Below are 70,997 nucleotides of genomic sequence, written 5' to 3'. Positions count from 1 at the left end.
AGCCATCTCTCCAGCGAATCTTGGAATTTTTAAAAACTACCTTTTTTTTCCTTCCGTGTGTGTGGAGGTCAGAGAACAACTTGCAAGAGTCAGATCTCTCCTTCTACCATATAGGTCCCCCAGGTTAAACTTGGGTCATCAGACTTGGTGGCTGTTTGCCTTTACCTGATGAGTCATCTTCCAGTCTCTCATATTGATTGATTGATTTTGCTTTCAGACTTCATTATTCAGCATGTTTTTCTGTTTGTTTGTTTGGGGTTTTTTTGTTTTTTGTTTTTGCTTTTGTTTTTTGGGGTTTTTTTGTTTGTTTGTTTGTTTTTTTTTTTGTTTTTTTTTTTTTTTGAGACAAGGTCTCACTCAGTAGCGCCCTAAACTCTCTTTGTCCCTGAAGTTGACCTGTAGGTTACATCTGCCACCATTGTCTGAGCAGCTGGGACTGCAAACTTGCACTCTCAGACCCAGCCCACTCACAGGACTTGGGACAGTCTAGACTGTACATATAAATCTATTACCATGTATTTTACTTTACCAATAGTTCACAGCACCAGAAGAGGAGAGGCCACAAATACTCAAAGCCGCTACAGTGAAAATGATTATACAGTGATCATCTCTCTTCTGTATACCTTGGTCATTGTTCCCCAAAGCGTCAACCTTAGCCTTCAACTTGGAGGTGTCAGCTTTTTGGTGCTGCTGAGGATGGAATGCCATCAGAGTCCTTAAACCTCTGGTGTTTGTGTGGATGGTCAGGCTTCGGTGCTCATGGGAAATTAGAATCGCTTTTTCTCACTTTTCCCAATTGTTCTTTCCTAGGGGTCAAGAGTTGGAAGACATTCCTGCATGGAAATGCTAGCTGGGGATGTTCCGTGTCTAAATGCTAAGAGAAGACCAAGCAGAGTAGCATCCAGTCTGGTCTTTATAGGCTCCAGGCTCCTAGATGGAGTAGTCTCCTGGCCCTTACATGCTCATAGCCAATGAGGTGCCATACAACCAGAGAGCTTTCAGTCTCCCAGACCTGTTCTGGTTTTCTTTTCTTTTCTTTTTTTTTTTTTTTCTTTTTCCAGAGCTGGGGACCGAACCCAGGGCCTTGCACTTGCTAGGCAAGTGCTTACCACTGAGCTAAATCCCCAATCCCCTGTTCTGGTTTTCAAATTCAGCTTTCATCCAGCACCTTCTATATACCAAGGCTGTGCGAGGAACTGGTGACACATAGACAAATAAAGTGCCACCTCGAAAGACGACTGCATCAAAGGAACAACAGAGGGTGCAGTCTGATGGGGCCAGAGCAGAGGGTAGCCATGACCCTACTCTCTTTTCCATCTCTTCCTGCTACCGTGTCAACCCCACCTCCAGGGATAAACGCTGCTTTCCTCTGAAATGTGACCACAGTCTAGCCCGCCCTTGTTCAGAGATAATATATATCATTGCCCTCCACGTGCGTTCCAGTCAATTGGTGGCACCCAAAGGAGAAGAAGGTGAGAGCAGGTTACATAACAGGGCTGTGTTCTGCTCTGCATCAATTTTGTGGCTGTTCAGTCTCCAGAAGGCTGCACGATCCTGGAAGGAGAGGCAGTGCCCTGGAGAGTCCAGGACTGAGTCTCGAGACTGAGAGTTGCTCTTTTTTCCTTTGGAAGGCTTTAGAAGGAGAGGACACTCCCTCCCCAGAGGCCCTAGGAGTTGTGCAGCAGAGAGCAAAGATGGCAGCTCAATCTGGAGGAGGACGGGTAGTGAGGAGGGAGCAGTGGGTCCCGAGCGAAAGGAGATTTGCATAAAGGTAAGAGGGCAATTAAACTGGAACACCTCACTTGCAAGGGTCCTCCAAAGTTTCCAGAAGGGGGACCCCAAAATGATCAGTTTTACACTTATAAAATCTGGAGAAGTTAATATGCTAGCACAGTAAATTCCTGTTCCATTCTGGCATCCCTCAGTCACACGTCTTCAAGCCGAATGGAGACTAGGAAGGCTGTGGACAATGGTAGCCTCTGGCTAGAGAGAAACTGAGCTAGGAATATGTTTATTTATGTGATGTACAGTCATTTCTGTCAAGCTAAAGCCATGCCTGGTGGTACCTCCTTATTTAAGTCAATATATAACAAACTGCAGCCTAATTTGGGCTGTTATACCAAAGCTAATTTAGGGGTCCACTGAGTCCTGGGGGCAGCTTCAGTCACAGGTAGCTCCTGGATTGAATATGGCAAAATACCAAGTGGTAACCAAGTAAGTCTATTGCCTCACTTCTGTTTCTTTCCATTCAGTGTCATCTGAACACATTACAGACACAGCATTCTGATTGCCTAAGTATAGAACCAGAAACAAACGCTAGTTAAAATCTTCAAATTGACCTGGGTAGTGGTGGCACACATCTTTAGTCCCTGCACTCTGGAGAGGTAGAGGCAAGCAGATCTCTGTGAGTGTGAGGACAGCCTGGTCTACAGAGTGATCCGAGGGCAGCCAAATCCACACAGAGAAATCCTGTCTCAAAACAATAGCAAAAATCTTTAAATTGGCCTTGATTTTATCTTTTGGCACTGTCTGGCAGCAGCCTCCTCCAGTGTGTAACTGACTTCTAGGACTGTCCTACTGGCTACTGCTTACAAAGTCAGTGTGGCATGAATGTGACCTTCTACCTTCTACACCCACCACCGGAAGTGTAAGAGAAACGAAGCTCAAAACTGTTCTGAGTCAGAAACCAGTTTGGGGAAAGTCTTTCTATCCACTGTGAATGTAAAAGCAGGGTCTGTCCTGCCAAGATCACGTGCCGTCAATTTAATAACACAGTGTACACAGGTGAGACAGCATACGCAGGTGAGCACTACAGCATACACAGGTGAGCACTGCATTGCACACAGGTAAGCACCGTACACGGGTGAGCACTGCAGTGCACACGGGCAAGCTCTGTATTGTACATGGGTGAGCACTGCAGCATACATGGGGTGAGCACTACAGTATACACAGGTAAGCACTGTACACAGGTGAGCATTGTACACGGGTGAGCACTGCAGTATACATGGGGTGAGCACTGTAGTATACACAGGTAAGCACTGTACACAGGTGAGCACTGTACACGGATGAGCACAGCCTACTTTTTCTCCATTAGGGCTGACAGGACATAATGTGCAAATCTCTCATGAACTTGTAAGCCAACTGGAAGGCTGCAGGCTTAAAAGCAATATTGGATACACTTTTGACAACCACCTCGTAGAAAGATGGCACCAGCTAGTTATTCTCTTTTCTTTTAAATAGGAACTGACATTGTTGAGGAAGTGATTACCTTTTCATCCAACATAGATGGAAAAACATTGCAGATGTACACAAGTTTAAAATGCTAATTTCTGGATTTTTTGATGTTTCTGGTATTTACCTTTAAAAATTCATAAACTGATGTGACATGTTTTTTCATTCTAAAAAGTGTTTACTTGAATGTGTGTGTTACTTGGTTATTTTTTAAGATTTATTTCCTTTCATTTCACATACATGGGTATTTTGCCTGCATGTTTATCAGTGCATCGTGTGTGTGTGTGTGTGTGTGTGTGTGTGTGTGTGTGTGTGTGTGCAATGATGCCTAAGGAGGCCCTAGAACTGGAATCTCTGACAGTTGCAAGTGTCCGGGTGGGTGCTAAGAGCCAAACCCAGGTCCTTGGGAAAGACAAGTGTCTAACCCACTATTCAGCTCTCCAGACTTCTGTTAGTTTTCTTACAGAGGCCTCTAAGCTTCAAACTCTGAAAATCTAGATCTGTGTCCAGCCCAGGTATTGGCCATAGCTGTATACCAACAGTCAGTCCCGGTCTTAGGAGCTCCATTTGATCCCTAGCCCACGCCCTCTGAAGTCTCTCTCCTAGTCCTTCTCTCCAAACCCTGGAAGCCATCTTCACCTAGTGACTCATCATAAGCAAGAAGGCACATGGGCCAGTGAGACATTCATTTGATTGACGGACATCTAGGTGTTTCCCTTCCAAAAAGGTTTATGTGGCTGGGCAGCTGGGTGGCTGGGTGGCTAGGCAACTGGGTGACCGGCCATTGTATTAGCACCGCTTGCCTTCTGGTTTAGGGAAAGACCCAGAGCTATGGTCTGCCTAAGCCAGGACACCAGCAACACCTGAGGCTGAGTCTCTGGTAGTCATGGCTCAGTGATAAAGGCACTTTCCATCCAGTGATGATCTGTGCACGATCCCTGGGAACCTATGGAAAGGTGGAAGGAGGGAGCCAACTGCCTCCCACACGTGTGTGTGTGTGTGTGTGCACAGAGAAACAGTAAATGTTAAAAACTATCATACAAGTTGGGTGGTGTTGGAACACACCAGAGACAGTAAGCAGATCTTTGTGAGTTTGAGGCCAGCCTGTTCTACTGAGTGAGCTCCAAGATAGCCAGGGCTACACAGAGAAACCTCGTCTTGAAATCCCCACTCCCCCAAAGAACCCAAAACAAAACAAAACAACAAAACAACAATCAAACAGCAGGAGTCTGTGGTAGACTAGGACCCCATCTGTACCAGAGGTGCATATGGCTGCATATTTCAGTCTTCCTCCCTGTTGTGACAGACCTCCTGCCTGCCCAGTGGCAGCCCAGGTGAGTGTGGACAGAGCCAGCCCATGCTGCCCCTGTGGGCTCAGCTCAGGAAAGCCCGTGATTCGCCACACCGCAAGCTGAAGACCGTCACCCTCACTATTTGTCTCTCCGATCTAAGGAAGCCAGCTTGTTCCCAGTCTCAGAGAGGATTTAGCAGTTATTTCAACTGTACAAAAAAAACGTCAGAGAAAGCTGTGGGTCTCATGGCTGTCTCCATCGCAGGTCTCCTGGTCAGGCCTAAGAGGATACTGACCCCGTGTGGCCATATGTAGAAGTGCAACGAGAGAGGGAAAAATTTACCGTTTCCCACAGTTTCAAGTCTGAGCTGGGCCGGGATTTCACCGGTCATCTGAACTCATCTAGGAGGTGGGCAGCTGTGTTTCATGGAGAGATAGCTTCACGATGTGCTCAAAGCACACAGTGGATTTTGTCAGGCTGAGAGGGAGCCGTGTCTGTTTCTCACTCCTTGCGAGGTATGTCCCAAACAGAGAATGTTCTGTTAGTAGCAAACGCACACATTCCTGGACTGTAGGTGTTGGCTGGGCCTGAGCAGAAGCAGAAATGTCAGACAGCACGCAAAGGGGGCAGAGAAGCCAGGTGCTGCTCAACAAGGGTTTCTGTTAGGCCAAGCCCTGCATTGAGTGTTCTAGAGGTGTGAATTCCCACCCCCAACTCTGGGTTCTTTCCCTGACCATAAGTTGCCTAGAAGGAAGTAGTCTGAGTTCTACAGTCAGGGCTAGAAGGAATCTGGAGAGATCCAAGCAGTTGTCTCACTCCTGACTCCATTTAATTCCTGGCACATTTTGTCAGGCCCGTTCTGGACCTTTCTTCTCCTACATTGTGATAAAGCTTCTGTAAGAAGATGCTATGCCTGGGAAGTTGAAATAGCTATGTCTCGCATCACAGACACTTGAGATATAAGAAGCCAAGCTGGGGGTTATAAAACGCAAAAAATACACACCGAACAAAGCCCTTGGCCCCAGAGTCTGTATGCCAACCTTGGCAAGCCATAGCTTCTAAAAATAAAAACCAAATACCTAACCAGCTCCTGTCCTACTTCCTCAACCCCCAACCTCCACACACGAATGCCCCATACAGCAGAGCCACCCCCTCAGCGAGTGAGATCAGGTTACCCCTCACTCACACCCCATGCAACAGAGCCACTGCCTCAGCAAGTGAAGACTAGGTTACCCCTTCCCGATGCCATCCCTGCTTAAAACTTTCCTCTGGCATCAGAATAAAGGCAGAACAATTTCTCTTACCTGGAGCTTCTTGCTTGTTTGCTCCGGCTTTTTGTTATGGTTGAGACATGGTCTCGGGTAGCCCAGGCAAACCTTGAACTGTCTATCCTGCCGTAACAGCTCGAATAGTGTAATTACGTTAGAACCTTGGCCTGTACCTTTAGGTCAGATCCCATGGCCAGAACCAAGCCATGCCTCCCTGCAGCTCTCTCTGGGACAGAGTTTAAAAAACAATGCCACTTAACAGCTCTTGAATTATAATACCTGATTCTTCCACACTTTGCCATGTATGTATGCTATGCTGAAATAAGTCACATGATACGAAACTTCTTGCTACTTCTAAAAGTTATAAAAGTCAGATTTCATCTGTTTGGGTTTTTTTTTTTCCCCCTTGGGATTGGTCCAGAGAAGACTCCTCGGGGACGTTGCTCAGGAAAATACCCAAAAGTCTGCTTTCTGAGGAGGTTCCGCCACTCTGCAACCTCACCGTCCTTCTCGGTGGCAACTATCTCTATCCCTCCCTCCCTCCCTCCCTCCCTCCCTCCCTCCTTCCCTCCCTCGCCCCGTATCTCTCATCCATTCTTTTTCTTTTTTAAAAGATACCTTTCTGTTGTTTTTAATGATGTGTGTGGGGCCCTTGGAGGCCACAAGTATCAGTTCACCTGAGGCTGGAGTTCCAGGTTGTGCGAGCCACCCGACACGGGTGCTGGGAACCGAACTCAGGGTCTTTCTAAGAGTTTACCTGCTCCTGACCACTGAGCATCTCTCCCACATCCTCCTTTCTCATAATGAAGCTTCTCTCTCCAGGTTTAAAGGAAAGCCTCTCCTTCCCTCTAAGGCCTTGTTATGTTTAGTTCTCCATGTATCATATTATTTCTCTCTAACATCCTCCTGCTCCAGCCTGGGCCAAGGGCCGTTACGTGTCAGCTTCCTTTGCAGACATCGCTGCTGATCTTCTGTCATCACTGTAACAGATGACACTGTTAGGTCCCCAAGCCCAGGTCTGGGACCATCTTAACCTTGCCCCTTGCCTCAGCCACATCATTCTCCAGTTTCTTCTGCTACAGGGAGGCTGAACAAGCTCCCTGCCTAACTGGCCTCTCAGGCCGCAATGTGCAGGTAATTCTCTAGGGTTGTAGATGGAGCACAGGTCCTGATGGGCTCTGGGTTCCGAGGTTCTAGCAAGTTCCTAAACAATGCCAATTCTGACAGTCCATGGCCACAGGTGAGCAATTAGATACCACCCTACGCTCTCTTCCCGTTTAACATCGCCCCCACCTGTCCCCACTTTGTCCTGTCTCCTGCCTGGATGCTAAGGCCTCAGTTTCTATCTCAGTTTCCCTGCCTCCTTTGCTTAGGCTTTATCTGCTGGAAAAAAGCTAACAGAAATAGAGGACAGACATGATACCTGGGATGTGTTTTTTAAAAACCAGAGAAAAAGTGTGGGCACGAGAAATGAAACACAATTGGCAAAGTCTGGGACTTTCTCGAAGCTGGGAGACATGTTCACTGAAGCTCAGTGTACTGTACTCACTGTTCAATAAAGCTCAATATTTACATATGCACGAACATTCCCTAATAAAAACCGTTTCAAAGGTCTGGGTCAGGTGACTCTTCTGTGCCTCCGGGATGTCTGTCCCTGTGTGTCACCTTCTCTGAACTCCAGCCTTTAGAGTCCTGACTTTCATCCAATTGTCCCGGGGAAGACACCAGGAGTCAGAGAAGAGCTATCACAGTGCTTGGCACAAAGAAAATTCTAAGCATAATTTTTAATTGAATAAAAACCCCACTGAGCCATGACCCTGCGGTAGTAGTGTTGATGCCCAAGGGCCCTGTTACCCTGGTCTGAGTTACTGCCTGGGGCCATGTTGATGTCTGGGGGCTGTGCAGAGCTGGCCCTGTGCCTCTCCTGCTGTTCAGTGGTGAGGGTAAAGGCGAGATGGCCCTGCCCCTCACCTGGGCTGCACAGTAGAGCTTGTCCTAATGACATGGGCACTGCCCTTCCTAGCTACGGCACTTGGATGAGCTGGACCAGTCCCTCAACAGAGTGATGCCGGAGTCCTGACCCTGGTGGATGCAGGAGAGTTGGCCCTGGTGGTACGAGCACAGGAGAGCTGGCAGGCTGACCAACTCAGCTTCCACCCAGGCCCAGACTTTGAGCTGGCTCACCCCAACATCTACCTCATCTATGAACTGCTGGGGTGCGTAAAGGGGCCAGTCCTGCAGAAACAAAGGTGCAGCATCTCCACGACACAGGGCAACAACAGGCCATCTGAGGAGTCCCAGTGAGGATCCAGTAATGATGGTGGCAGAAGACAGAGACATCAAACCAGACCAATGACCCATTGGAATGAACATTTGCAAGTGAGCTGTTTGGGCAGAAGGGTAGGTGTGACATACTGTGACATACTATGACATACTATGACATGCTGTGACATACTATGACATACTGTGACATACTATGACATACTGTGACATACTGACATACTGTGGCATACTATGACATACTGTGACATACTATGACATACTGTGACATACTATGACATACTGTGACATACTATGACATACTATGACATACTGTGACATACTGACATACTGTGGCATACTATGACATACTGTGACATACTATGACATACTGTGACATACTATGACATACTATGACATACTGTGACATACTATGACATACTATGACATACTGTGACATACTATGACATACTATGACATACTGTGACATACTATGACATACTGTGACATACTATGGCTTCTACGGTGAGGTTCTATCTATTTTCTTTTGTGGAGGAGGTTGCAAGGGTGGAAGGCAGATATGAAGGGATGGGGAGATGAGTGGGGTTGGGGTGCCTGGTGTGAAATTTACAAATAATCAATAAACAGTTTTTAAAAATCCCACTAAGGCATCTTTGTTGGCAGAAAGGCAAATCATTTAATACATGTTGAAATAAAACAGAACATACCATTTTGCCTGGAGTATAGCTCCAGAAATCCTCAATAAAGGACGCTGGGTTCCAAAAAGACGCTGGCTCTTGAGGGAGTAAGTGTCAGTGGTTAAGAGAAAAGCAGGGGCTGGGGATTTAGCTCAGTGGTAGAGCGCTTACCTAGGAAGCGCAAGGCCCTGGGTTCGGTCCCCAGCTCTGAAAAAAAGAACCAAAAAAAAAAAAAAAAAAAAAGAGAGAGAAAAGCAAATTTAGACTCTAGGCCTCTGTTTAGGGAGAAGGGTGAATGGGTGCGTGATTTAAGATGTTAGAACCTGAGGCAGAGTCAAGTTCATTCCGTTACCCAGCCGGTATTAGTTCAGTGTCTGTCTGGGATTGGTCTGTCATACTGAAGACACCTTTTCTCCAGAGCAGCCACCAGCATGAGCTTAGGAAGTAGAAGCACATGCTTGCTGGCCAAGTGACAGAGGCAGAGGTCCCTGCCGAGGACACTCACAGCGAGAGAGAATGGGGCAGTATTGTTGGTGATCTGGGCCTCATCCGGGGTAGGCTTAAGGGCAAGTTCTTTCTTTTCTTTTCTTTTCTTTCTTTTTTTTTTTTTATTGCTTTTGTGCGTTTGCTTATGTTTTGCTTGCATGCTCATGTGATCTGAAGACACCAGAACAGGGCCTCAGACGCTGTGGATCTGGAGTCCCAGAAGGCTGTGAGCTGACATGTGGATGCTGGGAACCAAAGCCAGGTCCTCTTGAAGGGCACTGGTGTTCTTAATCAGCGAGCTCTCTCTCTCCACTTTAGTTTCTGACTGAAGTTGGATTCAACTCAAGTGTCCACCGTGGGAGAGCGATTGAATATATGGAAACGTAGAGTGCAGACTTGCTTGTTCTGCAACACAAAGGACATACAGTGCAGCAGCACACAGCGCTGGGTGAGTTTCTCACAGTTGATGGATTAGAGGCTGGATTGAAGGGGACATAATGAGGATCCCGCTTACAGGAAGCTCTAAGGTGGGCAGCACTTGGCAGGGCCCCTGAGCCAAAATAATAAACATCAGAGGTTCTTTGGGCCACTGAAGCTGTTCTTTCTCTCCATGAAGCAGCATTTACAAGATTCCTTGTGTATAAAATGTATATCATGCACACCAGGGAGTTAATTTCCCTGTGTGCAATAGATTTTCATATTTAGTATTTGTATACTATTAGAAATAGTTTTTTGATAGGACCTCATATAGCCCAAGCTGGTCACATACTATATAGCTGAGGATGACCTTGAACTTTTGACTTCTGATTTTCTTGTCTCCCCTTTTCAAATGCTGAGATCACAGGACTGTGCCTCCGTGCTTGGTTTACCTGGTTCTGGGGATCCGCCCAGGGTCTTGTACACGCTAGGAAGGTAATATGCTAACTGAGTTACTGTCACACAGACATTTTGTTGTTTATTTTTTAAAGAAAAATTGTGTGCAACCCAACACTTGGTCTATCCTTGTGGACTCTGAGCTTTGTTCTCTGATTTTCAGCAGAAGGCACAGAGGGGTGGCAGAGGCTTCCTAAGAGCTAGGCATGTCCTGTCACAAAGCAAACATTCATAAACTTCATTTCTCAGGCTTCTGTCCTTGTGGCTGTAGAGTGACTGCTGTCCTATAAAACACTCTCAGCTTAGCACCCAGCCTTGAGAGTTTGCTTTTCAGTCCTCAGACCTCATCACTCAGAAATAGGTGAGTCTGCCTAATGACTCCCCCTGGTCATAACCAACGCAAATCCCTTTCTGGTCACAGAGGAAAACGTATGGCCTGTCTTAGTTACAGTTTGGTTGCTATGAAGAGACACCATGACCAAGGTAACTTATAGAAGAAAGTATTTAATTGGGGGTTTGCTTACATTTTCAGAGGTTTACTCCATTATCATAGTGGTGGAGAGTGTAGTAGCCGACAGCAGGCAGCAGGCAGCAGGCATGGTGCTGGAGCGGTAGCTGAGAGCTTTATATCCTGATCCCAGGCAGCACACACACACACACACACAGAGAGAGAGAGAGAGAGAGAGAGAGAGAGAGAGAGAGAGAGAGAGAGAGAGAGAGAGAGAGAGAGGAGACTTGGACTTGGAATGGGCTTCTGAAATCTCAGAGCCCACACCCAAAGACACACCTCCTCCAGTAAGGTCACTCCTCAAACAGTTCCACTCCCTGGTGAAGTGCAGGGTGGGTTTTCACTGTACAGTTACTTCCTCCCTGCCCGTGGTTCTGTGCCTGCCTGTGGCCCTGTTCCTGCCTGTGGCCCTGTGTCTGCAGTGGCCCTGTGTCTGCAGTGGCCCTGTGCCTGTCTGTGACTCTGTGCCTGCCTGTGGCCCTGTTCCTGCCTGTGGCCCTGTGCCTGCCTGTGGCCCTGTGTCTGCAGTGGCCCTGTGCCTGTCTGTGACTCTGTGCCTGCCTGTGGCCCTGTTCCTGCCTGTGGCCCTGTGTCTGCAGTGTCCCTGTGCCTGCCTGTGGCCCTGTGCCTGCCTGTGGCCCTGTGCCTGCCATAGCCTTGCCTCTGCTCACTTTGGGACTCTGCTGGTTTATCACTCTCTCCCCTTCACCTGAAGCAGAAACTGGCTGCCTTTTCTTCTCACCCAGAGGGCTACCATCCCACTGGCTCTCTGTCTTACATACCTCAGTGTCCTCCTCCCACTGAGAACCGCCATCCCCTTGCCTGGCTCAGGCTCTCAATTCAACGTATAGCTCTTACCTTACGGAGAATAAGAGATAGCTGATTCTGTAGCTAAATATGATTGATTCACATTGCCCCAAATACCACATTTCAGCATGGCAATGATTTCATGGAGTTCTTATGATTACAGAACAAAAGACGGTCCCCAGTGAGGGCATTTTTAAACCACACTGGTGGGAAGATCATAGGTGGATGACAGCAAAGCCAGTCAGTCTATGCTACGGGCAGTAAATGCTCTATCATGACATTCTTAGCTTTGGGGCTGGTGGAAGCTGATGCTTAGGCCGCTAAAACATTCTGAAACGATTTATGTGGCTGTTAGGTCAGACAGCACTGGACAGAGAGACAAATAAAGGGACAAATAACCCAAGATAATTTGGCTCCGGATCCGGACCACGCTAATGTTCCAAATGTTAACTGGTCAATCAGGGTTGGGGACTCTGGAAACTTCGGGTCACAAGCTTTCCTTGCCTGGAGCACGGTCCTCCTGCTGCCTGGGCCATCTCCCAGGCTGCCCTTCTTGCACACACTTCAACTTCCCCAAGGCCTTCCTTGCTTCTCTGTCTCCCCCAGGGAAGGCACAGGGGATCCTGCATGGCCAAGCTTCTGCCACCCTCCCGAACCCTCCCAGACACATCCTGGCAACTTCTGTGAACACAAGCCCTCTGTTCTTCCTTCCCACCACAACCCGGGAGCCTGGAGTCTCCTTCCCGCTGCCGTCTTCTCAATCAATACTGATTTTCTTTAAGGTCCTACTCCAATGCCACATCCTCTGAGAAGTCTTCCCTAACCATCCCATCCTCCTGCTATGGGTCCCAGCAGCAGCCATTTGTCTAATAAACAGGCAGCCTCCTTGTTAGAAATCAAGACAGTGAATGACAAGGACTTCAGGGGTTTCCATTGTCCTGGGGACAGGCTGTTGAGACCACAGAAATGCAGAAGCAGCCACGAGTGACAAGACGGGCATGGGGAGGTGGGTGTCACTAGGGCTGTCATTCTCCTGAGGGTAGGACCGCAGCACCACCATGCCCTGAATGCCCCATTCATGCAGCACTGGTCTAGACCCCAGAAGCCAGGGTTTCCCATGTGTTAGACAAATACTCTTCTAACTGAAGTGCATCCTTAGCCTCATACTTTGGGGTTTTCTTTTTCTTTCTTTCTTTCTTTCTTTCTTTCTTTCTTTCTTCCTTCCTTCCTTCCTTCCTTTCTTTTTCTTTTTTTTCCTTTTCTTTCTTCTTCTTTTTCTCTCTCTTTTTTTGGTGTTTTGTTTGTTGAACAAATGCTTTTTAATCAATATATTTTACAAAGACACTGGAGAATCATGCAGTGCTGCCTGCATTGGATGCAATCCTGGGCCACAAACCTGCAGACTCCTTTACAACTGCACCTGTGATAGCAGAACCTTTTATCTCCCCTTTATCATTTACTCTGACCCCCGGGATTACCTTTCAAAATAAAGTGACACCCTATCTTTTCTTCTGTATGACTTTCATTGTTAAATTACCACCACCGGGTGGACCTTTTTCCTTAGTTCTTATTTGCCTTTTTAACGGTGCCCACGCCAGCAGCAGGACGTCAGCCTGTCCTGTGTTGCCAGCACAGTTGATCACAGGGAAATCCAGAAATTTCACTCCAGAGGACCCGCCACATGCCCTTACTTCAACCCCTCGAATGCCTGGAAAGAGTGAGATAAGAACTCCGTACTTGGTGTTCTCAATGGTCTCCTGGGCAGACCTGGATGATCTAGCAAGTGAAAACATCGCAGAGGGGCACTCTTACTTAAAAATACTGTCGTCTGAAACTCAGGTAGCCTACTACCAGGCTCCCACTGTATGAGAGTTCTGAGAACAAGGACCCGGAGCCTGTGGTCTGCTGCCTGTAGGTGCTCAACACAGAAGGGCCGTTATAGTGGCACTCTGGTACCACAGTGTGGATGCCACACTTTGTATACACAGCGCCTACTGAGAGAATTCTGTTGTCTGCTACGGCCTCTGTTAATGTGTCCCCTCCGACCCCATGGGATAAGAAAACAAGAGCCGAGGCAGGGGAATGGCTGCATGGGCAAAATGCTTGCTGACCTAGCATGAGGACCTGAGTTCAGATCCCCAACACCAACATGAAAAGCTTAGCACGGGGAACAGAGACAAGCAGATTTCAGGACTCACTGGCGAGACTAGCCAATCATCGAACTCCACGTTCTGAGAGAGACTCTCAAAAACTAAGGTAAAGAAATGCAGACACCTCAACATTAACCTCTGGCCTCTGCACAAACACACAGGCACATTCCACCCTCACACACAGCAAAAAAAAAAAAAAAAGGGAAAAGAAATTTAGTGTGGTGAGATATGGAGTAATACAGAAACTGACATTTCCTCAGTCGTACATACAGGATGTAAATGAAAATGTCACTGGAGAGCACTTCCCTCTCTCTAAGAAGATACATCCTCCTAGACGCCCCGACTGCCCCATTCCCACCTGGCGGCAGGCTGTCCTAACCTCTTCACGGTTAGCACCATGTAGCTGGCACATAGGTGTTTGTTCCGTGAGAGAGTGGCATTAAAAAGGTTACAGTGAGGGGCTGGGGATTTAGCTCAGTGGTAGAGCGCTTACCTAGGAAGCGCAAGGCCCTGGGTTCGGTCCCCAGCTCCAAAAAAAAGAACCAAAAAAAAAAAAAAAAAAAAAAAAAAGGTTACAGTGAGACTCTGGAGACCACGTCTAGCTCCTGCTTGGAAGCTGGAAATGAGTCAGAAATGAGTTGCAAATGTCAGAGCAGCCAACAGAGGCGCAGGATCAGAGCTCCCATCTCAGCACCTCCCATGCTGGGGTTCAGAACCACACCCCATATTGCTCTTCAGAGGGTGAACAAGCCTCTTCCAGGATTGCAGATGGGGCCCTGGAGAGGATGAAGTTCAACTCCCCCCAAATCCCATGAATAAACTCAGTCTTCACTCCCCTTCATAAAAGGAGCTCTGTCCTGGGCCGCCCTGGGCCCGCTGCTCTCACCCTCAGAGGCTTGTGTTGTTGGATGACCTTTGAGCTCTGACAAGGACAAGGAAAGGCTCTGTAGGCAGTGTTTGACTTGTGGGTGGTTGGCCATTTTTTTTTTCTTTCATGGCTACAAACTATCGACTGTTGAAAAGTTTGCATTTACTTGTGAATTGCCTGTCTGTGTTTGTGAGTGGAGGAAGGTAGGACTGAAAGGGTCGAAATTGTTTTCAGTTCCTGTGTACGTTTCTCCTGGGCTTAGCATTTCATCGAGAATCCCATGTTTTATTTCTGTGCCATGACATCATTGTTTGGCGCACTTTATAACCTGAGGTGTAGAGAGCTGCCCTCCTTCTGGAGTCAGAGGATCACGTCCCATCGTACCCAGCAGAAGTTAGGACATGATCCTGGATGAGATTCACTTAACTCTGAGGAGGAACACAGAGACACTATGTGTAACAGTGACGAAAAGGAGTTCAAGGCAGACATTCATTTTTACACACTATTTCCTTGTAAGCTAGAGAAACCTGTAACGGATTTCTTTCACTGATCCAAAGCAAAATCAGATGTAAAATGCAATGAAGAGAAAAAGAGAGGGCCAGCAGGATGGCTCAGTGGGTTAGGGCGAAGACTTGATGATCTGAACTCAATCCCCGAATCTACTCAAAGGGGAGGAAAGAGCAAAATCCAGAAAATTGTTCTCTGGCCTCTAGACATGTGTCATGGCAGACATGCACCCCCTACATACACATACACACCTACACACACTATGCACCACACACACACACACACACACACACACACACCCCTATACACACACATACCCTACACACAGCTACACACTTACATATATCACATATACCTATCCACATGTACACACACACACGCCTATACACACACACACCATACACACACACAGCTACACACCTACATATATCACATATACCTACACACATGTATACACTCATCATGCACACATACACATATAGGCACCTACACACACACACACACACACCTACACACACTATGCACACACACACACCTATACACACACATACCCTACACACAGCTACACACTTACACATATCACATATACCTATCCACACACATCATGCACACATACACATACAGATACCTGCGCGCACACGCGCGCACACCCACACACACACACACACACACTGACATCTGACATTCTGGACATGTTGAAAATAATTAGCATTGCTCTTCCTTGGACCAGTGCTTCACTGGTCGTTTGGATGCTCTATCCCTGACAGCTGGGTGGGGCATCAAAGCAAAGCCCATAATTCCAGTTGTTTATAAATTCTTTAGGAGCCCTTGGGAGTGAACTGTGCTGTATTTGCGACAAGCTGCCTCTGCGTTACTTCTGACCGGCTCCTGGGAGGGCAATTTCATCTCTATGCAGGACAGAATAACCTTTATAAAATTATCAACAGGACATAAATGTAATCAAACTAAATGTCCAACAAGAGGGCACGAGTTAAACAAATTTCATCCTTTCCTCAGCATAAACTAGCAGAGACTTCTAAAAATGTGATGGTAATGTGAAAAAATATTGTAATAAACTGGGCCTGGCGGTGCCCACCTGCAACCCCAGAAATTTAGAGGCTGTGGTTAGAGGATATGAGTTTGAAGACAGCATGAGTTGTCTGGGGGGACTGTCTCAAAGCACACACACAGAGGTGGGGGAGAGCACAAAGAATATGTATAATTGATATGTTGTTAAATTAAAAATCAAAAGTAGATTTTTAGGACCCGGGGTATAGCTCAGTGGGAGAACACTTCCCTGGCATGTGTGGAGGCCCTAGGTTCTCTCCCCAGCACTACAAAATAAAAACAAAAAGCAAATGTCAAAAGAATCCACACAGGAGTCCTGGGAGAGGCTGGGATTATAAGCAGGTGCCAACTATTTCCAACTTCAAAGGGTGTTTGTAAAAGTGTATACCTGCAAAAATAGATAAAACGTAAAAAAAAAATCTTTCAGGTGCCAGGTATGGTGGCTACACCTGCACTTGAGAGGTAGCGTCAGGAAGATCACAAATTCAACGCCAGCCTGGCCTACATGTGACCAATGAGACATGTTTGTTTCCAAACAAAGCAAAAAAGATCAACATGATGAATGATCCACACAGAGTCCCAGCACGCCACTGGAGGCAGAGCCCAGGTGAGGGTCGTGCACAGGCATAGAGGCCATCCAGTCGGTGTAGGCCAGTCAGAAAGTGCCATGAAAAAGGCTTGCTTAAAAAGGTGAAACTGGGGACATTGGTGGTTGATGCCTTTGATCCTAGTGGAGAAGGCAAAGTTCCAAGCAGGTAGTCTGCATAGCAAGTTAAAAAAAAAAAAGACAAAATGGCGAAATTGTTAGAATAACTGGTGTTTGAGTTTGTAAGAAGGTGGTACAGTCAATTGGCCCAGTTAATCAGATGGAAACAGTAAAGACAAAGGCTCCTCAAAAAAAACCAACGAGAAAGGAAAACTAACGACTCCCTCTGAAACAAAATGAAAGCCCCGGAAGGTAAGCAGGAAAATACATATTAGTTAAGGTTCAATCAGAAATGCCAGCTCTCCCTTCCCACCCACCCAAGGCAGGGACGAACACATTGGAAGAGGGTACAGTCCTGATCCACTGAGCCACAGAGAAGTTGTGATGGTGTGCAGAGAGTGGAGCATGCTCAAAATCCCTAAATGTACTCAAAATCCACCCTCTGGGATGCCAGGGAAGACCATGGATGAAGAGGTGACTCAGCAGAGGCGTGAGGAGAGGGGCACTGGGGGAAGTGACCGACAAATCCGCACTAGAGAACTCAGTGTGGGCCAGGTGGCTGAGGCAAGCCTTCCAGAACTAAAGATGGTTCCGGGGTGCTGCCTCGCTAGCGCCCTCTACTGCCAAGATTTAACATGGTGCCACTTAGCATAGCCTCTGGATCCATGGGCAATCTGCAGATTCAACAAAGTCTGGGTCGGAAAGTTTAGCAGAGTTTTGTGTATACTGAGCATATGCAGACTTTTTCTCGTCCTTATTCTGTGATCAATACAACACAACTATCTATAGTAATTATTTATATATTATACTAAACAAAATACATGTGTAGGTCGTTGGCAAATAACCATATCCTTTTATAAAAGGGATTTGAGCAGATTTTAGTCTCCAAAATCTAGTATGTCAGAGACAGAGGGTCTCACAATTGATTGCCTACCGACACCGAGAGCTGATCCTACCTCTAAGACCCAATATCATTTTCACCGAACCGGTAATAAAGAGTAGATTGGAGCTAAGGGGCTATGAATAAAAATAGGTGAAAGATCTTCTAGGTAAATAGAAAATGAGATAATATACTTAATATTCTTGGCATAGGCCTTGTCGAACAAATAAATTCAGGGGTAGCCAATATGATGGGTGATTACTCCGACTTAGCCAACGCCTTTCCTTTTTCTGCTTTTTTGAGGAGCTAAGTGAGTTCTCAAAGACGACAACTGTGGTTAATTGTTGGATTTTCTGGAAGACCACAGGAGTTTGACTGTGATGTATACACATGGCAACTAGTGCTATGGGCGGTCTGAAGGCTATATGACAGCGGGGAGGATATCAGGTGAGACCGTCCATCAACAGAGTAGTCCAGGAGAGTTTGCAAGCCTAGGTGAATGGCTGAGGTGTTAAGTGTTAGTGACTCAACTCTGAGTCACCCCCTTCCCCAAATCACTCAGGTGTCTCTACCACTACCCTCAGCCATAGCAGGGAGTGACCCACCAGGCCTTAAAGGGCAATGATCCCTCATAGAGTGCCTTATGAGTTGGGAAACTTGAGTTGTGACAGAAACTCACTCCCAAAAGCCTAGACATTTGACATGAGTTAGGAGTTCTAGAATTAGTTGTTCAGTGACTTGGAAGGATCCAGAAGTCAAAAACACAGACATAATGCATATGTTAGCAGTGTGTGTCTAAACTGGGTCCCCCACTTTGTAAAACTATATGAGTCTCTAATGGCGAACAGAGGCATACTCAGAGAGCCAGCAGTTCCATTCCTAGGTATCTCCAAGCACTCTTAGAGCAGAAATGGCTCACAGCAGCACTGTTTTAAATAGCCCAAATTAGGACCCTGTCTACATGCCAATCAAGAGTCAAAATGGATAAACTACATCACGTTCTCCAATAAAGTTGTATTCGGCGATGAGAATGAGTGATCTATAGTGATAGACAATGTGGGTGAATCTCACAACATTAAAGGAAGATCTCAGATGCAGAAGGGTGACGTGTGTTTAGGAAAGGGTTGTATCCATCCGAACCAACCAAGTCTGACCGTACCGGTAGTTCTCAACCTGTATGTCTCAACCCCTTGAGTATCCCAAATATCTAAGGGTCCCAAATCAGATATTCCGCACATCAGACATTACATTATGATTCACAACAGTAGCAAAGTTACGGTTATGAAGTAGCAACAAAATAGTTTCGTGATTAGAGGTCAGCACACCGTGGGGATGAGCGACTATAGTAAAGGAGTGCAGCACTGTAAAAAGGTTGAGATACTGTGGTTGAGAACCACTGGCTCTGTAACCTAAAGCAGGAAAAGCTATCTGCAACGTCAGATGTTAAGACAGAGGCTGCCCTCTGGTCCAAGCAAAAAGAGAAGATGCTAGTTCCATAAAGTTGTTTGATCTGTGGCCTTTCGTGATGCTGTACGCTTGCAGTTTCCCACGAATCTACTACATTTCCAAAAAGGAGAGTATGAGTGCCAGTGTGCCTCTGAGGCCCCTTGTTCAACATTTGACCTCACTTTCAGCCTTCCGCCCCCATGGTTATAAAGTTGCTGCCAAACTAGGCACATTACCTATTCCCTGAGCTGCCCCTAACAGCAGGAAGTAGGGTGGTTTAAGCTTGTCTTTCTCCTTTCTTATACAAACTGTCTATATCATTCTCAGTGTGTGCTTTATCGGTGTGGAATATACCCAGAATGCCATGCAGTCACTGGTGGTGGCCATCTCCACGAAACTCTGTACTCATTGACTCCCATTAACTCTCTCCAACTTTTAGTAATTTCTTTTTTTTTTTTTTTTTTTTTTTTTTTTTGGTTCTTTTTTCTTCGGAGCTGGGGACCGAACCCAGGGCCTTGCGCTTCCTAGGTAAGCGCTCTACCACTGAGCTAAATCCCCAGCCCCAACTTTTAGTAATTTCTATTTGACCTTCTAACTCTGACATTTGGGTGGCTCTAGGTTTTCATGGAAGTGTCATGTTTCTCATAGTAATGTGTGTGTGTGTGTGTGTGTGTGTGTGTGTGTGTGCGCGCGCGCGCGCGCGCACACACGCGCATAGGCTGATGTCATTATGCAGCAAGGCAGGTCCAGGATAGGGTGAAGCCTATCATTGGATGAGAAGGAAGGGTAGGTGGGGAAAAGTCGAGAAAGGAATGATCAAGATGGAGATGACAGAGGAAGATGATTCCAGTCCAGGAGGTCTAGGTCAATTTTATCTTGTCTAGGTGGGCGGTTTCTATCTTTATTGGCAGTGAGTTTATTCTGTGGATGTATTGTGGATTGAGTATTTAACATATAAATCTAATTTCTGAATTGCAAGTTTCTGGAACTTTGATTTTACCTGCCAAGGGGACAGTGTGTGAAAGCAGCTGGCAGAGAAACAGCTGGAGCGCACAGCTCCCTTGGATCCATTCCGAGTGAGAACATGTGGGAACTGGTTCTGACACCTTTTTAATCTTACAGCAACATATGTAATTTATATATATATATATATATATATATATATATATATAAATTTGGTTTTTCAAGACAGAGTTTGTCTATGTAGCTCTGATTGTCCTTGGGATTAAAGGTGTATGCCACCACCACCCAGCTATTCTTCTCTTTTAGCAAAGAGGAAACCTTTCCTAGAAGTCCTGCAGAGAATTTTTCCTCAGGTGCCATGGGTTGGGATAGGTTTAAAGCATATATGCTAACTAAGTCATCTGCCCGGCATGTCCAGCTCCTAGCAGAGGCTACTCTACCATGAGAAGTAATAACTCCAGTGTGAAAAAAAAATGATTATAACATTTCACAAGAAGAAAAAGTTGAAATGCACATACATGTGGAAACTAAACAGTATACTCCTAAATAACCAGTGGATGGAGCAAAATTAGAAGCTATTTTGTGATGAATTAAAACAAAATCACAAGATACCAAAATTTATAGAATATAGCTAGCATAGTGCATATAAGAAATTCAGAGCTGTAGTTTCCTATATTTAGAAAAGAATGAGCCAGATCAATATAAGGGAGGGGAAAACACAGGTTGCTAGGGGAATCGAGAGGCAGGGTACTCAGCTCTTCAGCAGAGATGACATTTTAAAGGATGAGTAAGTAAGGCTGGAGGAAAGTGGGAAGGAACTCCTAGCAGAACCAAGAGTCTTAGAAAAAGCACAGAGACGTGAACTGACGTGGAGTATGCTGTGTTGGACAGAGTTCATTTTTTCCCAGAGTGTAAACTATGTAGAAAGACAGGGAAAGCTGCAGGGCCAAGTGGAGCCCTTGAAGCTTCGTGGGCTCCCATCAGAGCTTTGACCTTTGGCCTTTGGGTCACTAAAGGGTTGTAAGTGATGTGGGGAAGGTTTCCTTTAAAACAAGCTTTCTAGATGAAGGTTTCTATGAAGATTATTTATTGGGTTGCATGGGAGTGAGCTGAAGACAGGAAGACCAGAGAGAAACAAAACATCGCAGACAGGAAGTTTAAGCAGCATAAACCTACCTCTCACATTTGTCCCTTGCAAACTTCTGGAGGTTGAGAAACACAGGGTGTAGGTGTTGGCAGACATCAGGCAAACCTGCAGGCTGCTTCCTTGTTTGCAGATGGCGATCTTGCTAGGTTCTTCCTTGCAGAGAGCGGAGACTGGCCATCACTCTCTCATGCCTTTGTTTTAAGGGCTCCAACGTTATTCGTGAGAGCTGTACATGTGTGAGCTAACTATTCCCCAAAGTAATGCCACCCCATTAAGATCTTAGACAGAACATAGGATGGTGACTCCGGAGAGCCAGTGGTGCGGGCCAGATGCCTGAGAGCTGTTGCTGTTGGCGCACAGCTCTGACGACCTGAGCTCTGCAGCCTGGCAGAGGGCAAATTCAGTCCTCACCTTTTCTGTTTATTCAGACTCCCTGGAGCAGGGCGGGTGACGCCTACCAACACGGTGGAGAGTTACGGTCTCTGCTTGGGCCATTCCTTCAATGTTCTGTTCTGTGGGTCAGCAGTGGGCACAAATTGAACTAATGGTGTAGTTAAAGGAGAAGAAAACAGGGTTAACATAGCAGCGGTGGGGCTGGGGAGAGGGAGTAGCTGGATACCAAGAAATTTGGGTACTATCTTAAAAATGTGTGTGTGTGGGGGGGGAAGCATACAGCATACATGCACCACAGTGTGCATGTGGAGGTCAGAGACCAAATTGCAAGAGATTCTCTCCTTCCACTAAATGGCTCCTCTGGTTACCAGGCTTAGCAGCCAATGCCTGCAGAGCCACCTCCCTGGCCCTCGGGTACACTCTCAAGCTATCCCCATCCCACTTTTGTTGAGCATCGTCATGAAAGATCAACTTAGTATTATCATTGCTGCCAGAGATTTGCTAATGTCAACGGAAATCCTGGCACTCACCACTTAGGCTCATCACCTCCCTTTCAACTGCAGGATCCCTGAAGGGTACACCAAGTTTGTCAGTGAGGTGATACTCCTTTGCTTCTACGCTTATGGTCCCATTGTGCCAAGCACCTTGGAGTCTTTCCTTCTGGGCCACTTCCTTGTTCCACAAATATCTACCCTCTAAGAGATGGTCACAAACCATAGGAATGAGGGCCAGATTTCCACTCGTATGTTTTATTTGCTCCATATTTATGTCTGTCTGTCTGCCTGTCTACAGTCATGTGCTACACAGTGGTGGTTCAATCAATGACCACCTGAATCTGCAGTTGGTGTTCCATTTCCATACATTATAATGAAGCCGAAAAACTCCTATTACCATCCTTGAGTAAGTCCATTCTCTGATGTTTGCACAGTGATAGAATTTCCTGGTAGTGGACTTGTCAGATTATATCTCGTCATGAAGCTGTGCATCTCTCTCTCTCTCTCTCTCTCTCTCTCTCTCTCTCTCTCTCTGTGTGTATGTGTGTGTGTGTGTGTGCGCGCGCGCGCGCGCGCGCGCGCGAACGCACGTGTGCTTGGCGCATGTGAATGCATGTATACGCTGAATTTTAGCTAGTGGCTTGAAGAAGAGGACAGTTTCTCTGGTCTGTCCTGTTTCCTGAGGCTCTGATAATCTTTTTTTTTTTTTTTTTTTTGGTTCTTTTTTTCGGAGCTGGGGACCGAACCCAGGGCCTTGCGCTTCCTAGGTAAGCGCTCTACCACTGAGCTAAATCCCCAGCCCCGCTCTGATAATCTTATCTTGGTCTACTTTGCTGTATTCCCTGTGTGTCTGAAAGCTCCAGGTGTTCAAAAGGTCAGGCTCACAGGAAGGAATTGTGGGCATCTGGTCTACTCTGAAGAGGCAGTTGACCTGCATGGGGTGCTGTCTTCCTGCCCATCTTCATCCTTGCTCACTCTGCAAGAAATGATTGGCTTCTTGTAGAAGGCCTTCCGGAAACCAATCCACTTATCCTGAAAACAGGAATCAACCACCCATAATTTGCTTGATCTCCATATAAAATCATCAGTTCAACTTGTCTTTGTCCTATAATGACGCCAATTTTGTACATCCAGCCTAGGACAAAATCCTGACAATGATTGTCAGCTTTGGTTGCAATAAAGTACACCGGTTATTTCTCCAAGAATCATCTGAAGGTAGCTGCTTTATTGAGCTGTAACACTCTGGGGAAGAGTTTCCTGAAGCATTCATTGTCGGACCCAGGATCCGCCCAGAAGGCGGAGCTCACGCCCCAGCCACGAGCTGCCCTTAGTGTGGGTGCTGCAATGGTTGCAGGAGAGACCCCGGCTACCTGCCCTGCGCAGGCTTCCCTTTGCAGAACTCTTAACACTTTGGCTGTACCGGCCAGACCAAAGCCCCTCAGAACCTTTCAATCCCGATAGGTCAGAGATCCCCGGATTGCATTTTGTCTCCCCGGAGCGGCTAATGGGTAGTTCTTGGGCACCTCAGCAGCCAGCCAGACACACAGCCCAACAGTAAATTGAGTTCATAAAAAGTGAAGAGTTTCGGTGGGGCATGCTGATGTTCACCTTTAATCCAAGTAGGCAGAGGCACGTAGATCTCTTGCGAGTTTGAGGGTAGCCTGGTCTACGTGGTGAGTTCCAGGTCAGCCGGGGCTACATAGTGAAACCCTGTTGCAAAAGCAGAAATGAATACAAAGACCTTCTTGGCTTCCTCCGCAGAGAGAGCAGGTACTAACTACTCAGAGCATGCGGTACTGTCCTGGCCATACTATAAAGAAGAATTGGCAATTGGGATTTGTAAGAATTATCTCTGCTCAAAACGCAGGAAAGCCATATATGACACTAGACAGGGCCACAGCAAACTGGAAAGTGTTCAGAGATGTGGCCCCCGGACATTTACTGAGGAGGCATACGGTGACGTAGTATGAAACTTGGTCATTAAACTGCTCTTGCCACACCGGCAATTAAGGGAATCACAGTTGTGACAGCCATGTGCCTCAGTGTTCTCCCTAACCAGAAGACTTTCTCATTATTGTTTTCCTTTTTTTCCCCTTTAATATGCAGACTTTAAAAATAGATCCAAATAGATTTTACAGTGGGAGAAAATGGTCTATACTATCTTGGGAGTCATGATAGTCCTTTAATATTCAGGTATAATAATGTTGACTCAACTCTGTAAATGTACTAAAAGGCAGTGAATCATATGCTTTAAACTACTGAACGATGGGATGTATGTTATATCTCAATAAAGCAGCTCTTTAAAAAGTATGGTAAAATATTTTTAAAAATATTATAAAGGGTAGAAAAAAATAACAGGAAGATTTCTACCACTTTTGGAACACGAGGCCTGAATGCCTCAGAAAAGAGCTGCCTGCCTCTGTGTGCATAGGCGGTGCGTGCTGCTGCCCTGGGATATGAATGACTTGCTCACATGGTATTGGCAGAGGTGCCCTGTGAAGGGTTAGTTGGGCAGTCCACTGCCATCAGAAAGGAGAGGGCTGGGGACAACTCTGAAGACCTAACAGCAAAACGAAAGAAAGCCAATTGTTCTATCGGGAAAGAAAGGCCGAAGCTACTGCCCGTGGAGAGCTTCTTACAGGGAGCAAGACTTCCCAGAGGCAGCCGAGAGCAGTCTCTTGCTCCTGGCAGAAAATGGCAGAACGTGTGTATGCTTCATTGCTACCTAAACTTACTTACCACTCTTTTCCCCGGGCTTTAAGGAGGAGTTTTCAGAGGGCCCTCCTTAACGAGTTTGAAGTACAAGTCGCTTGATCTGATTCAGGGGGATCCATCATGGTGCATGTGTAGGTTCAAAGAAACAGCATGTGTAGCCTTTGTGTGTACAGGAGCTGGGAGGAAGTGCTTTCTTAGCACCTTGCATTTGCTGGAGGCCTGGGACTTAACAAATTGATGGAGGCTTGGAAGTTCTGAGGCAGTTCTCAGAAAAATGGTTAAAATGCTATCGGGAGTGAGGGAGTCACCTGGTCCTGTGGCACCTGCTGTCCTCAAGCTTCTCTTACAGGGGGCCATGTCTACACACCCATGTTCAGTGCTGGCTGTACAACACTGCCTTTGGCATTAAAAGGCTTCGTACCCATGGGAAGAGTATCCTGCAAAGCCTCAATAAACCATGCCACCAGAGAGGCCCGCCCAAAGCACTGGGCTCCCAGGAGTTCAGGAAAGGTTCAGGAAATGGCTGGAATGCCCATGGAAGCTCTCAAGACCGAATGCATGAAGAGCTGTTTAGCACTGCCGTGGCTGGGTGAAGGAGGATGCTCACTGGCTGGGAAAGGAGCCTGTGGAGGGGAGTTTAAGGACGGCACTAGAGAGGCATGCTGGAACTGTAAATGCCAAGCAGGAAGGTTCCTGGTAAATTGTGCAGGCCCCAGGCTAGCTTCTGGTAGAGTTCCACACTTGGGCTAGCAACTAATATTCCCCTGCCGAGGGTGGTCCACTGCCCTTCATGGGAGGGGGACAGCCAATTTCCTACTCTGGCTTCAACTCCATGAGCTGCCACACAGTGTACCTGGAAAAAGTGCTCCATTACATAAAGTCACAGCTTGTGGCTTTAAGAACATTGAAGTTTGGGGGCAGAGGAGAGAAAGGACAAGAGGAGATTAGCTTAGTTCTTAAAACCACAAGGCACCCCGTGACTGGAAACAGTAAGACAACTCTACTGACACTCTGACTTCTAGAAGGATCCGCTGAGCCTGAAGTCTTCTGGGGGATGGGGCCCTCCTCATCTCCAAATGACCAAAGTTTAGTCTGATGCCTGGCACTTAACATGTGTTCGGTAGACAAACGAATGAGTGAACACAGCTCCCTTGCGTGATCTGTCCAGGATATCAGTTATAACTTCTCATTAACGCTGCACAACTGTGGGTTCATACTGTTAAATTCCATTCCCACCCAGATTTTGCTCGCCCCATCCTTCTTCCCTGACGACACCAGTCCACACTCTTCCCAGACTCAGATTCAGAACCTGCACTGTATAATTTATGTGTTCTGTCCTCCTTGCAGGGGCTTCCTGTGTCCTAATTATGCATGCTCCTTACTTACATGGCCACATCCCTCCTGCAACACTGAGAATATATTGACTGTGAGTATCGTCATGGGCCTGAGGGGCAAAACCCAATGTCATGGAGAGTCAGGCCTGGTTACTGGTGCTGGTGCTGGGTACTGCAGTGACAGGGAGCCTTCGTAATGTAGCCTGGTGACCGGAAAACTGGGAGATAGATTAGTTCTGTGCTAAAGCCCTTGACACAGAGACTCTGAACCCTCTGAGGAAGAAAACTGTTTATGCTGGTATGGGGGATGCACGTGAAATATGCACCTGACTGGATTGCTTCCATGGGCCAAAAACCCTCCTTCTCTGAGAATCCTTCACCACTGAGGGGCATCATCTCCTGCAAGCCAGACTTCGAGATGAGCAACAAGAGAGGCAGGGTCCATCCTCAGTGTCATTAGAATGACGGGGAAGACAGAACACTGTTAGTCTCACGGTCTCAAAGGAACCGTTGACTTCCTCTTTGGCTTCATGGTTTTCTGGCCCAGGAAGAAGAGCTGGCTGCAAGCAGACCCATGTTCCTGTTGAGAAATAAGGCAGATTCTCATTACCGTCCAACCAACCTTCCCAAGAATTGTGCTTTCCATTGTCAGATGATAATGACCTCAAACCTTTTCATCTCCATCCAGTAAAAGGCTGACACAGAGCCTTCTGCACTGCCCTTTGTATCCCTTGAAGTGATTAATGCATCCAGCAGTGATTAAAGCTGCTTCTCCTCACTGAGTTGTCTGGGGTTGGGCATCAAGTCTAATAGTTTCTCTGAGTCTCTTGATTGAAAGTGCTACACACACACACACACACACACACACACACACACACACACACACTAACTTCACACAATAACGTATTTTCTCCACACATTTCCTATTTAAACCTCAACACAATCCTGTCAAGTAGGTACTGTGTTTAACTTCCATTTTCCAAGGAGCCTTATACTCATGCATTATATGGCATGCCCAGTGGCCAGGGAGAGAGAAAAAAAGATCATTTCTTTCCTTCTTGAAAGAAAAGCCTCCCCTATACAAATTGTATCCAGTGTAGAACGTACACCGTATTTTAGGGTCAAGCAGGCTACATGTAGGCTGACTATAGTGGTGGATAAATGTATGCATTATACAGTAGCTACTGTGTGGAGTGGGCACACGTTAAGGGGAGGAGCATCTCATTCATTCATCTAGTGGGTGGGTGCGGGGCACTGGAAACCAAGACGTGTCTGATTTGCCCTCTTAGGGCTTACAGTCCACGGCAAGGCACAAACATTAAAAAAAAAAAAAAAAGCTACTACAATAAAGTAATCAGGATTTTGTTCAGAGCTACTGAAACGGTACAGTGGGGGAAAGCTGTGCTCTGGGCCAAAGCTGGAGCGATTCCCAAGGTGGGAAGTCTGGCTCTTTTGGTCAGGGAAGGGCACTTTGGGGAAGAATCTCCAAGGAGAAGTCAAGGCAGAAGAGCAAAAGAAAGAAGACGATTATTTCTTCCGAATAGAACTTCACCTAGATGACTGCAGGAAAGAAATCGTGAAGGTAAGAGAGAAGCCCGACGCTAGTTTATGTAAACAGGTTTGGAGAAAACCGCCGACGGTGCCTGCGGAGCACAGCGCAGCAGGAATGGGGTGAAGGGGTTAAAGAGGGCGGTCCGGAGCTGCCCGGTAGTCCCGCCCACCCGCAACGGGGGCGGGGCTGCGCCGAGTGCGCGCTAGGATTGGCCGCAGGGAGGGCGTTCCGCTAGGACCGTACCAACAGCCAGGCAGCGCGGAGGCGGGGGTGGGTGTGGAGCGGCCGGCTCCGCGGGGAGCGGCGGCCGGGGAATGGCCGGGCCGGCGGTGGGCGGGAGCTGCAGTGGCGGCGGCAGCGGCCGGGGGCGGTGAGCGCGGCGTGGGGCTGCCCCTCCCCGGAGGCGGCGGGGGCGGCCGGGGCCGCGCCGCACCGCACCGCGCGGGCGGCTATGGAGCGAGCCTGAGGCCGGCTAGGTGAGCGGCGCGGCTGGAGAGGGCGCGCGACCCCTGCCCGTCAACGACGGGAAGGAGGGAGGGCGGGCGGGAAAGCGCGGGCGGCGGGGGGCGGGGCACCTCTCTCAGGGGCCGGATGCGGGGCTCCGGGCGTCCCCGTGAGGCTGCGGGCGATCGGGAGTCCTTGCGGTGACCGGTGCTCGCTGCTGAGCACGGTCCCCAGAGGCTCTTGGCCCTGGCGTCGTCCTCCTGTCAAGCTAAGCTGGTGTCGGCGGCCCGGGGAGCCAGTGCGCTTTTGCTGGGTCCCTATGCGGCCCTCCTGGTGGCCGAGGAGAGCGCTTTCGCTGAGTCCCTACCGGGCCCGCATGGTGGCCGAGGAGAGCGAGTGACCTGCAGGCCCTGGGCCGGAGAGGGCAGCCGTGTACTGGGGTCGTGCGCTCAGAGCGCCAAGGGGCACAACTTGAGATGAGACTGTCCAGAGTGGGCTGCGCTGGCGGTTTCATTTCCGGGTGTGATGGCCCGGCGATTAAGAGCGAGCCCAGACGTCGCCTTGATGATGAATGTGAACGTTGTCAGGCTGTGTCCTTGATTGTGGAGTCTGATAAGACATTCTTTTTAATCAGGAGTCAGTGATCTGTCAGGCTTCTGATAAAAAGAAGAAAAGCGGGGAACAACAGGGCGTGGATGGTCCTTATACAATTATTTCGTTTAAAGACTGTGTCTCCAGTAGGATGGGTAAGGCGTTTAGAATTTGGGAAAGGAAATGTTTAACACTGTCACTTGGATCTAGAGCCAGGTGTGAGAGTCATCTCTACCCAGCCAGGTTCCCTCTGGAGGTTTGCTAGCTCTGGTTGGAAGAAAGAAATAAATGCGATCTTTTCACTCTTGAGCTCTAGGACTTTATAATACAACCAATAATCGGGTAAAGTCAAAACTGTCATTCATTAACCATGCCTGCATTGCTTGGGTTGTAATTTCACATTGATCTCTGTGTGCTCCCCATTCCTTGAATTTATACAAGCCCATTGAGCAAGCTGAAAGCACTTCTCTGCATGTTATCCTGAGGGACAGGTTCAGATACTAAAGATGCTAAATTCTTTGCATAGGCTCTGAACCAATCTCAGGCAAATTTAAAATTAAATTATTGTATTAAATTAATAACTTTCTTAAAGTTTGTGAAGATGTTGGACTTTGTGTCCCAGAACTAACTGCTACCTGTCAACAAGATGCTGTCTCACATTAGAAAATACTTATCAAAGGAGAACACTGCAGGGTTGGGGAGTGGGGGGGTATTAGTATGCCCCTTTAATCCCACCATTCCTGAGGCAGAAGCAGGCATATATCTATGGGTTCTAGGGTAGCAAGGGCTACATAGTAAGACCCGTCAGTCCTCAAAAGCCAATAATAGAGGAAAATAATAAAGTACGTACTATGCGTAAGTCTAGCCTCTCACAATAAAGGACAAAAATTAAAATGATGAAGGGAAAAGACAGTTTAAAAAAGAAATGTCTAACCAGGTGGTGATGGCAGTGGACCTCACACCTTGAATTCCAGCCTTTGGGAGGCAGAGGCAGGCAGATCTCTGAGTTCAAGGCCAGCCTGGTCTACTACAGAGTTAGTTCCATGAAGCCAGGGCTATACAGAGAAACCCTGTCTTGAAAACAAACAAAACTCTGGAATTCACAGCTTTCCTTGTGAAAATTGATTTGCTTTGTTTCCTTAGAACTAGTGAGAAAACCGGTACATCTTGTTTTTAAAGCGCATGCCTTGCTTTTTAAAATATATTTTGAACAAAAGTATACTTTGTTTTTTTTGTTGTTGTTTTTTTGTTTTGTTTTTGGTTCTTTTTTTTTTGGAGCTGGGGACCGAACCCAGGGCCTTGCGCTTCCTAGGCAAGCACTCTACCACTAAGCTAAATCCCCAACCCCCAAAAGTATACTTTGGAAAAAGCCAGTTGCAGATTTTTATTTTTCATAATCTTCTATGTTATAGAATTATTTTGTGCTGTTAATAATTATTTACTTTAGTCATTCTCTTGATTTCCATTTATAGATTTTAAGTTTTTTCTTCCAGCCTTAAAGCTTCTGTTGTTTTTAAAAATCTCTTCAGAATTTTCAATTCCTAAGTGAATATTTGTTTACTTTTAGGACATGAATTAGCTCCCTTTGACTACCATTTCAGCCTGAAGCCAGAAACTTCAGCCTTCAGATTGATTTCACACCTGGTGAGTGCTAAGCTGTCATAGTAGAGACTGCTTCAGAGCGCCCACACTTACAGACAGAAGGAGCCTTGGATGTCAGTTGATCTGGGATCGAACCTGAGATAATTTTTGTGGATTGGGGTAGAGGGCACAGTTACCACGGGACCCTACAGTTGTAATTCATGGGGTGCATAGTAGGTGCACATTAACTGTTGGTTGGTTGAATTAATAAATGGGAAGGATGGAATGTTCTAGTGTAAATACTAGGTCTTTTCACACTCCCCTGCTCCTGTTTTTCAATCAAAAGGAATTTTTTTTTTTTAAAAGGCAAAAACAATGTGTTTCAGATTTCTGTCGGAAGTGTGTTATTAAGGCGGGCGGGTACCTACAAAAGGTATTGTTTATTTGATTCAGTTCTGTGATTATATGGTGTTCCAGCCACCTGCAGCCTGTCCACGCTCTGGTCATGGGGAGCTGCACAGACTTCCTTCCTCCTGCCACTTGGACTGGCTAGCTGAGCAGTTAGCAGGATAACCAGTGCTTTACCATTAGCAGAACACCGTGGAGTTCCTGGTACCATACCTAGCATACCAGGGGCATAGAACAGAAGTCCTTCTCTTGCTACTGAAATTCCCTTCTGACCGACTTACAATGTAAACATGACAGCAGGAGCTGCCTGGGAGAGAATGTAATGTAGAGAGCCTCTGCTATGTGGGCTGAATACAGAAATTAATAAACTAGTCTTAAATAATGAAAAGATCTTCTGATGTAATTCTTGCCAAAACCAACAGAAGTGCTTGTCTCTAGCCTAGAGAGTGTCAGATAGTGCAGAGTGAGACAGTGTACTTTGGTATGTTTGAGGTCTGTACTTTGTGGAGAAGTACTGGCCACGTTGGAGGAAACTGTTAATTTAGGTACATTATAAAAGGAGGCCAAGGAATATGAAATTCTGAATGCATAAGAAGAACAGCCAAGTGCAGAATAAGGAAGTCTACTAGTCTGTGTTCTCAAATGTTGACTGCTGTTTCTGCATACCTTTTCCTTGTTTATCTAATGTTGAGAAATAATGCATTAAGTGCTAATTCTTATTTTAGGGATGCGATTGTGGGAAAGTCTTACAATATGTTGTATACTACATGTCTCTTTATAAACATGTAGTGTAATCCTTATCTGGTTTAATTCTACTAGGATCCACCACTGACAGTAATTAAACAAGGATTAGAGGTAATTGTGAAATGGAGGCTCTACACCCTTACTCTCTTACTTACTGGATCTGCACGGCTGGGAAAGATGTACAGCTCTGGCCTTCTGTGCAGTAGACACCTAAGTCACTCTGCTTCCTCAGATCAAATTTAAGATAGTTAAATAGGCTTGTTAGGTTCTATAATACAGACTCTTCTCAACATTAATGTCTGACCCTTGTAGCCATGTTGAGATTGCCCAGAGACCTTTTTCATTTATTTCTTGTTCTTAGTCCTTGTGTGTATACACACCCTGTATGTATGTGTAGTTCTGTGTGTATACACACCATGTATGTATGTATTTATGTAGTTCTGTGTGTATACATACCCTGTATGTATTTTATGTAGTTCTGGGTGTGTACACACCCTGTATGTATGTATGTATGTATGTATGTATGTATATCTGTACATATGTATAGCTCTGTGTGTACACATCCTGTATGTATGTGTAGTTCTGTGTGTACACACACCATGTATGTATGTATTTTATGTAGTTCTGTGTGTACACACCCTGTATGTATGTGTAGTTCTGGGTGTGTACACACCCTGTATGTATGTATGTATGTGTGTGTGTGTGTGTGTGTGTGTATATATATATTTCTGTGTGTACACACCCTGTATCTATGTATTTTATTTTGTGTAGTTCTTCTGGGAGACAAAATAGGACTGAAGAGAAGACTCAGGGAGTAAGGATCTTGTCATGCAAATAGGAAGACCTGGGTTCAGATCCCCAGCACCCAAATAAAAACCGAGAATGCATGGCAGCTTTTAGTCCCAGCACTCCAGAGGCTAGGACAAGATCCTCAGGGCTAGCTGACTAATCAGACTAGCTAAACCAGTGAGTCTGAGGCTCAGTGAGGAGCTCTGCCTCAGTAAATAAAGTGGAGAAGGATTAAGAACAGCACTGAGCATCTGACACCAAACATCTCACACAACACACACTCACAGGTACGCATACACCTACACATGCATCTACATGTATAAACACACACACATGCATAATAAGAAAATAACATGGAAGACGTCGTATTGGGCCTTGTTTCAGAAACCATTGTCAGTAATACCTGAAGATCCGGTTCAGCTTTCTCTTGTATGTCATAAATCGTTCTTGGGTAATGTCCTTTTGGACTTTCATCATTCTTTCTCCTGACATCTCCAGATTGTCTTTATTCCCAATTTCGTCAGAAATCAGGTTAGCAACAGCAGTAGTCTGGAATGGTGTAAGCATGATTTTCAGATGGTAGTAGCAATGTAGACAATTTTGAATATGTGAAAGTGGTAAACATAGTAAATATTTCTGCTGTTTTTATTATACTGTGTTTCTGAATTCATTATAGCCTTATCTCTCCATGTTTGTATAAAAAAAAAAAAGAAAAAGAAAAAGGCCACCTTTAAACCAAAGCATTGACAGTCCAGAAGAAATGCTTTTAACCATAAAGGTCTCTCTCTCTTGCTATTCACTTCTGTTAGGGCCATGGAAAGTACAAAAACAAACAAACAAACAAAAAAAACAAAAATACAAAAAAACAAACAAAAAACAACAAAAAAAGAGTAAACCATATCTCCTGCCCTCAAGGAACTCACTAGACAGAAGGGTATGCCAAAAAAGTGATCAAACTTAGAGCCACCTAGACAATTCAGCACAGAGCCCCGTTCGAGTCTCTTATTTCTGAAAGTTACTTCTTGTGGTTTGTAGGCTTGACACACTGACATACCATGGAACATAGGGGCGGAAACTAAGGGGCCAAGTAGGCCTGGTTGTAGCCCCGGGTAAGAGGATCATTTGAGCCCAAGAGTTCTGGGCCAGCATGGGTAGCAATATACCAAGACTCTGTCTCAACAATGGGTAAATAAATAAAATATTAAAGTGTTTTATTGCAGTGTTATATATCTTTTGAGAACTGTAGCGATTTGCACCGAAAGGCAATTCTGAGTTAAAAACAACAACAACAGCAACAAAAAACTAGAGGGAAATATTTGAAATTCCACATTCCGACAGCATATATGAAGAACATTCTATAACAGCTATTAATGGTGGTTTATGTACTGATAATTGAGTAATGAAACACCTTGAACCTTTAAAGTACTTTCCACTGACTGACTGGGTCACTGAAAAATGTTTGTCTCTTTTTTGTATACCGGGTTTTACTGAAGGTCTTTTCTTCTTTTTTTTAAAAGGGAGAAGGTTTAATTGGGGATAGGTTACAAGGGACAGTCTCCCACGTGGACAGTTCCCTTAGTGCTTAGGTAAAGTCTGGTGGTCATTTTCCCTTGATGTCTTTCACGGGGAACTGTTAAGACTGCTCATGGAAGTGTCTTATTTTATACATAGTGTATGGTTGTTTGCATGGGAATGAAAATATTAAGGAAAAGCTAATAGTCCAACTTGGACTTATAGGAATTAGATTTTTTTTTTTTAAATACCGGTAGCTTTAAGTTATTTTAAAAGCCGTAATCCTTAAATGGTTTTAAGGACAGAGTCATCATATTTAAACACAGCTAGTTTTCTGAATAAAGGCTGTGGAAGGCATGCTGTATTTCTGATTTTTGTGTGAGATAGAGTGTAGGCCGTGCTTCTGTAACAGCTAGTAAGAATGCGACCTACTGCTATAATGTTAATGCCAATTTGGTCAGTACATTAGGAGAAAGTATTTTCCCCCCTCTGTATTAAGAGGCTAGGAATTTTGCTGTTGGCAAATTGCTGAAATACAAAGGTTAGGCATCATAAGCTGAGCGTGTGTAGTTGTATGAATGTGTACTGTTGGCCTGGATTGTACAAGTAAGGTTGTGTTAAGTAGACTTTAGTAAATGACCCATACTAGGGTTGGCTATGAATGACTCTCAATATGCCTAAGCTCAGAAGTGGGATGAAGTTACTTGTATAACTTTCTGATCCAAAGAAGCTGCAAAGCCAGCTCCAATCAGGCGGAGAAAAACGGTAGACCCCACCATTTGGTGGGAGGAACTGCTGATGTCTATGCATGGAAATTCAAACCCGGATTATCTGTATAGCCTCTCTCAAGGTAAAGGCACTTGCCACCAAGCCTGGTGACCCATGAGTTCAGTCCCCACAACCCACAAGGAGGTCTTTTGACTTCCATACATGTCTTGGGTGTATTTCCCATACATACACAATACATATTCAAATATAAGAACTTTGCATTAAGATCTTATTTTTTTTTAAACTTACCAAATCTTCAGTTTTGCTGAAACCAACACTTTCCAAAGAGATTGATTGGTAAAAAGGAACCTAAGAGTTTATTCAGGATAGGGAATGTGGTGAGAACACAGTCACATAAATATGATTACATACTAACTATTTAATAAAGTCTCTGTGCCACAGATCACCTAGTCATCTGCACACAATGTTTGCAGCTAAATATTTACTTGTTTTGTGGTATTTTACAGTCATAAGACTTCCATTTATGTGGGAAGAGCCTAATTTTAATTTGACTGGAAATTCTAGCAAACAAACAAAAAAGTGAAACTTCTATTCACTTTTACTGAAACTTTCAGTTTCCTTAGCTGTGAATAAAAGTTGGGATTAGCCTTAAGTTGTCCAATCAGAGGCCCAGTCAAAGGGCCTCAGCTATTTATGAGACTTGGAGCCTCCCTAGAGCGGTGGCTTAAAGGACCTCCCCAACCCAGGAAGTATTGGGCCAGGTGTTCTCCATGCTTCTAAGCTACCTGCACATGTGAGCTTTCACTGCACAGTTTATACCCTCTGTCAATACCTTTTTCTATCTGTCTTCTTTGCAGTACCACTGGACTCTTGAGCAAAGGCCTGTAGAGTAAGAGGCCATGTTTCCTTCCCTCTGAATCTATAACGCTCTTGTAGAAGCACTTTACAGTCAAAGGTTTGTCCTTCTCAACATGTATCAACACGAAGGATTGTGGTGTATGTGTGTGAAAGATGAGAGAAAATGAGCTTGGGTGGCAAGCCCCACGTGGGCTGCTGGGGCGTGAAGTGTTCTAGGAAGACTGCTCATGAAGGTCTGCTTCCCAGAATGCTGTGCGGTGAGTTTCTGCCAGCCTGTCATGTGGAGACTGTTGGCGAATGTTCCGCTTGCACTGCCTCTTTTCTATTTAACACTCTCTGAGGTACGTTATCACCTTGAGTCTGCCTGTTCTTTGAAGTAGGCTCTGTTCCATTTAACAAACATGAGAACAAATGACCGTGTGTAGCTGAACAGTGTTGCACTGTGAGAGCTTTTACAGCCAGAGGTGAGGACATGAAGGAGGGCGGGCATGCAGTGCTACTTTGAGAATGCCAGGGAGGTTTTCATGAGTAGTTTGGAAGATACCCAGTGACCCTGCTTTTCTTTTCTTGCATCTGAAGTGGAGGATCTTAAAATTCCAGCTTGCAGAGTATATAATAAACTGTCTCGAATCTAAAAGGATAAAATACAGCCCAGATGCTGGGTCCTGGGCACCCTTTCTCAAATGTAAAGGAGTCATGTTTCTGGGCATGGGATGTACAAGGCAATTTAAGTCAATTTGTGCTCAAAACGACACTGGTCAAAGCTGGGAGGTGTGAACAGGATGGGAGGAGCTAGAAGCGCCCTTAGAGCTGGGCCTTGGGAGAGGATTGGGCTTTAAACAAGAGGAGGTAAGAGAAGGGGGCGTTGTAAGGGTGTTGAGGGTGAGGAATGGTGGAAGCAAAGGGCAGCTGTAAATCAAGAGGAGACCCAGCATCCATAAGTTCATTTGTCAGAAGCCAAGGTGGAAGTGAGGGAGCTACTTCACTTAGAGCAGTGTTCTCAACCTTCGGCCCTTTGGTACCTATGGTTCCTCATGTTGTGGTGACCCTAACTGTGAAGTTATTTTTGTTGCTACTTCATAACTGTAATTTTTGCCACTGTTAGGAGTTGTAAATATCTGTTTCCCAACAATGGTCTTATATGACCCCTGTGAAAGGGTCACTTGACACCAAAGGGCTGAGACCCACAGGTTGAGAACTGTTGATTTAGAATAAGCCTTTAATGCCCTATTAAGGAGTTTTTAGAATTCAGGATGATCGGGGGACTAGTTATACTCCACTGAAGCCCACAGGTTCAGAAATCTGTCCTGACCATCACACTGAGCTTGTGTCCAGGGTTGTAGATGTGGAACAGACTTGTGAAGAATAATGCCAAGTCACAGGCAGATGTGTGGGCACAGCCTGTGATCCCTCCACTCACCACACTAAATGGCAGTGGGTCAGCTACACAGCACAGCGAGGCCCCGCTAAACAGTTCCTCTCAAACAGAGAAGAGAGACTAGTGCCACCCTGCAGTCTCATACCCATATGTGTCAACTCATGAGTCACAAGCGTGAAAGCACACTTCCCTTTTTCCACATCTGCTCTCACTGTAATTCTTCAAAGTTGAATAGTGATAATGTAATAATTTAATTTCATTCCCCCAGTATAAATTTCTGTTGTACCTGAATAGATGAATTGTTTACAGTGCAGAATTGATGAGTGTGTGCTTCTGAGGCCTTTTCAAAAAGGTAATGAGATTTCAAAACTTAACACTTAGAATCTGGATTTCCAATGTGAATCTTTTTGTCTTAATTTTGGAATTGTTTTTTTTTTAAAGATTTATTTCATGTATATGAGTACACTGTCATTGTCTTCAGACACACCAGAAGAGAACATTACAGATGGTTGTGAGCCACCATATGGTTGCTGGGAATTGAACTCAGGACCTCTGGAAGAGCAATCAGTGCTCTTAACCGCTGAGCCATCTCTCCAGCCCAATTTTGGAACTGTTAAAGCTTCCTATTTCTTTGGTAATTAGAAAGACCAATATGGCTGGGGTGTATAGCTCAGTGGTGGGGCATTTGGTTAGCATTCCCAAGGCTCTGGGTACCATCCCCAGCACAACAAACAAAACAGCTTCAAGACCAGATGGGGTAGTACATGTCTGCAGTCCCTGCAGGTGGGGAGGGGGATAGAAAGATTGCTTCAGGTTCCAGGCCAGCCAAAACAAAACAAACAGAAACAGGTTTGGAAGTGCTATTTATATGTAATATGAGGGAAGATTCTCCATTCTGCATAAAATATGCATACCCTGTAATATATATATATATGTGTGTATATATACATACATATATATATATGTGTGTGTGTGTATGTGTATATACACACATATATAAAATCAAAGTCAATTAGCCAGACTTTAGTTCCCAAGTGCATTTATAGAAAGGAAAAGCCTGTTTGGCTGTCTCTTTGGGTCAGAGGTGCTAAAGGTGCTGCTGCCTTTCTGTTTCCTTTACCACTGCACCCTGCAATGTTTACTGTTGACCAAATGGAGAAAGACCTGGAGCTAATACTGAATCCACTCTCCTGACACTGCGTGTGCATAATTGCCAGGAACAGCTTTTACTGAGTGCCATGCCAAAGCCAATACCATCACAATTACAGTTAGCATAATGAAACCCATTACTCTGTGTGCTAACTTAAAAAATAACCAATAAAAACAATTACATTTAGTTGCACCCACACAGCTTTTGTCCTGGCTTAACAGTGTGGTGAGCAATGGCTGTGTCATTAGGACTTGACTTTAACTTTCACTTTCTGCTGCTTCCTTCATGAAAAGAACAGGAAGGAGTGATTGGTTCTTCAGAATGAATGTCACATCATCTGGTTCAAGGCCAGGCATTGCTCAGAATTTTGCTTTTGCGTTGTTTACCTTTGTTAAAGAACCTCAAATGTAGATGGGAACGTCTCAGCAAAGTCGTTTGCTCCATTTTTGTGTTGGTCCTATTTCTTAGATTAATGGTTTGAGTTGTTGAGTGAATTGTAGAATGAAGCAGCACCCTGTTATCTTCTTGTCATTTATCTTGTTCCACTGCTGTACAATGCAGTCTGTAGGCATATAGCAGAGTGAGCTTGTGCACATTTTAAAATGGCCTCGTGGAGCTGGGCAGTGTAGCCATGTCTGTAATTACAACACTTGTGCAGTGTTAGCAGGAGGACCATGAGTTCAGCCCTGGACTATACAAGACTTAGTCTTTAAAAAAAAATCCCAGTGGAGTGGAAAAGCAAGCTCTCAGCATACAAATAAAACTGAATTGTGGGGCTGGGGATTTAGCTCAGTTGTAGAGCGCTTACCTAGGAAGCGCAGGGCCCTGGGTTCGGTCCCCAGCTCCGAAAAAAAGAACAAAAAAAAAAAAACTGAATTGTACGTTTTGACACCTCTGTCTTGACACTCACCAGAGTGTGTGACTGCACACTGGAAGCTGCACTCATTTTGGCCCATGGCATTAGCTTTTTGGCCCATGGCATTAGCATCCTTGCTGTTTGCCCCACCATTGGAGGCATGATAGAGTTAGATTTTGAGAGCTGTCTGCTCACTGTCCGTTAACAGCCAGATGGCTTAGGGAGATGGTTTTCCTTTACTTAATTCATCCAGATTTGACTATCTATACTTTACCAGAGACAACAGTTAGTAGAGGTCTGATTCATCCAGATTTAACTATCTATACTTTACCTGGGACAACAGTTAGTGGGATCTGATTAAGGAGAGGACTGAGCTGTGTTGTACTTAATCACATGCACGTAGCCACTGTCTGTGTGACCACTGGGTATTTGCATTTGAAAAGGAGTTATGCCTCTCTCCTGGACCCCCCCTCCCCCCTCCCCCCAGAGCTGGGGACCGAACCCAGGGCCTTGCACTTGCTTCAAGCGCTGTACCACTGAGCTAAATCCCCAACCCCCCTTGTTGTTATTCTTGGGACTTCCTATTGCACAAAGTGTCAGAAAATTTACCTGTTGGAAGGAACTCGGAAATTACATGACAAGGGTTCCCTTACGGATCTTGAAGAGTAAACCTTGGAGTTAAGAACTATGCTTACGGGGCTGGGGATTTAGCTCAGCGGTAGAGCGCTTGAAGGCCCTGGGTTTGGTCCCCAGCTCCGGAAAAAAAGAAAAAAAAAAAAAGAACTATGCTTAGCTCAGTGTTTTGCTTTCATTCTTTCGCCTCCTATTTTTATAATTTTTGGAAATATATATAGCAGCCAGATGGCTCCTAGATGAGCCCCATCCTAATTAAAATGGGAATGTGTTTCCTATAATTTCCGTGTACCCAGTTCTTCTGAGGCTTTTTGCACATGGTGGTCAGTTAATGGGCCTTCTCAAGCATAATGTTAGCAATGAATCACTAAACGGGCAAGATGTAGAGGGAGAGGGCTAGAATTCCCGATCAAGTCACACTTTGTACTTTGGCCTACAGGAACCGTGGAGGTGCTGCAGTGAAGAAATGTGTAATCATGGAGTCTCCTTGCTAATCGTCGCCACCTGTCCCCCGTGATAAGCCGGCAGGGACCAGCAGGGACGTGGGTCGAGGAGGAGAGGCCACCATGAAGCTGAAGCAGCGGGTTGTGGTGTTAGCAATCCTGCTCGTCATTTTTATCTTCACCAAAGTGTTCCTGATAGACAATTTAGACACATCAGCTGCCAACCGAGAGGACCAGAGGGCGTTTCACCGCATGATGACCGGCTTGCGGGTGGAGCTGGTGCCCAAGCTGGACCACACCCTGCAGTCTCCTTGGGAGATTGCAGCCCAGTGGGTGGTGCCCCGGGAAGTGTACCCTGAAGAGACCCCAGAGCTGGGAGCAGTCATGCATGCCATGGCCACTAAGAAAATCATCAAAGCTGACGTGGGCTACAAAGGGACACAGCTGAAAGCTTTACTGACTCTTGAAGGAGGACAGAAAGTTGTCTTCAAGCCTAAGCGGTGAGTCTTTATCATAGAACGTGGATGCGCTGGTCGCTGATTCCGTCAGCTTGGGGTTCACAGAAGAATATTCTTGTTGTTATTCTTTTCATAAAATGACAGAGCTAGACTGGAACATCTCCAAAGTCTTTCTAGTTCTGAAGGTTTAGCGAGTCTTTGGGAGAGATCTATGGGAACCTGTTGTGATCCCTTTAGGACTTGTAAAGGCCAGCTATGGTGGCTCAGGCAGACCAGTCACCTGCACTCAGGAGTTTGGCAGAGGGACTGTTACAAGTGGGAGGGCAGCCTGGGCCATTACAGTAAGGTGCAAACCAACAGCTGAGCCTACGACCAGAGCTGTGTCGATTGCTCTGGGACTTTGTTTGTTCGGTTATTTTGAGACAGTTTTACTGTATAACCCAGGCTGGCCTCAACTTGGTAATCCTCCTGCATCATGCAGGCCTGAGCTTCCATGCTTGGCTGTCAGTTCCTAATATACTAAATACCTTCAGTGTGGCAAGTATTAGAGGTACAAAGTAAACTGAGTAGAGATAAAAATTTTCCCCTCCACTGAAAGTACAACTAAACACTGGATCTCCAAAGATGAGGAGGTAGGATAGAGAGCAGACTTCCAGGGGGTCCCTGTCAGGGCTGAAGCATTGGTTCCTCTAGCTAGAGCTTTCGTTGTGTTTCGTTTCTGATTTTTGAGCAGTTTCAGATTCATTTAAGGAAGAATACTAGGTAAGTCCCATTAACTACCTTTCCCGCCAATTTTCCCAAGTTACTAGTGTTGTTCAGTTATCCAGTCGATGAGCCAATAATAGTATGTTAATTTAAGTCCATGGTTTGGCTGGGCCTAGTGGTGCACACTTTTAATACAGCACATGGGAGTCAGATCTCTGAGTGTGAAGCCAGCCTTGTCACACACACACACACACACACACACACACACACACACACACACACACAATGTGGTATTTACTGAGGTTTTTTAGTATATTATACAAGTGAATTTTTTTCTCAACGTACTTGTATTCGTTCTAGAAGTAAATTGATTTTGTAGGCAACAGACAACTGCAGTGCAGAGACACCGTGACCGAGGCAGTGCGTATAATGGGGCTGGCTTACAGCTTCAGAGGTTTAGTCCTTCTCATCATGGAGAGAGCATGGCAGGAGGCAGGCATGGTGCTACGCTATATCCTGATCTACAAGCAGGGGCAGAGAGGAGGTACTGGCATGGACTTTTAAAACCTCAAAGCCTTCCCTCTGTGGCACCCTTCTTCTAACAAGTCCATACCTAGTCTAACAAGCCACACCTGCTTATCCTAACAACCCTTTCAAAAGTACTGCTCCCCTAGGACTAAGCCTGTGGGGGGCCATTCTTATTCAGACTACCACATTAGCTAAAGCAGCAAGCTTTGGAAAGAGACATGTCTCAAGAATAATAAGGTAGAGAACAATAAAGGAAAGATACCAGCCTCTGGCTTCCATACACACTCACACAGGCAGACACATCTATACACACATATGTGAACAAGTCCAGGCATGGTGACGTGTGCTTGTGAGCTTAGTACTGGGGAAGCTGGGTCAGTGGATTCTTGGGTCCCACTGGCCCACCAATAAGTTTAGTGTCAATGAGAACACTTTAAAAAGTTATATGGTGCTTAAAGATCCTCTAGCCACCACATGTGCACACATAGGCACACACTCACATACAACTCAGAATTCCAACTTCCTGACCCCATTGTGGTTCCTTCATTTTGATTCTTACTCCTTCTCTTTGCTCTGGAGCCTACTCTCAGAGTCCCGAGGTGCCTCAGGTTCAGTGGGAGGGTGTGCTGTACCACATCTCTTGGTGTCTCATGACTGTGCTGAAGTCCTGAAATGTATTCAAGGCCTGTCCCCCAGCTGAATGGCCATCTGCACCTGAGGTAGAGATACGAGTGCTTGCTACCGTGTCAGCTTCTGCTGCAGTGGTATTTTTAAACTGACGATTGAAAGGCAGCCAGGCTAAACCTAAGGAACCTAAGAAATTACTTGGAGTAATTACCAGGAGTTTAATGCATGGTTCAAGATCAGGCTAAGAAGACGGTGCTACGTGACTGCCTTCTAACAGGACCCCTGTGCCATTTGCCTTGAAATACATGCTTTAGAATAGGGTTCTCACTTTGTGTTCTAAGAACAGTGAAGGTCATTTCTTCTTGTAGTTCCATTTTCCACTTGATGATCACTGTTTCAGCATCAGAAATGCTATGTTCCGTGGTACCGCTCTTCACCTGAGTCTCAGCTTCTATGTCACAATTTCTTTCTAAAGTCCCATAGGTCCTGTACTGGCTGTTTTTGTGTGTCAGCTTGACACAAGCTGGGGTTATCACAGAGACAGGAGCCTCCCTTGAGACCCAGCTGTAAGGCATTTTCTCAACTAGTGATCAAGTGGGGAGGTGTGGATGGTGCCATCCCTGGTAGTCTTGGATTCTGTAAGAGAGCAGGCTGAGCAAGCCAGGGGAAGCAAGCCAGTAACATCCCTCCATGACCTCTGCATCAGCTCCTGCTTCCTGACCTGCTTGAGTCCCAGTCCTGACTTTCTTTGGTGATGAACAGCAATGTGGAAGTGTGAGCTGAATAAACCCTTTTCTCCCCAGCTCGCTTCCTGGTCATGGTGTTTGTGCAGAAACCTTGACCAAGACAGGCCCCCTTTGATTCAGGAATGCAAATGAGCAGCCATAGGTGAATTAAATACTTTTTCCTTCCTAATTTGAAAGAAAGGTGCCAGTTTTTCTTTCTGTAATGCGTGTGGCATAAAATCGTCAGAATGCTTGACATGAAAGAGAACGTCTAATTCCCTCAGCCAGTCCCAGTCTTACAGTAAGGGATCTCTGAGATGCAGGACAGACCCGGTCTTACAGTAAGGGGTCTCTGAGATGCAGGACAGAAAGGTTTTGGTCAGGGCTATCCTCTTACCACCAGTCCAGGATAAATTTGAAAAGAGAGAACAGGCATGGTTATTCAAACTGCTGTTTGCAGAAGCAACTTTGCCTTCCCATTAACAAAACCAGGTGTCAGCAAGAGCTTCCCCAAGAAACTTTTTTTTTAAACATTTATGTATTATGTATACATCATACAGCTTTCTGCCTGCATGTATGCCTGCAGGCCAGAAGAGGGCACTAGATCTGATTATAGATGGGTGTAAACCACCATTTGGTTGCTGGGGATTGAACTCAGGACCTCTGGAAGAACAGACAGTGCTCTTAACCTCTGAGCCATCTCTCCAGCCCATCCCCAAGAAACTTAAACTTCTCCTATAAGCCTTGCAACATTAATAAACATTTTAAAGACATTTCTTAAGCAGCGTGACTTTTGGTGGAATACTATGCTGGAGATACAAAGATGGTTCTTTCCTTCCAGAAAATCACCTTGTAGTTGTATTTAAACCACACTGACTTTGTAGGAGTAAACCTAACGTCATCTGTGTTTTATTCAAAGATGATTGCAAAGGTGGAAACAGGGTTCTAGTTTATCTCAGCTTCTCTCTTCATCTACCAGCTATTTGGTGTTAACACCCATTCTCAGGGTTGACAGAAAAGAGGTGTGTGGAACAGACTGGGCTCGCTGACAGGTGGCTTCTGCCTCTTGTGCTGTGGCTGCCAACACCGATGTAATTCGAGTCTGCATCTGCTTGCTATTTTCCCTCTGCAGGTACAGCAGAGACTATGTGGTAGAAGGGGAGCCATACGCTGGTTACGACAGACACAACGCAGAGGTGGCGGCCTTCCATTTGGACAGGTGTGTGATCTCATGTTTCTTTGTTCCCCTTTCTTTCAAGGAAAGTCTGTGAACTTCTTCCAGAAGTGAGTACAGCAGTAACACACACATGTTCCCTGTTTAGAATTAATGAGTTAGTGCCATTGGAGTTCTGTAAGCACCTAATATTTGGGTGCTGTCTAAAACACACACACACAGTAAAGTTTTAAAGATGTATTTATTTTTCATATTTTGATTACATGTATGTCTATGCATCACAAGTGTGTCTAGTGCCCACAGTGGCCAGAAGAGGGCATTGGCGTCCCTGAACAGGGGTTACAGATGTAACTGCTGTGAGGATGTTGGGAACCAAGTCTAGGTCCTCTGTAAGAGCAGTGGGTGCTCCTGATCAGAGCACATCTCCAGCCCCAGCAGGGCTAAGTGTTTTTAACCCCAGTCTTTTACTTCCTGTCATGTCACATCATTCTTGGCATGCCTTATATTGTCATGGTTGATGGTATTAATTGGCAGATAAAATATCAGAATGAAGACAAGTTTGAATTCAAATCTCTGTATTGAATTGGCCACTAATTGTTCCTCATAGGACTGTTGCTTCGTTTCTGTTGTAATACTGATTTATTCCCATCACATAAAATATATAGCATGGTATTGATACTGGATTTTGTACAATGTATATACAGCTTCAAAAATCGGAGTAATATTTTAAAAAAGATACAATAAAAAAATCACCACGAAATCTGACATATAAGCAGTGGTTGAGTGTGGTAGCACCTGTAATCTTAGTATGAAGGAGACGAAGGCCTGGGGATTCAATCAAGCCTGGCCTGGGCTACGTAGTGAGATTAAAACCAGCCTATCCAGGGGCTGGGGATTTAGCTCAGTGGTAGAGCGCTTACCTAGGAAGCACAAGGCCCTGGGTTCGGTCCCCAGCTCCGAAAAAAAGAACCAAAAAAAAAGAAAAGAAAAGAAATCAGAAAAGGTAAACTTTTGTCTTTTTTATATTGGGAACTGTTTCTCATTTACACACACACACACACACACACACACACACACACACACACAAAAGCACTGGTATGGTATGGGGCTGGAGAGGTAGCTTAGTGGTTAAGAGCACTTAGTGCTCTTCCTAAGGACCTAGGTTTGATTCCCAGCACCCATACAACCACCTGTAACCCCTTTCAGGGGATCCAACAGACATGCAGATTATTTACATACATAATATACATGCAGGTAAAACATTCATACACATAAAGTAAAATAAACGCTTTTTTTTTTTAAAGATTTATTTATTCATTTATTATATATAAGTACACTGTAGCTGTCTTCAGATATACCAGAAGAGGGAATCGAATCTCCTTAAAGATGGTTGTGAGCCACCATGTGGTTGCTGGGAATTGAACTCAGGACCTCTGGAAGAGCAGTCGGGTGCTCTTAACCGCTGAGCCATCTCTCCAGCCCAATAAACGCTTTTCTAAACGAAGAAAGAAACACTGTTACACAGAGAAACTCTGTCTCAAAAAAGCCTAAGAAAGAAGAGAAAGAGAAGGAGCAAACACAGGTGGAGCGGGCATGTGGTGCATACCTGTAATCTCTGTGCTTAGACCACTAAGGAAGAAGCCGGGCTTTGAGGCTAGCCTGGGTTACTGTCTAAAACCAACTAAAACGATAAATAAATACTATAGGTTGTTTAGGGGGATAACAGCAATTAGTAGAGGCGCTCATGAACACTGGACAGGTTTCTTGTCACTGGAAATGTTTAAAAAACCCTTGAAACTGTGGTTTATTGTTTTCACCTGCTGAAATGCCAGAATTTTTTTTAAAAGATAATGTTTTATTGTCAGTAATAAATTTATATGTTGCCTAAAGCATTGTTAATTTTGTTCTTTCTGTTAAGAACTGTGTTGTTTTGTATCAGAAATCTTACTGTTCATAGCAAAGTTTATAGGTACACACATATCTTACTGTCATTTTGTAGTAGAGAAAACGGTAGTAACTTACTATTCTAGATAGGAGAGAGTTAAGTGAATTTGTAATACTGCGGATGTTTGCAGCCTTTTAAAGGAACCACAAACAGAGCTGCGTACCCAACTCCTCACTTACCGCACGTTAGAGTCAGACTGGCCCCAGCCTTGTCTGCCTACTGTCTTCCCTTTAAACTCTCTCCTTTCTGTTTACTGGACACCAGCAGATCGTGACGACAGCTTTATCCCTCCCTCACTTCTGGATCAGTATACCCAGCATAGTAAATTTCATCAGTCTAATGTATGTAAGCGATATATCATTATTTCACTTTGTATTTCCCCGCAATTATTGGCAAACTCTATTTTTCCATAGCATTAGTTTAGTAAACTATTCTCTGTGTTGATATGGTTACTACTAAGCCGGGAGTAGTACTTTATGCTCGTAATTCCAGCACTTGAGAGACTGAGGCAAGAGACTTGCCATGAGTTCACAGGTAAACTGGGCTGCAGAGTGAGGTTGTGTTTAGAAAGAAGCCACTGTGCTGTGGCAGTGGTGGCACACGCCTTTAATCCCAGCCCAGGGAGGCAAAGGTTCTGGATCTCTGTGAGTTCAAGGCCAGCCTGGTCTACAGAGATACAGGACAGCCAAGGCTTCATAAAGAAACCTTATATTGAAATACCAAAAAAGGAAAAGAAGAAAAAAGGGGGAAGACTAGGCCAAATGTAGGCGTATATTTATATATGCCTGTGTGTTTTTACAAATGTAAGAGAAAACGCTCATGCCAAAATGACAGTCGCTAGACTTGAGAATTAAGGATGATCTCAGTTCTTCATGATTAGTTTTAAAGTTCTGCCCTCCAAAAAGAAAGTAATAGGTGTGGTGGTAAACAGCTTTAATCCCAGCCCAGGGAGGCAAAGGGTCTCTGAGTCTGAGGACACATGGTCTACTTAGCAGTTCTAGGCCAGCTGCCAAGTAAGTAAGCCACCATAGTAAGACTCTGCCTCAATCAATCAATCAATCAATAAACAAACAAATAAACAACATACACACACATAATTTTTCCATTAGAAAGACCTTCAAATATGCTTTTATTTAAATTGTCATGTGGGTATGTTGTTTTAGTCAGTTTGCCTAGCTTATGAAAGCTTTTAATTCATCTGAGTTTAAAGTGTTTTCTAATGCTATATTAATACTTATTTCTTGTTTTGATTATGAAAAATATGTAGCAGAGGGTACTATGATAGGCCCTGTTCCCATTCCCTAGGCTTAGCAGTTTTCACGTACTGCGTGACTTGCCCACTCCTGGTTTTGCTGAACTGTAGAATCACGTGCATCTTGACATGATGAATTTGTGTACCTGTGACACTGAGGTCATTCACCTTCTACCTCTGAAACCTTCATATCTTCAACAGGATTGATCATGGTGTTTGAGACTTACTTAAAATGCATCCCCAAAGATTTCTCTCTTCTCTCTTCATCCTTCAACACTAGGATTCTGGGTTTCCGCCGAGCTCCCTTGGTCGTTGGCAGATATGTTAACCTGCGAACAGAAGTTAAGCCTGTGGCCACAGAGCAGCTGCTCAGCACCTTCCTCACTGTAGGTAAGAGATTCCTCCGGACGGTCGTGGTCAGTACGGTAAGGAGGTGTGGCGTCATCGAGCAAACCAGTCGCATCTCTTTCTCACCTAAAGACCTCGAGGGGACATAAAAGCAAATGGACATCCCAGTGTCACATTCTGTGTGGAAATTAGGTCTAACAGTGAGAATGGAAAAATGAGAATTTCACCCTAATATATACTCCTTGAAGTAGGAAGTGAAGTCTTTACCAGTAGCAAATGTAGTAACTTTATTTCTGTTTGATCTTCTGGCTATGCCTCAGATGCAGGATTTGGCCTAAATCGATTACTGTCTGCACATCATTGTCCTGGATATTTTTAATACTTGCATCCTCTTGGGAACGATCTGAGAAGTGAGGAAACCCAGGGGCTAAGGACTTGGCTTAGTCAATAAAGTGCTTGCTGTGCAAGCATGAGGACCTGAGTTTGAATCCCCATTCCTGTGTAAAAAACAGATATGGAAGTGACACCTGCATTTCTGACGCTGAGGAATTATAAACGAGCAAATTCTTGGAGATCACTGTTCCACCCGGTGGAATTGGTATTATGCTGCCTCCAGGTTCAGTGAAAGACTGTCTCAAAAAGTGAGGTGGGAAACAACTGAGGAAGGCACTCAGTATCAACCTCTGATCTTCACATGTGTGCCCCCACCACATGAAAGTAAATAAATAAAAAATAAAGAAATAAGGCATCCAAGCACCTCTCAGTCTTCAGACCGTGCGACGGCTGTTCTACTGTAGAATTACACTGAGTCATGGGTCACTGCTCTGCTTTCAAGAGTGACTTGGTAACTCCTGACCCTGGCCTTGGTTCCCAATGCCTCCTGTGTGCAGGGATCTGTTCAGCCTTGCTCGTAGGTGTAATAAAACAGGAAGAGTTTAGAGGAGCTGCGCTCTCTTCACTTTGCCTCCTTGTGGTGACTCTTTCAGTGCTCTACTCCAGGGCATAAATGAGAAGCAGACACTGAAAAATGAACTTCAGTTTGCTTTTACCTGACTGAATTAATTCATACTTAGCAATGAGGTAAAGCAATACCTGTCTCAAAAAAAATTACAAAATGGTAATACAATGTGGAAAACTCTTACATTTCTTTCAGTGACATGGAGACAGGAAATTTTACTGTTCCCATCGGTTCATCCCACCCATCCCTGAGTTAACATTGATCTAAGCTGAAGACAGAAGATGAACAGATTAGAGGTGCAGGAAGAGTGTGTGGTCAAGTAGAAGGTGCCTGTGGACTTAGCCAATGAGAGGATCACTGACGGGATCGATATTCTTCTTGGACATTGGGAAGCTGTTGCGGGAACGTGACTATGGCTTAATCAGATTTGCATTTAGAAGGCTAATGGTGACATTGGAGAGGGAATGGTGATGGGGAGAATCAAGATAACTGCTCTCAGAGACTGTTGGAGTGATTTTGAGAGACAGAGCTAAGATAAGGATGGAGATAGAATGACTAAGAGACATTCATGGACTGGAACATAAGCCGTGTGATCAACATCTTGGCTAGGAGGACAATAAGCAGAAAGGAGAACCTAAGAATGACTCCAAGTTTCTAGATTGGAGAGCCAAGTGAATACAGAAGCAGTTAACTGAGGGGTGCCTGGGAAAGACTTGAAGTGGTACAGAAAGATAGTAAATCTGGGTGTTTACTGGATATTGTGTTTCAGGCTCATTTGGGAGTTTGTGTTGGCGTACTTTTTATGCTGCTTTATTGGGTTCTGGTAGCTCTACCTCCCTTCCAGTTCTAGTTCCCCTCTAATCCCTTCCAACCTAACAACACTAGGTGGGAGAGAAAGAAGGGTAGAGAGGAAAGGGGGTATAGACCTCTTTAGACTACTTCTTGCTTCGTGTTTCTTGGGACCAGTCTAATCTTTGTCATCAGGATGTCTCCAACTTCTAGTCTCTTTGATCACAAACACTTGACAAACCTCAAAACAGCAGCTAGCAGCAGCAGTATTCTTCTTGGAGTGCCCCCTTCCCCTGCCCAGGTCTCTTGGGGCTCTGGCATTTATTCCCTCTCCAGGGTCCCCAGAATTAAATAATCCACAGTTGGCAAAGACATGTCCCTGCTAGAGCATGAGGCAAGTCATAATCACCTGTTGTGAGGCAACCTCTTATGCCACACCTGAGGTTAAAACAAAAACATATTCACATAACAGAACTGGGTTGTTAAAGAAGCCAAAACTCTCACTACACATTTGTGTGAACTAGTCAGTAACTAAAGGAGAAAAGTCTAGATGGAGGCTTAGATTGGCTAGTTCACCCAAGGAGAGTAAGGAGAACTTCAGTGATCAGATAAGCTGTTTCTGGGTTGAGTGTGTCCATGAAGTGGTTAGAGACTCAGGAAAAGCACATTTAGTCATAAGAGTAACCAGATGCTGATGACTGATCTCTGAGAGCGTTAGACACAGACTAAGCATTGGCATAGACTTGTTCTCACCATCTAACTGGAGGGGTGATTGTACTGGAGAGCTGTAATTGCATGCTAGGCATCGTACAGTCCCCTGACTAGGTAGTTTACGTCTCAGGGCTGGGAATATAGTACAGTGGTAGAGCAGTTGCTGGGCAGTTGAGTCTCTGGGTTCCACCTCCAGCCCAACTCCCCTGTTTGTATTTTAACTCCAGGAATGTGAGTAACACAAACTCATAGCTGATGCATTATACTTCTTTCCTAAGTAAGATTCTTATGTACCAAACCCAAGGGTTTGGGTTTTGCCCCATAGATTGTTAATTGCTTTGTTTTGTTTTGTTTTGTTTTGTTTTGTGTATTTTAAATTTTGAATCAGTAATTCATTCAGTTTGTTAACATGCTTCAGTTATCAAAAGGACTACAGTAACACATTCCAGTTCCTCTATTAGTAATTTATCTCTTTTTGTATACATTCACGTTTATATTTAATCCTATCATCTATACCACATGGTACACTATACGTACTTCTGCATCTTATTCTTTCTACTTAACCTAGCAATAACCTCTCTCAATAATTGATTTCCTTTTTGTATGAATAGAAATATATATTTATGTTTAGTTCTACCATTTTATGCGATCTATAGCCTAAATTCATATTTCTAAATCTCATTCTTTTTATTTAACATATCATAAAAACCTTTGCATATTATACCTAAGAACTTCTTATGTCATTTGGTTAATATTTTATTCATAGTTCTCTAAAGGAATAGAACTGATAGAATGAGAATAGAGATGACTTATTAGACAAGCTTACAGGCTATCGTCTGAGTAGTTCATCCGTGGCTTCTCTCTCATGATGGAAATGCCAAAGAGCCCAGTAGTTATTCAGTCCATGACTCTGGATGTCTCAGCAGTCCCAGGCTGGCACTGGAATTTTAGAGAAATCCTGGCGAGCTGCTGGTCCTCAGTCTGTGTCGGAATCCCTAAGAATTAGTTTGAGTACCAGTATGGAACGCTACATCAGCAAGCTAGATGGATTGCCATCAAGCATGAGCACAAGAAGCAAAGCAAAAGTCGTCTTCTGTGTCCTTTTATGTGGGTTGCTTCCAGAGGGTGTGGTCCAGATGAAGGGTGGTCTTCCTGCTTCAAATAGTCTGATCCAGAAAACCCCTGGAGGGTGTGCCTAGCACCTTGGTTTTTAGTTGATTCAAATGTTGTATTTTATGGGTCTACCATAAATTCATATATAGCCAGCCCCTTATTGGACTTATATATTACTTCAGTATTTTGTATTTACAACTATTGTCGCCCAGAATTACTTTGTACATATGCCACTTCATACATGAGCAGAAACTTCCAGAAGCTGACGTGCTAGTAGGCCAGGGGCATTTTGTATGTTAGTGGATGTGGTCACATTGCCCCCATAGACACTTAACTAATTTACCTTACCCATGAGTGCCCCTCCCCTAGTATCATTAATGAAATGCATCCTGAAACGTCTGGGGTGTTTTGTTTGTTTGTTTCATGTGTAGCATGTGTTCATTTGCTGCAGAGCCATTTGTATTTTCTGTTAGTTAACTGACTTGTACATGGATGGGTTCGAGGAGGCTGGAGGACAACTTGGGTACTGTTTCTCAGTCACGTCTTGCTTGTTGTTGCTATTTTGAGACAAAGTCTTTCCCTGACCTGAAGCTCCCCAACTGGGTGGGCTGCCTAACAAGTCTCAGAGATCTACCTGTCTCCACCTGCCTGTACTTCCAGGGCCCGGGACAGTATGGACTACTCAGAACCTCATCAACTACAGCATACCCACAGACACATGGCCGGCCGCCTCCCTCCCCTCCCCTCCCTCCCTCCCTCGCTCCCTTCCTCTCTCTCTTTGTTTTGTTTTTGAGTTGTGTCTGTCTGTCTGTCTGTCTGTCTCTCTCTCTCCTTTTCTTTGTTTTGTTTTTGAGATAGGGTATTTCTGTATAGCCTTGGTTGCTCTGGATCTGGAGCTGTAGACCAGGCTAGCCTCCAACTTAACAGCTGCACATGTGTCTGACTTCCAAGTGCTGGTTAAAGGTGTGGCCACCACTGTACAGCAGCCTTAAGATCTTTTAAAAATCATTTTGACCAATTGAAAGTAACATATATAGAATGCTTATGATTACAAAAATAAATTAAACTTGAATACACTTGAAATACTAACTTTTTAGAGTGAAAACAGACTAGACTATTTTAAAAATCATAGGAAAAAGTAAAGAACTGTGAAATGATCTAAAATAAGAGGAAAAAAGGATCCATTTTGTTTGTTTGTATGGTTTTTTGGTTTTGCCTTTGTTTTTTGGTTTTTTTTTTTGTTTGTTTTGTTTTTTTGTCTTGAGATAGGGCCTCTCTATACAGCCCTGGCTGTCTTGATATTCCCTATGTAGAACAAGCTGGCTTTGAACTCTCAGAAGATCCTCTGTTTACCCCACTGCTGGGATCAAAGCTGTGCTGGGGAGATGGCTCAGCAGTTAAAAAGCACTGGCTGCTCTTCCTGAGGTCCTGAGTTCAACGGCCAGCAACCACATGGTGGCTCACAGCCATCTGTAAAGGAATACTCTTTTCTGGCATGCAGATGTACACACAGACAGCACTCCTACAGTTTAAAAGGGGCTGAGGGTGCACTGCCTTGCTGAGAGGGGACTTACTGACTGGCTATCAAAATGTGAAAGGCTTCAGCCTCTCAAGCATGGTGATGATGGTGCACTTTTAGTGGTGGTGTTTGAGACAGGTACCCTACAACTATAGTAATATCTGATTACTTCCACGTTCCTACCCTGCCCACCAAGTATGGGGACTGGCTCTAGAGCCTCACACATGCTAGGCAAAAAACCCTGCCACTGTGCATCACGTCCCAGGTGGAGCTCTGTGATGCTCCACTCCTTACCAAACTTTAACCACATTTACCACACCGATCGCTGTGCTGGAGTCAGCTGTTTTGATAGCTGTGATTTAGTAGTTTATAATTCTGTCATTTATAGACTCCTCGGTAGGCATTCTGTTTGGATCAGAACTCCCCTCCTATGCATTTTTTTATTCATAGCATGATGAACTCACTGGGTTTCTCAATTTTTTACTATTATTTTTTGTGTTGATACTCTGACTCCACAGACATGGCCAGTGGGAACGTGGTAAGCAGCTCCATTCCTCTTGGAATGGTCTCACTGTTCTCCAAGCACTTCCTTCCTGCTGGCTGAGTCAGTGTAGCCCAGGCTCGCCAGGACCTTCCCTGACTCAGCCCTGGAGGCAGCTGCTTGTCCAAGGAGCCCTCTCTCTTTTTTAATGGGGTATTAAAAGGTCTTTAGAAAATGATATGTGAAGATATATTATGGTATGAGCATTTATTCCAGCGATTTGGGAGGCTGAGGCAGGAGGATTGTAAGTCAAAGTTTACTCCTTAAAAAGTAAACAGAGGTCTAGCCATGTTACCTCAGTCTGTTCACCTATCTGCTCCTGTCCCCCAAGTGTGACAAGCTAAGTATATGTCTGCACTCTCGCCTCTGAGTACTCTGGCCAAAGCCTCTGCTCCGATAAAGAACAGGAAGACATCGCTTTCTTTTAATTATTGTGAGTTGAGAGCAAGACTGTGATTATAGTTGACTTCTGTCTGGGAGAGAGGCTGGGTAAAAGGGAGACACAGGAAGATTAGAGAGCTTTCCTTTCCTTGGGGATTTTTTTTACACTGTTTGCTTTTATCACCCACGTAGGAAAATACATGTGTGAAATGGACTAACATCAGGATTCTGATTTTCATGGTGCCTTCTTGTTTAGCTGTTCAGTCTTGCTGGAGGGAGAATTTGGATTCTTAATTTTCTTTCTTAAGTATATCTGGCTCATTTCTCTCCTGCAGGAAACAATACTTGTTTCTATGGGAAGTGCTACTATTGCCGAGAAACAGAGCCAGCATGTGCTGATGGAGACATGATGGAGGGCTCCATCACACTTTGGCTTCCAGATGTGTGGCCTCTGCAGAAGCATCGGCATCCCTGGGGCAGGACTTACCGAGAGGGCAAATTGGCCAGGTAAATGCTCCCGTGAGCCAGGACTACGTCTTTGCTGTACCCAGCCAGTTGTCTTTCCTCAATAGGAGCCAGTCTGAGAGTAAGAGGAATTGTGGATTGGGGCACACCTGCTAGGCAAGGCCCTGTTTTCATCAGTGCTCGTTTGTCAGTCATCTTGCTATCATAAAAAGAGGAGCAATTAAGCTGGGGCAGTGGTGGTGCACACCTTTAATCCCAGCACTCAGGTAGTAGAAGCAGGTGGATCTCTGATTTGAGGCCAGCCTGGTTTGCAGAGTGAGTTTCAGGACAGCTACAGATACACAGAGAAACCCTGTCTTGAAAACTAAAAGACAAAAGGGGAGAGATGAATTTTGTCCACATTACTTTGGACTTTTTGTGGCACAGTACATCACTGCAGAAGCTTGTGATGGCAGCGGCTGCTTATGTTGTTGCTGCCAGAAAGCAAAGGCAGGGAGAGTGGACCAGGAGCAAACTGGCCAGGCAGGGACGCCCCAGAATATCCCTTTTCTCCTCTTCCAGGTGTATTCCCAGTGACTAAACCTCTGTCACACCCTAAAGATGCAATAGCTACTGGAAGTTCCACAGGCCGAACCAGGGCTTTGGTACAGGGCCTTTAGCAGACATTTAGGGAATAAACCATAGGGGCCTGGGGAGCTGGCTCAGGGGTCGAGAGCATCTGCTGATCTTGCAAAGGCCTGAGTTGGATTTCCATATCTCACAACTACCTGTGATTTCAGCTTCAGGAATCCAATAGCCTCTTCAGGCATCCACCAGCAACTGTATACACACACACACACACACACACACACACACACACACAAAAGAATAAATATCTTTTGCTGGCCCCTTAGGCTCATGTCAGCCTAATACAGTCAGTGCCCACTGTATTAGAACCAATATTGCTGAGAGGAGAGTATCTGAAGTCTCTGAGACATACGGCAGATCTTAAGCTGTGAGCCCTACAAAAATTAAACAAAACCAAAAAAACAGAAAAACAAAACCAAGCTACATGCTTGCAAGATACAATGGCACTGGAGAAGCGCTCTCATTCCAGGATTGGACAAAAGCAAGAACAGACATTTAATGCTCCAGCTCAGGCCGTTGAGAGTCACTGGGTAAAGGTACCTGCCGCCCAAGCCTCAGCCCCAGCAGTCAGTCTCCAGAGCTTGTATAAGCAGGAGAGCAGACCAGCTCTACAGATTGTCCTCTGACACCCACATGAGTGCTATGCCACCCACAGCCCTGACATGCCATGTATGTGTACACACAATAATAATAATAATGTATAAAAATAATCCAGGGGACTGGGGGTAGCTCAGCGGGTAAGAGCACCGATTGCTCTCCCAGAGGTCCTGGATTCAATCCCAGCATCCATGTGGTGGCTCACAACTATCTGCAACTCCGGTTCCAAGGAATCCGACACCCTCACACAGACATACATGCAGGCAAAACACCAATGCCCACAAAATAAAAATAAATTCTTTTTAAAAAATCTTCTAGTTCCATGTCCAGAATTAAGGACTCGCATGGGTGTAGTGTGAGCTGTAAAGTCTCAATCAGCCTGTCCCAGTAGTGAAGCCCACAGAGCTTCTGTCTTGAGATAGTTTTGTTCGCCCATTGCTTTCCTCAGTGGACAAGTGTTCCACATTCCTGGTGTCTCAAGGTTGTGGACTGTCCTTTGCAGCTTTAGCTGCACTCTCACAGCTCTATGCGCCACATTCCTGGCTATTGGCAGGAACCCTGTCTGTACCCTCTCAAGACCCCTGAATCTCAGGGGAAGTGGCTTCACAGTTCCATTGCGTTTGCCTGCTTCATTCGCACCAGGCGGATGATGCCAAGTCTGGCGCTATTCAGAGCTTATCCAGGCCCTGTTGGACCACAGTGGCCTCTTCAGTGTGTTATGGATGGACACAGAAGTTTAGTCTGGGATGGGCTGGATCTTGCAGGTTCCTGAGATGCCTCAAGGTGGCTTTCCTACCGCCTTAGTGTAAAGCACTTGGCTTTTCTAATGGCGCTAGTCTCTTCAGCAACTGTACTCCTCTTGCCTTGAACTTTATATGTGCGTCTTACCTGGTTCAACTACAAGTTTTTCAGATCTTTCTGCTCTGCATTCCGCTTCCACTTCTCACAGTAAATATGGCCAAAAGCAGTCAGTAATCCCCATAGTGCTGCCTTAAATTACTTCTACCATAGAAGCTAGTCCACAAAGTCTCAGGATATGTACAGAACATAGATTTTCTTCAGAGTGTAACATGTTTAGCTTCTTGTCTGTTTCCTAATGTAGTCCCTGTTCCCAACTCAAACCTCTCAGCATAGCTTTTGCTCTGTATTCCTGCCAGCCTCTGATCCCCACCAGATCCTCCCAGTAGTCTGTGCTCCATCGCACTCTACTGTCCTTAGCTTGCTTTTCTAGACTTCCCTAATTTTGCAAACCAACCCCAAAGGCCCTTGAACCTCACTGTCAGGGGTGGTCACTGCAGTGTTTGATACCAGCTTTCTGCACAGTTTTCTGTCTCTAACAAATACCTAATGTTTTAAATGAAGGATTCTTTGGCTCACAGTTTCTGAAGTTTCAGCTCAGCTTAGTCTGCTCTGTTGCTTTGAGAGTTATGGTCAGACAGTATCAAGACAACACATGTACGCTGTGGAGGAAAGTTACTCTCCTCAAGGTAGCTAGGAAGCAAACCATGAAAGAGGAAAGGCCAAGGCAACCATATTCTACCGTTGCTCCCCACAGCTCATAGTCTGGCAAGCAAACTGTTGACACACGGCCTTGCTCTCAGGAGCGAAGCTGTACAGTCAGGTGTGGTTGGCATTCAGTAACCCTTACGATGCCCCTTGCCTCCAGGTGGGAATATGACGAGAGTTACTGCGACGCTGTGAAGAAAACATCCCCCTATGACTCAGGCCCACGCCTCCTCGACATCATTGACACGGCTGTCTTTGATTACTTGATTGGCAACGCTGACCGCCATCACTATGAAAGCTTTCAAGATGACGAAGGCGCTAGCATGCTTATTCTTCTGGATAATGCCAAAAGGTACAGAGCAGCAGGACTGGCTTCTGTCAGCGTCTGTGTGAAAGAGGGCATTCTCTAGGACACTGTGCTAGTCAGTTGTCAGGCACAAATACTGACATAAAACAGCCCGTAGCAATGAAGTGCTTATTTCAGCTCATGGTTTCAGAAGCTTGTTGGCTTTATTGCTCTTGGGCCTGTGGTGAGACAGAATCATCATGGCCAGGAACACATCAAGAGCAAAGCTGCTAATCTTCTGGCATCTGGGAAATGGAGAGGCCAGGTCCCAAAATTCCCATCAAGAATGCACGCCAGAAGTTTTCAGACTTCTTTCTGCTGGCCCCCACCTCCCGAAGGCTTCTTCACCTCTCAGTAGTGCTCCAGGCTGGCCTCTAGTGCCTTAGCGGATGAGCCTGGGGCTGGGGTGGGAGACGTGGGATCAAACTATCCTGGAACTGACCTCCAGAGCCTCAGCTCTGCGAGCCTGGTGTTGGAGATTAAGTAGCAACAAGGTTTGTGAGCAGCACAGATAGTCAGGACAGCAGCTGCTTTCTCTGCACTGTCCTCGGGACAGAGTGACTCTTCAGTCATTGAGGGGAGTTCCAGAAGGTAAGCGGTTTCCCAGAGCGGCCATTCCTTCCCTAACAGAATACCATTTTTATGTCGTCCCGGCCTCTGAAAGCCCGGGGCAGTTTTCTGTTTGAAGCTGCCAGCAGGCTTGCTTGCTGGAATAAGGTTTTAGTGACTCTGGAAGTATTAGCCACCTGCCTCTCGGGACTCTAGCAGAGAGAGCCTGGATGTCTTTCCAGACCTTTAGAATGCTCTACAGGCTCAGGATTTGTGCCGTCCCTTTGGACTGAGGACTCACGTGTGGCCCCACAGTTATGGTCCAGCATCTTGGCAGGAAAAGGGTCCTTGTAGCCTGAGTTTATTGCTGTTTGATGCGTTAATTCAGGCTGTTAATTCTGCTGTGTCTAATTAGTCATGCCTAGCTTATTTTTAATTTAAATGATTTGAGCTGTTGGAGCATGAAATTATCTAGGCTCACAGTTGGTGTTTTATAGATTGTGCTCTTGCTTTGATGCTGAGAAGGGAGCAAGTACTTGCACCTAATTCCTGTCTTAATTTAATTTTCAGCTTTGGGAACCCCTCGCTGGATGAGAGAAGCATCCTTGCCCCTCTCTATCAGTGTTGCATGTAAGTTATGCACAGTGTGTGTCTGCCTGCACTCCTCCTTCAGTTCAGTCCCCGAGCATCAGTTCTCCTGACCTTAAAACATCCCCGTTGCATTTCCTACTTCTAGCCCAGAACCCCTGTGAACCCTGACAGGGGTGAGGGAAGCCCAGACGCAGGTCGCCCAAAACTCAGAATTCATTTGAATCCTGCATCAATCAGTAAGTGTGTAGTATCTAGAGTAATGTGTGTTTGTTTAACTTATTATCTCTCCCACCCACTAAAAACAGTCTAGCTGGGCTCTAACAAAGCTAGCACCTAGGAGACAAAAGCAATAGATCTCTGTGAGTTTGAGGCCACCCTGGTCTACACAGTGAGTTCTGGGACAGCCAGGACTACATAGTGAGACAATCTCAAAAATAAAAAATAAAAAAAATAGTGATTTTTTAAAAAAATCTGTTTAATCTGGTCTACCTTAGGGTTTCAATTTGAATGTTTTAGCTTGAAATTATCTAAACCAAAAATACCTTTCTCTTAGTATTTAATAACTGATTTAAATATATTAGAGAATAAAGGAATTGAGAAAAGTCAAGAAAATGAACCAAAACCTGGCCCTAGGAGCTCCTGCTTCAGGCCCCTACTCCTGGACTGATTTTGAAGTTTACGCATCAACAGTCAGTGAAATTCATGTCATTTGGCTCCAGAAAACAGGTCTGGGAACATTCTAGGGCTGCCTAGCCCGGAAACAGGACACTGTGGCTATGCCTCCTTTCCCTCCTCCCTGCCCTCCACCCCCGTTTGTCTGTCTGTTTTTCCAGTGCGGGGCCTGACTTCAAGGCCTTGTGCCTCCTAGGCAGGTGCTTTATTGCTGATCCACACTGTAGCCCCTCCCCTCTGCGCGCACGCACGCACACACGCATACACGCACACACACCCATACACACACACACACACGCACACACACGCATACACACGCACACGCGCACACACACACACACGCATACATACGCGCTCGCATACACACGCACACACACAGACACACACGCACGTACACGCACACACATGCGCACACACACACACTCTTCTGCTGTATGTGTGCAGGTGTGCATGTGCAGGCTGGAGGACATCTTGGGAGTCATCCTCAGGAACTGCCCACTTCTCTTCCCCTTTTAAGACAAGGCCTTAGTGCCCCGGAACTCACAGGTGGGTTAGCTGGCAAGCCATTAAGTCCCAGGAGTTCCTCTGTCTCTGTCTGCACAGCTCTGGGATTACAAGTATGGACCACTATACCCAAATTCTTCTCACCTGAGTTGTGTGGATCAAACTCAAGTCGTGCTTGCAGGGCAAACCCTTTACTGACTATCTGTTCAGCCCATCCATATCCATCCCTCTGTTTTTCTTCCTCCCTTTCCTCCCTTTCCTTCTCTTCCTTCCCCTCCTTCCCTAGCTCTTCTCCTGACCCCTTCCTTCCTTCTCTCCCCCACTCCCCTACGTGTGTGTCTGTCTGTCTCTCTCTGTCTCGTCTTTCTTTCTCTCACAGACTCTCATATACAGCCTAGGCTGACCTCAGCTCCCCAGTATTCTTGCCTCAGTCTCCCAAGTACTGGGCTTACATGGCTGTGCTGTGGTACTCAGCTTTCTCAGTAGGAAGCAGGAGTCTTTAGAAGGTAGTATTTACTTACCTGCTTAGCCCTAATTCTCCTTCCTGATACTGGAAAACTGAGGGCAGGTGGGCTAAGTCAGTCAGCACCTGGTGTCGCCATCAGCAGAGGAAAGTATGAGTCTGGGAAGCCGCTGGGCCACCTGCAGGGCATTTGAGGGCCTGTAGAGTGAGCTGGAGTGGTTAGATGCCATACTGGTCCCTGTGTCCAGAGAGTAACAGAGTGCTGTGACCTCAGCACTTAGGAGGTGATAGGAAGTGGAGGAGTTCGGCGTGGTCCTGGGCTACCTGAGACCCTGTGTGGAAAGGCACCTCAGAGACATTATCAGCACATGAGGCTGTGGCTACATGGGCTGCATCTTCCAAGAGTGTGGCTGGGGACAGAGCTTCTTTGGTGATCTCCCTCCTGCACCACTGCAGCCAGAGGTATGACAGAGCGCCTTCCTGCTCCACTGTCCCTCTCCTGAGAAGGCTTAGGAGGAGTCATTCTTGAAGGAATTCTGTCCATTTTGGAGAAGCATAGACTGGAGAGTGAAACTGCTGTCGAATCCATCAACTGACAGCTGTTACACTGGAAAACCTCTGGCGTTTATAGTACAGTTCAGCTCTGCACAGGCACTGATCCTTACTTTAGTAGCCGTAAAACAGTCGACTTCTCACAAAGTCAGGCACTTCTGCCTGCCCAGTGACCTCTAGTACATCCGTGTTCTACTCGGTCACCCTACTATACCCACTGAGACGATAATCTCTCTGCTTCGTCCTTTAGTCTATTTCATTCCGCTATAACAGAAAGTCACACACAGAGATATTTCCCTTACATTTATTTACTTTATTATTAGTAGTATTTGTATGTTGTGGAGGTGTGGGCTTGTGTGCCACAGAACATGAGTGGAGTCAGAGGACAGCTTAGTCACTTGACTCTTTTCTCTTCACCTTTATATGGGCTCCAGGATCAAACTCCAGTCACCAGGCTTAGTAGGGGACAACTGCCTTTACCTGCTAAGCCATCTTACCACCATACAGAACAGAAATTCATTGCTTCAGAGCTCTAGAAGCTGAGAAGCTCCAGCTTCCAGCATACCGGCATACTGAAAGAGCTTCCTTACTATGTTACCACATGGCAGGAGCCCTCATCAATGGTCACACCTTTAGAGCTTCAGCTCGTAATACTCTTACAATGGCAACTGAATTCCCAGTGAGTTTCATCAGGATTGAATACCTAACCTTAGGAAGATAGATAATCTCTCTAAAGATGTGTGTGTGGGGGGGGTAGTTTTGGGACAAGGTTTCTCTATGTAATCCTGTCTGACCTGGAACTTACTGGAACTTACTCAGTAGTCAAAGATCTGACTGCCTCTGCCTCCCAAGTACTAGGATTAAAGTTGAGTGCTATCATTGCTCAGCAAAAAAACCCAGATATTCTTTTTTTTTTTTTTTTTGGAGCTGGGGACCGAATCCAGGGCTTTGCGCTTGCTAGGCAAGTGCTCTACCACTGAGCTAAAAACCCAGATATTCTTAAAGTAACTGTTTCTCTTTTATTAATGGTAGCATTTGTAAAATTCAGAAACATTTGAATCATGATGTTATCGTCACCCCTGAGCACCTGAGGATAACCGTAGCACAGCGCACCTCACTCTCACCCGCTGTCTCAGCGCTCTGGTGTCCCCAAGACACAGAGTAAAAGATTTTCTCTGACTTCTCAACACTAACATAGTATCATAGGCATTTCCCTGTGCCACTCAATTTCAAACCTTTTTAATGGCTGTGGACTATTTCCTGCTCCATAATCCGAAGTATCCCTCAGTTAGACATTTAGATTGTTTGGGTTTCCCTCTTAGTGTTATGAATATGTATGTCTTCATGTATATCTCCAATCACTCCCCACCCCCACCCAAATCTACACCATGGCTGTATGTCTTACTCCTGATACAGAGAGAGAGGCAAGTCTAAAATAAGAGATGATTCACGGAAACAGACACACAAAACCCTTTCTACCATGTAAGCTTCAAGCTGAATTGAAGATTAAGGTGTTATGTAATTTCTTTTAAAACTTTTTCTTCCAGCATTCGGGTTTCAACTTGGAATAGACTGAATTATCTAAAGAATGGAGTACTAAAGTCTGCCTTAAAATCTGCCATGGCCCATGACCCCATCGCCCCTGTGCTCTCCGATCCACACTTGGACACTGTGGACCAGCGGCTTCTGAATGTCCTGGCCACCATCAAGCAGTGTACCGACCAGTTTGGGATGGATACTGTGCTGGTGGAAGACAGGATGCCTCTCTCCCACTTGTAACTCTCAAACAAGTGGAACTGATTTTTACAAAGATAGAGAAACAGCACAATCAATTCCAAATGGCATGTGATGGCCTGCAAGTGGCCACAGCAGGTGCTGGTGATAGAAGACGTGGCCCTGGGAGTGCTCGGTGTTTTCTGCAGTGCAAGCTAAAGGCCACAGATCAGCAGGGCGTCTGTGCGGGGTCAGCTCTCAAACTCAGACAGCCACTCTGCCCAGTCTTCGTTACCACCCACACCAGAGGACTGGCAGGTTGATATCGGCTAAGGAATGGGTTCCAGAGTATGTGTCTGGGGCTAGCCTTGCTCTCCTTTCTCACAGCCATGGATTCTCTGAAAACACTTTGTAGTCCCTGTGTCTTTAAAAAACAAAAAACCAGAACTAGTCAGATTGAAAAACAGACTGTTCCTCCAGAGTGGCATCAGACAGAATAGCAGTCTGCTCCGGGAAACCCGTTTTTAGGGTAGATTGGAGGATGGGGAAGGGCAGGAAGATCTTGGAACTCTAGGCTATTGAGTAGCATGGATTTGACATCTCAGGGAAGAGAAGAGGGAGGGGCTCACTCTATAGAACCAGGAAGATAATTGACTTAGTGAAAACAGCTTCCTCTAGGGCTTAGGTTCTTAGATATGTCCAAAGCAAACAGTCGTCCCCGGCTATGTTCACACTAACCACAGTCATCTCTAGAGGAAATATTATTACAACCCAAGCATGATCCTCCATGGACACTAATTTACCCCATGCCCACCTTTTGCCCAAAGTTGCAAAACAAATTGAAACTGTGCTCTCTGCCCTCCCCCCACACACACCTTTTCCCCCCTTTCAATGGCATTGTTTATTTTGAGGTAGGCTATAGCCTCTTATTGTAGCCTGTGCTGATCCGGAACTTAACTGTATAACCCAGCTCACTTTGAACTGGCAGCAGTGCCGTGGCCTCAGCCTTCCCCATGCTAGGATGATAGGTGTGAACTACATGCCCAGCTCTCTCATGTCTGAAGTGCGCTCACACCCTGTGAGGTGAATGGCTTGTAAGGCATTTGATCAATGGTGCTGTTCCTAGGAGGTTAGTGGCCTTGTCTGTGCCTTTCTTATGAGAAAGTGTCCTGGTGGCTGGACTAAGCTTGTGATGTGTGCCCTGCAGGTAACAGAGTGAAAGATTTTAAGCCTCTGAGCCTTGAAACTGAGGAGATCACAAAGAGCCTTAATATTTTGGTTCATACCAAATCCAAATTTACTTTCATTCGGAGTTCCGAGCCCATGGTGTAGTAGAATTCTTCATCTCTGAGTCAGGGTCAGCGTTAGTTCTGTGCTCTGTCATTTGATAGGTAAGCAGCTGCCACATGGCTAGGGAATGTGTCTGGGACAGTAGCTGCACTCAGACTGTGTTCCCTTGACATCTTGTCCAGTTCTGCACTTATGTCACGAGAAGCCTTTCCACACTGGCTTGACATTTAATGCCAGCCACAGAGCCTGGCTTGAGGCAACTCCCTTTTGAGTTTATCCCCCTACCCCTTCCCGTTTCTCACATTAAAACCTAGTGGCAAGTAACCACTTTTCTCTTTTTTTCTTTTTTTCTTTTTCTCTTTTTTCTTTTTTTTTCTTTTTCTCTTTTTTTCTTTTTTTTCAGAGCTGGGGACCGAACCCAGGGCCTTGTGCTTGCTAGGCAAGCACTCTACCACTGAGCTAAATCCCCAAGTAACCACTTTTAAATGGCATGAAATTAGGAAAATTTGTACATTTAATGTACACTTTGAGGTAGGTTAAGAAATACTGCATATTTCTTTTTCTAAATTGTGGATATTGAACTTAAGAAAACAAACATTAGCACAAAACACTAACATAGTGTTAACAAAGGAGATATTGAGCCGGGCAGTGGTGGCACACCCCTTTAGTCCTAGCATTCAGGAGGCAGAGACAGGCAGATCTCTGAGTTCAAGGCCAGCCTGGTCTACAGAGTTCTAGGACCAAACCCAAAAAACAAAAGGAGGTATTAAGTTTCCAGGCTGCTTGCTGTGTACATCAAGAAAATTCACAGTTGAATTTTGAGATTAGCTGGTTATTAGCAATTTCTGCCTGGAGCCAGCAGGGTGGGTGGACAACAGTGCGCCCTCCCCCCATTGCTGATGAAGCTGCAGCTCAGCGTTCCCTCGGGCACCTCAGTGAAGAGGTGCGCCCAGACAAGCAGCCTCACTCACTCATGTTCCTTCAGAGCAGTTAGAGAAAAGTCCTCTCACACTTCATTTTCCCACTCATGGCCCTAGAAGGTGCTCAGCTCCACAGTGGACAGAGTTAGTCAGGGCGGCTCGGCAGTTAGAGTATAAAGTTGTGTTCTAACTGGGATTGGACTAAGTTAGGAAAGGTACATTTGAGTGAATTTTGGCGTGGCAGGAGGAGGTCGGCTGTATGCTTCCAGCCCCAAATTTATAGACAGAAACAAAGTTCTGTCGGGGAAAAAGAGATATATATTTTTTAAAGTATTGTAACTCCAGCCTCTTTTTGGGTCGTTTACTGGATTAGGACTGTTACAATCAAGGCCCTGGGGGATTTCGGTCAGCTCTAAATTAGTTTAGCCAACTGAACCTCTGCATAGATGGATGCACTCAATACAAAGCCAAGAAATCCGAATCCATTGCTATTTCCTCCCACTTCTTAAATATATATGTATTCTGAGGTGGAAATGGGGGAGATTTGAATATAGAATTTTTATTCTCAAACTCTACTTAATCTAAGGCTGCATTGTACTTTGGGAGAGCTCTAAGCACCTTTAAAACAGTCGTCTCTAATTTGCTGTAGATGTTTGGTATTTTTTAAGGTTTGTCTCCCTGTTTGCACTCAGGGTTAAAGTGTCAGACTAAACTTTTAGAAGAAAATAGAGAAATTCAGGACCTCATTACAGATTATTCAGCAAAGTGGACCCTGATGCTTTCTCGATTTCCCCAGTGCTGGAGACAGCATCTCCATCCAAAGAAACACATTTTCTTTAAAACTCTCACACTGTCTTCTCCCCCCTGCTTCCTGTTCCTTCAGCCTCCCTCCCCTTCCCTCCCTGATACCTCTGATTATCTTGTGATCACCTGCTGTCGTCACACTCTCCTGAGCCCTGAGAGCAGGGTTTTGGGATAGGAGGTGGAGGTTTGGGTTAATATGGCCGTGTATGCATTCTACCAAGGAAAATGTTCTTACGTTGACACAAGGAAGTACTGACTCACTGGCACTGAGAAAGGACTCGGCTACTTAGGGTTGGCATGCACACCCAGCCTTTCCTGGGCAGCCTGCTAAGCCAGGTGACTGTGTGCTCTGTGGGGGGCTGGCTCTTCTCCCCTTATTTCTCTAGTCTGGGTGGTGAGTGGGGGCTGTCACTCTACTGTCACGGTTTTTAGGACCTAAGGTGATCCTCATAAACTCTTGGGGGAAGCTGGGAGTAACTTACTGGGAAGCTAATTTATTTGTCTGAAGGGTGGTGGAGGGATCACTGCCCTTTGATCTGCCTATGGTTTCCTCTTGGAGCTGTTGTGCAGATAGGGGTTGTACTTGGTAAGACACCAAACAGATTTCTAATGTGTTCTATGGGTTTCAGTTCTGAAAAAAAAATAAAAGATTTTAATATATTATTGTATCATGTTTTCTGGCTAATCCCTCCCTCCACCACACCCCTGTGCTGTCCATGCCATTTCTATTCCTACCGCTGTGTCAAGGGAGAGAAGGTTACATCCTTCATCTCTGCTTAACCTTCCACAGGGACTGCTTCCTGTGGCTGAGAGCCTTAGACTTCCTCACAAGCTTTTGAAAGGCCCGCATAGCTTGTTGCTGTTGCAGACAAGGCTCCACAGGACCAGTCTTCAGTGATGGTTAGTACTTACCTTCTTTCCTGCAGCTTCTTGGAGATGAAGCATTACAAATCCTAAATAGGGCCCGGCAGCACACGCCACCACAGACACGGAGAAAGGCCAGTTTCCCTCAGTAGAATTCTTAGGATATCCAGAATTTCCATTTTTAAATGAAAATCTATATTAAATCTAGTGTTAAACCCCTCCCCCCCCCCCCCAGCCAGACAAGCATTGTTTAGATTTCCCCTTGCTGTGCTGAGTAAATGTGCCTGCCTTGTATGTGAACATGACACCCGGAGCCAAATTCTGGCTTCCCTTCCTCCCTGATGCACCACGGACCGATTGTATCAGGTTTCTATTGTGATACACGTCATAACCAAGGGGATTTATAAAAGGAAGTTGACTTGGGTTTACCGTTCAGATGGATCCCTGATGGTAGAGTAGAGGCAGCAGATACAGAGGCTGAGTGGAAGCCGTGTCTTCAGATTTCCAACCACAAGCACAAACAAGCACAAAGCTGAGCAAACGACATGGTATGAGTCGTGTGGGTTTTTTTTTTTTTTTTTTTTTCTTTTCTATTTTTCGAAGCTGGGGACTGAACCCAGGGCCTTGCGCTTGCTAGGCAAGCGCTCTACCACTGAGCTAAATCCCCAACCCCTTGATTCATAACCTTGATGGTCTGGTTCTCTACTTACAGACCCCGGGAAAGGTGGACCGTGCATCATGGCAGGGGTGACTGGTAGAAGAAAACTGCCCAACCACAATTCTCTTTCAAGAACCGCCCCCACCCCAAGTAACCCAAAGACCTCCCCCACTAGGGCTCACTTGGAATTTCCACCACCACCACATCACCCTCCACCCTCCCCCATGCCAAGCGGGGGACCAAGCATGGGGGTTTCTAAATATTGACAGGATCCCACTATGTAGCTGTAGCTGGCTTGACACTCAGTATGTAGACCAGGCTAGCTTTGAACTCAGAGAACTGTGCCTGCCTCTGCCCCCTGGAAGCTAGGATTAAAGGCCTGCGTCCCCATGCGTATTTGATCAGCTTTGTAAACCTAGCTATGAGTGGTCAAGTACTTAGCCTAACTCCTGCAATTCTCACATGGTACAAGTTCGTCTTAACGCGGGGATTTCCAGAACTCAGATGCCTACTTCTTGCTTCTGCTTTAACTGGCGTCCAGGAAAGCCTGCTGCTGCTGACTGCTCGCTACTGTTTCATTTTCCTCTTCAGAGGACCAGGAGCGACCTTGGCCACCCAGCTCTCCACCGCTCACACTCTTCTTCTGACTGCTTCTGCACCCAGCTGACTCCCCTGCCAACACAACGCTCCCTGCTTAGACGGTTTCATCACCGTCCTCCTGTCGGGTTGGCAGAAAGCTGACCTCCTACGAGGGCAGAGCACCAAAGAGAGTCCTTATGTGGGAGGCACAGTTGAATGGTTGGCAGTGGCCATTTTGTGGCATGCCCCAGAATAGCCTGCATCCCATTGGGTTGGACAGGGGGGCTCAAGTCGGTCTCGGGATGCCTGCAGTCCGGGACACCAACTTGAGTTTCAGTTCGGATGGGTCTCTGGTCTGAATCGAAACTCGGTTCTTCTAGTCCGATGGGCAGCTGAGTCAGCCTCCGCGAGGGCGGGGCGGTCACCAGGACGACGCCAATCCTAGGCCGCGCCCGCTGGTGGGTGGTGATGAGTTCTGGGTTCCCGGACTCTTCCAGGCGGAAGCGCTCGCTCCAGTCATGTTTTTTGGCGCTTTCTGGTTGTTGCTGCTGCTGCTGCTGCCGCCGCTGCGCCCCCCGGGAGCGCAGGGCCACCGCGGTGCCAAGAGCCCGGAGCAGGAGGCCGATGAGCCCATCCCTTGGCCAAGCATCCAACGCCTGCGGGAGCAGCTGAGGACGGCCGGGACCCTCTCCAAACGGTACTGGGCGCTCTTCAGCTGCACCTTGTGGCCGGATCACTGTGAAGATCAGGAGACCCCCGTGCCGCCTCTGGGTAAGAGCGGTCCCCACCGCCGCCCCCTCGCTCACCTGCCAGTCTCACTCTTAAGCACGGCATCCTGCGTACGGTCAGAGGCCTGGTCACTGCACCCCAGCACCGCGTGTCTCCTGGTGCAGCCCCTAGGGACAACTAAAGTTCTGGCTGCTCTGCCGCCCTTCACCTGGCCTGATTTCTCTAAGACGCAAGCCTCCCCATTCTTGCCCGCCTTATTGATGATGGTTTGGAGAAAGTTCTTCGTAGACACACTTGGTGTTTGTCCCAACCCCAGATACTTTGGCTTTCATGGCTTAGAGAGGAAGCGCTAGAGCCTGTGAGGGAGCCTGGCTGTGAGTTGAGACCTGAACTCTGGTTTGGACGCTGTCACTGAGAAACCCCCGGATTGTCTCTCTCATCACTTTCTTGCCATCTCATAGCATTTCCTTTCCAGGCTGGAGCCTTCCTCTGTGGGGCCGGCGGTCGCTGGATATGCTCACTTCATGGTTCTGCCGCTTTCAGGACTGCTGCAGCGCGGGAAACTGCAGGATATCCAACAACTTCACAGGTTGGAGCTGACATGATTTCAGGGTTCAGGTATCTGGGGGAAGGGGTTAGTGACTATGGAGAAGTGACTGCTGAGAAACCTCCCCCTCCTCCAATAAAAGGAAAGTCGGGTTTGCAATTATTTGAGGATCTCTCTGACAAGACTGTGAACTCCATGATTTCCAGAAAGGACACCCTTCAACAATAGGAACGACAGAACACCAGCACTGATAGTGTCCTTAACGGACGTTACATTACACTTGCTATGTGGCCGTTTTTATAACACCAGTCCTCAGGAGAGCTGGGAAGTACTCGATCCCCAGCCCTCCTAGGTTTTGTTGTTGTTTGGTTCATTGGTTGTTTTTGTAGTTTTTTCTTAGAGTATGGGGACACTTAGCTCAAGCACAAGAGGCTTTACTTTACCCCCAACACCAATCGTGGTGCTCCAGTGCTGGGGACATTTTTATCTTTAGTTTAAAGGTGCAGACCTTATTGGGATCTATGGGAACCATGAACATGTCACACCAAGCTAAGACAGCTGACAGGGGACATTGTAACACGCAGGCTATGCGTCACCATCCGTTCTCAGTCTAGACTGAAGATGTCCCTACACTCATGCCTACAGGACATCTTCTGAGGAGGAAGAATTGATCATCTCTGTTGGCTCCACTATGTATCAGGCCCGGTGCTAAGAGTTCTGCAGCGACTGAGTCAGAATCTGCCACAGCCTGTCTCCTCTCGGGACTGTTAGAATCAGAACAGGAATAGTAAGCAGCCTCTCTGAGGGTAGGCGAGATTATAAAGCCAGAAAGCTGATCAATAACTGTGGTTAAAATGTCCCTTCGGGCTGGAGAGATGGCTCAGCAGTTAGGAGCCAGTTCAGAGGGCCTAAGTTCAATTCCCACAGTGTACATTAGGCCCCTCACCGCTTGCTACAACACTTCCAGGGGATCTGACACCTTCAGACTTCCGTGGGCAGCTGCACTCAGCTACAGAAACCCATGACTACATACATATATTTCTATACATAATTAAAAAGAATTTTAGAATGGTATGTTCTAGGGGTTGGGTGATAGATCACTTGGCAAAGTCCCTGCAGGGCAAACATGAGAGTCTGAGTTCCGATCCTCAGACCCACATAGAAGTTGGGCACAGCCCTGCACACCTGTCATCCACTGTCATGTTGGCAGAAACCGGTGGCTCCCTCAAGCCTGTTAGTCACAGCCAAATTGATTAGCAACAGGTCCAGGGGCAGACTATATGTCAAAAAACCAAAATGCACGATTAAGGAAGACACTTAATGTTGACCCCATGTGCATGCACACATGTACACACACATTAACGCACACATACAACACAGTGTTCCTTTCTAGTTGGGTTTGGTGTCCTGAAGTGTAGCACTTGGGAAATTGAGGTGGGAAGACAGTGCATTCGAGTTCAGCCTAGGCTACACAGAAAGACCCAGTCTCAATAAAGAAGCATCGGTCTCGAGGTTTAACCAGCAAAGGTCTGTGGGGTATAACCTGGGCTTCTTGGCTTTTATATCTTAAGAGACTAAGGCTATGGGGGGGGGGGGGGGGAGAGCTCTGCATTCTGAGAGAAACAGGAAGTTGTTTTCCATTGTAAATCAATTCATACCATTCCATGCATAAAAATCGCCCTGGGGGACAGCCTGCTCTCCTCCTGGAAGGCATAGCTGAATCACTGCTCCCTTCCCCCTCTGTGTTTTTATTCTGTCAGGTAGCCTAGTGCATGTTGCAGGTGGTTTGTGTTTTAACTCCCACTGTGGTATTTAGTGTGAGTCAGAAAACCTGTTCTGACAAAGGCCTGGTGGTTTAGTCCTGGGTGAAGTTTACCAATTTCCCCAGAAGTGATTTCTCGCCTGGAGTTTGTTGGCGTTCTCCCGATGACAGAAAGCCCAGTGAGGGAGGAGGCGGCCCAGTCAGTATACTGCTTGCCACTCAAGCATAGGGATCTGAATTCAATCCCCAGTACCCATGCCAAAGCCAGGTGCAGTGGCACACTCATGCACACCCATGCACACCCATGGGACACAGAGCTGTGATAGCAGGGTCCCTCGGCCTTGAAAGTCAGTCCAGCTAAACCGGAGCTCTGGGTTCGATAAGAGACCTCGGCTTAAAAAAAACAAGGTGGTGATTACCTGATGTGAACCTGTGGCCTCCTCATTAGTGTGCACAATGCATGTGCGATCCCCCTATACACATACAGGAACACGTACACACCCACAAAGAGAAAGAGAAGGAGGGGGAGGAAGGAAGGAAAGATGGTCAGAGCATCAGGGAGGGTCTAGCAGAGTGGAATCTCAGGCCACATACAGGTCAGGAAGTCTGAAGGAAGATTTACAGCAAGTCCCCTCTCTCCCTCTCTCCTTTTCCTTTCTTTCTTTTTTTTTTTTTTTTTTTTTTTTTTTTTTGTTTGTTTTGTTTTTGAGACAGGGTTTCTCTG

The 70,997-nt window shown here is 45.8% G+C and overlaps 3 protein-coding genes across 12 annotated transcripts in view; 2 read left to right on the top strand and 1 right to left on the bottom strand.

Moving 5' to 3' along the window:
• Window positions 1-26,367: 26,367 nt before the first annotated feature.
• Window positions 26,368-28,603, bottom strand: LOC134481575 (uncharacterized). Its single transcript, XM_087581926.1, has 4 exons — window positions 28,526-28,603; window positions 28,221-28,419; window positions 27,889-28,154; window positions 26,368-26,673 (listed from the first exon to the last, which is right to left on the bottom strand). Exons 1-4 carry the CDS (start codon window positions 28,601-28,603, stop codon window positions 26,584-26,586), a joined length of 633 nt encoding a protein of 210 aa, XP_087438052.1. The 3' UTR covers window positions 26,368-26,583.
• Window positions 28,027-65,802, top strand: Fam20b (FAM20B, glycosaminoglycan xylosylkinase). 10 transcript variants are annotated; one of them, NM_001443615.1, is given in 10 exon segments: window positions 28,027-28,121; window positions 30,248-30,324; window positions 35,301-35,398; window positions 39,758-40,261; window positions 43,937-44,023; window positions 47,456-47,565; window positions 53,871-54,042; window positions 56,891-57,082; window positions 58,196-58,255; window positions 61,955-65,802. In NM_001443615.1, coding segments are annotated over 7 exon segments (1,230 nt in total). In that variant the 5' UTR covers window positions 28,027-28,121; window positions 30,248-30,324; window positions 35,301-35,398; window positions 39,758-39,884; the 3' UTR covers window positions 62,187-65,802.
• A 1,947-nt stretch (window positions 65,803-67,749) lies between these two features.
• The window catches only part of Tor3a (torsin family 3, member A), a 24,395-nt gene continuing 21,147 nt past the window's right edge, over window positions 67,750-70,997 (top strand). Inside the window, 2 exon segments of the mRNA NM_001009683.2 lie at window positions 67,750-68,006; window positions 68,440-68,553. Of these exon segments, the coding sequence (NP_001009683.1) occupies window positions 67,754-68,006; window positions 68,440-68,553 (367 nt within the window). The 5' untranslated portion in view covers window positions 67,750-67,753.

This window comes from Rattus norvegicus, chromosome 13, assembly GCF_021556685.1.
Source record: "Rattus norvegicus strain SHRSP/BbbUtx chromosome 13, alternate assembly SHRSP_T2T, whole genome shotgun sequence".
In the NCBI taxonomy this organism is placed as follows: domain Eukaryota; kingdom Metazoa; phylum Chordata; class Mammalia; order Rodentia; family Muridae; genus Rattus; species Rattus norvegicus.
The sequence above is the reverse complement of the archived record's forward strand: the minus strand, read 5'-3'. Positions and strand labels throughout refer to the sequence as shown.

Excerpts from the sequence above, each read along its gene's own strand:
- LOC134481575 (XM_087581926.1), bottom strand. The coding sequence starts at position 28,603 with ATGAAACCGCCAGCGCAGCCCACTCTGGACAGTCTCATCTCAAGTTGT. Across the intron at positions 28,420-28,525 it reads GCTCTGAGCGCACGACCCCA|GAGGGCCGCATAGGGACCCA; the intron begins GTACACGGCTGC and ends CTCGGCCACCAG. Across the intron at positions 26,674-27,888 it reads TCCGCGCTGCCTGGCTGTTG|GAACATGGGTCTGCTTGCAG; the intron begins GTACGGTCCTAG and ends ATTTCTCAACAG.
- Fam20b (XM_087580869.1), top strand. The coding sequence starts at position 39,885 with ATGAAGCTGAAGCAGCGGGTTGTGGTGTTAGCAATCCTGCTCGTCATT. Across the intron at positions 40,262-43,936 it reads GTTGTCTTCAAGCCTAAGCG|GTACAGCAGAGACTATGTGG; the intron begins GTGAGTCTTTAT and ends TTCCCTCTGCAG. Across the intron at positions 58,256-61,954 it reads CCTCTCTATCAGTGTTGCAT|CATTCGGGTTTCAACTTGGA; the intron begins GTAAGTTATGCA and ends TTTTTCTTCCAG.